Raw genomic sequence first — 71,045 nt, 5'->3', positions numbered from 1 at the left:
AAATCACATATATCTTCGTTTTTTTTTCAATTTTCAATCTTCAACGGTCATTCTGTAAATTCTTGTACCCAGCTACTATGCATTAATCATATTATGAGACTACTATGCATTAATCCTAGATTATAAATCAAGATATAGTTTTGCGCAACTAACATTAACAACAAGCTTGACATACCAAAACTTGTAAGTTTGACCGAGAGGTGGTCTAACATAAGAAACATTCTAAAGTTGGAGCATCAAAATTATTTCATGAATACACTTAGTTTTGAATGGTGTATCATGTATGGATTTCTATGATCCTACAATATTACTAAACTCGAAGTAACCCCCTTTACTAGCTGACTTTGCAAGATATAATATACATCCAAATAAACCAAAACCTTGGTAAAAGGTTAGACATTACGTGTGTTCCGCTTTTCTCGTTCATATGACCTACTTCCTTGTAGTCTTTGATTCATTCAGAATAAATTCTTACTCAGGTTATATAAGTAACATATGAATAAGATTTTCATGAAAAATAAAAAAGAATATGGAAAACATGTCAGGCGTAATCCAATGTACTAGCATTTCTCTATAACTCGACACAATTTTCTGATCCATAAGTAGTAGCATTGATTCAGCTCCATACAATTATGAAGTCCAGATATTGGAGAGCTAGAAACAGAAGTTGAAATGTATACTAGGTACACCATATACATCCGCAACAAAATAAAAATCAACTCTTGAACCCGTCAACTTCATGGATATGTACCAAGGAGATGCATGCATACAAAACAACCCAATTTTGAACAACAAAGATATTATGCCTTGTGTTGTGCTATTTATGCTTAAATTTCGCAACGTTGCGGTAAAAATTACTTTCTTACTATGTCATATTCAAATCGAGCGTTACATGGTACTGGATTACGTCACCCGTGTCCTCAACATTGTGATGCCAACTGTTACACTAAGATTCTACAATATTCTCTCATTAATTTTTCTCTTCTATAGTTACGAAAGAAATTACTACCACACACGTGTTCGTCCCAACGGTTGGAGACTTATGCCATTTTTGCTGTTTTTTACGATGAAGCCAACCTACCCGAAATTTATTACAGAATCCTTGAGGCGACTGTACCAATGAAGGAGAGGCCAAATAAGAAAAAAAATACATTAATTGCTCGCTAAATTGGTATGTTGACGACGTTACACTAAAATCTATAAATTGGGGATCTACCAGAGATTGTGCATCATCACATAAAATTTTCTCATAGGAGTTTCAGTCGAAGTTCATTGCTTCTCTGAGTAAAAAAAAAAGTAGTGCAATTCAGTCAGTGTTCATTACTTGTTTGAAAGATCACGAGAAAACTACTATCATTTTCATCACTGTAAGAATCTATCTCTTTTATTCATAGTTTTGGTAGTAAAAATAGCATTTGATCCAAATTTTGCATATGCACTGAAGTACAAGTTTTTATCCAAATATATAATAGTAATAGCACTAAGTTTTTGATCTAGTAGGGTTTTACCCAAAAACTTTTACTAATAGTAAGTTTTACAATACTAGTAATACCACTATTTTTCTTTTTGAGGCTGTTACCAGAGTTTCATACTAGATACCAATAGCAATGTTTAAGTTTCTAGATCCAAATATTAACAGGTGATTTCCATGTTCTTTCTTACTTGTACTGTTACTTGAGTTTCATTTCACTTGTCTCAATCAAAATCAATTATTTTTATTTTTCTTTGGAATTTTTGGCTCCCTCCTAAACAATACAAATACAAGAGATTTTGAGTCACCTTTTGTATTTAAAAGATAATTCAATTCAACATCACTTGTGTTGTATTTATGCGAACTGATTTTTGTTTGATTTTCTTTAGTGTAGTATGTTGTTACCTCATTTCGTTGCAACAATTATTATCTCACCTTTTTGGTTCTTTATGTCGAAATCTATTATGTGGGTCTTTTTTAAATTTTTGTATGTTCATCTTAAATTAATTTGTTCATTGTTAAATGGTCATTTTTTGTAAAATCATGAAGCTTTAGTACTAAAGGTTTGATTTTTGTTTCATTTACCTCTGTCCATTTTGGAGAAAACCACTTTAGACATAATATAATTTTGGCCTGAGAAATATTCAATTTTGTTTGGATGCAGTTTTTTATTATTATTATTATTATTTCTGTTTTGAGTCTTGCTTCCTGCACCAAGCAAATGAATCCCTTGCACAAGGCTTTGGGTTTGGCTGAGTTTTTTATAAGCTCGGTCAACTGGGTCTCCCACTCGTCCCACAGCCAAAAAGATTTGTGTTGGCGGCTTGGCGCTCATATCCGCTAACTTGTAGGTCCAAAAACAGACCCTAAAAATCCTCGTCGGAAATATTTATTAATCAAATTCATGCAGTGATTTTAATGTTTAATTTATTTTGAAAAATATAAGCTTCTCAAAGTAGTAAAAAATTCTTCAATTAATCGTCGTATCTGTTTTTTCCTCAAAAGGCCATAAAAGAAAAAAAGTAAAAAACAAATCAATAAAATCACATGAACTCCTCCTTTTTTTCTCCCATCACTTTTTCATCTCTGCAAACAAAACCCCATTTCACCCTAAGGAGTAGTGTGAGTTCAGTCACATCACTCCCTTCTAAAACCCTCTTCTCAAACTATGGGGTTTTAGAGAAAAATTTCAATCTCCACAATTTCTATATAGAAAAACTAAAAGTCCCTTTGTCTTTTTTTTTTAAAATATTTTTCAGATTTTTTTTAATCCTAGTAAAATAAATAAATCAACAGACTAAAATCTGAGGTTGATGAAAGCATTTTTCTTGTCCGGGTCTTGATTATTTCGATCAAAAATCACTTTTCTGAGTTGCATTTTCAAGTTCTGATGTGACTACACAAAACCCCCCTTCAGTAAAGTGTCTGTACACATTCAGGGGGTACTATAAGAAAGAAATATAAAAAAACAATAACCCTTTTGTCACAGATCCTAGAAAGTGTTGGTACCTGCAACTAAAAAAAAAGATCATTGATCTTTGTCCTTATAATCTCTGTTGTTATACTGCAGAGAATGATAAAAATGGGTCAGCTAATTGTTTTATGTTTAATACATTTTTCAAGGTGGATTTTGTTTTTACTTCCAAAGTGAAAAAAAATGGAAGTCAGGCACAGGAGGAGTGCCAGAATCTTGGCACTAGAGGCTTCTAGGATTTGTCAAGGTACAGAACAAGAGAGAGACAAAGGAAAACAGATTGATTACTTCGAGGATTCAGATTCTAGTCAGGAATTTTCTACTGGGAAAAGAAGAGGAGGAGGAAGTAGTAAGAGGAAGAGGAAGCTAAGAGCAGTTGAAGATGTTGCAGCAGCAGTTATTCCTGTTGAAAGGGTAGTTAATCTTACCCATGAACAGGTGTGTGTGTGCTTGGATTTGTTTATTCCCTCTCTCTACTTTATGTTTTTTACTTGCATTTTTGGTGGAATTATGGGATCATTAATCTTAATTAGTTAAAGTAAGTATGAAATAGTTGAGAAGTCAAAACTAAGAATGTTTTTACATTTTGGGGTAAAATTAAAAATATGATAAAGTTGTTTAATGCTGTGTTATTTAGAAGTGCTGTACTTGGGTTGTGCTTGTATTTGGGTTTTTGAAATGATCTTAATTAAGATCTTAAATGGACAAGGACTAGAGCAGAAACTTTTGGGGAAAAACCCATGTCCCATATGGAGATTTGGGTACTGGAGATTTTAAGTTTGATAAGTAACTAAACAATAAGCTATTCATATAAGAACTAATCTGTCTTCGATTCAAGTTCACTTCTTATTTTTCTTGTCCAAATGGGTGAAAGAGAATTAGAATCTAGAATACAGTAGTATACATGTTATTTCAGTATCTTGGATTTACTGTACCAGATTGTCTATTTGTTCATTATAACTTAGTTGTGACTGTCTTTTTACAGTCTTAGTAAGACACATGAGACTGTCGATGAACTCGATTTTGTCATACTATTGGTTGTGTTGTTGGTTAGTAACTAACAAGTTTCCAGTGTTAGGAGTTTTCTGCTTCTGCGCTTCGGATAGGAAGTTTTCTGCTTGTTGTTGGTTGTATGTGCCTGTGAATTCTGTCCTGTTCAGCAGTAATAGGAAGTTTCTTTTGTACAAATTTAAGCTTTCATATGTTCACAATTCAAGGTTCTGTTGGTAAGTCCAGTATATTGGTTTTTCGTGCATACTCGTATTCTAATTACAATATCATGTCAACTGCAGATAATTGCAATCTCATCTGAAGGTCCTCCAAGCAATAATGGTATGCTACTTTCTTAAATCAAAGACGTAAACGGCATACATTGCATCTTTATAATGAGGGTTCACTTGATTATTTAATTGTTTTTCTGTGTCAGATTCAAATTTGTCCTTGCCAGTTACAATCAATCGACCTGCTGAACGACGTCTATTCGAACTTATCATTGACATACTAGAAAAGTAATTACTTCTCCCAGCTTCATTTTGTCTTTTATATTTGGGGTTTTTCATACTTTAGCAAAGTTGAGACTGCTTCAACATAACTAGAGAGAAAAGCTTGAGCTATTCCAAGAAAATTTCGCTTTCATTAAAATTCTCCCTCAGATAGGTAAAATTGAATGTATATTTTTTTTGTACAGGCGCGATAAGCAGAAAGTATTTGCTCAGCCAGTTGACCCTGAGGTTTGTATTTATGTTACTGCTAAGTTTTTTAATTTCTCAAATCCTGACAATCTAAGTATCTACTTATCCTGCTGTTTCTGATGGAAAACATTTTCTCGCTTCAGGAGGCGGAGGGGTATTATGAGCAAATTAAAGTACCAATGGATTTCAGCACCATTAAGACAAAGATTCATGATGGGCTGTATACATCTGTAGACACATTTGAGGTTTATACCATTATCACAGTTCGTTATCTTTCTGCAGTTCTATTTGCATAAATGATACTGGCAAAAAACCCTGAACAAAATACTAGATAGATAATTGAGTCTGTACATCTGGTGGTTGTATGACATATAAATTTAGTGTAGCACTATGCTTTTCTTACCTGATTGCGTTTTTTGTTGTCAAGCGACTGATAGAACTTTGAATTCTTGTACAGACTGATGTAATGTTGATATTCACCAATGCGATGCATTTCAATGGGGAGGGTACCTTCTACTACAAGCAGGTTAGAGTTTCATAACTTTATGATGTTGTAATCATGAAACTTTTACGACTAAAAAAACAATGGATATTGTGGAGATCTTTTACGCGCTTATTACAAAATAATTGAGAACCTTATCTTTCTCCAGGCTTTTGCCATGTATGTACTAGCACATAAGGTCTTTTATGCCGTGAGAAATGATCGAAGAAACTATGAAGTGGTACTGGCTGAGATAATACCGAAACCTGGCAGGAAACCAGGATCTCAAAATAGAGCAGAGAGATCAAATGGCACAAACACTGGTGGTGCTCGAAGGGGTAGGCCTTCCTTACATGGTTCTTCGAGTCTTGGAAGAAGAACCCACTCCCAAAAGCACCAGGAAAAAGATTCGGGTAAGAAGTGACTACTGAATGTGCAAGTAATCATCAGGAACACAACATGACCTTTCTGGGTCAAATAGTTAATCGAATTCTCTTTTGAGATATATTTGATGTTGTTTTACCCTCTTTTAAGTTTTAACATGGTCAATGACACCAGCTTTGGGATTTTTAGAGTCTCTATGTGTAAATTCTACTACATAATATGGCATAAGGAAGCCCTTGTCATAAGCTGTTACCTATACTAGGTTTTTCTTGTTATTTGAGGAATTACGTGGTTGTTTATTCCCCTTATCTCTCCCTAAACAGATGTTGCAGAAGAAAGTCGCCGAAATGCCAAGCCCTGGAAGGATTTCATCAGTCAAGAAGAATCTATTGTTTCAACAGTTTATGACAGCTCAAAACAACTAGTGAATGTAAGTCGTTTATGCATGATCATATACGTATTCTTATATAACAATGTACTGTATTGATAACAAGGTGCATATACAAGTAGGTGATAAGGGAAAGTTTTCTACCTCTTTTGAAAATTGTCTCCGGTTCTATGTTTCTTGTTTGCAGGTGAACCAAGGAGGTATTACGTACGAGGAAAGTTTAAGGAACTACACGAAAGGTATGGGAGAAAGGGTTCAGACAGTTGCAGACCGGAAGTTACTGTTAGCATCTCAGATTGGTGCTCGGAATAGTCTGATTGCAGCAACAGCATCTAACCAACGAAGTTTGAATCTTCAAAACAATGCCGTGAACATGCCAAAATCGCAGGATTTCTACAACAACTTCCCCAGTCGTTCGACCACACCCAGTCCTGCCATCAATTTTTCTACAACTCTCAATGTTATTAACAACAATCCAGCATTTCCAACTATACCGAGTCGAATCAGTACCTTCGGTAATCCAAAGTCCCAGAATTTGTTTAACAGCTTATCCAGTTTACCAGTATACCAGTCTCTTCCTACAAACTTCTCTGGAAAATCAGATTCTCACGGTTCTTTCAGAGGAGAAAGTAGCAATCAGAATCAGATTCAGAACTCCAATATTCAAATGGGTTCCAATTTCCCCACTACTGGTATTAGAGATTTTAATCTTCCATTGAATGGGGTGGAAAATCACAGCAATGGGCTGGCAGCAGTAGATTCTGGCAAGCTCTGCAACAGCAATCCATCACCTGACTTGGTTTCTAGACTCCCTGAATATGTAGGTAGAAATAATAACATATCTGAAGATACTTCGGCACGTTTCCGAGCCATGATGGGAGCTAATTCAAAGCAAGCCTCAAACGGCACACATACTTCAGGCGCACGAGCTGCAGAGACTCGAGCAATTAATCTACCAGGGCCAAGCTACAGAGTTAACCCAGTTCCAAAATGGAATCAACCTAGCCCTGCTTGGCAGCCTTTAAAGAATCAAGGCAGCACTGCACCAGCCCCTGTGAACGGAAATAATGTGTCTCTGGTAGGTCATGGAATGGAATGGGGCAACCAGAACTTGGGCTCAAACTCGTTTGGTGGAGAGAATCTTATAATGTCTGCACCAGATCCAGGCACTGTTGGTTTAGCTGCAATGCAACCAGTCTTGGACTGGAATAGACGAAATCCAGTTCCGTACTCTTCAAGGGATGTGAAGCAACTAATGGAAGCACAAGGTGCAGTACATGGAATCAACTCCGCTCAAGCAAGCTCCAGTTCACACTCTTTGAGCACAGAGAGACAGGAAATGGGACCACCAGCACCAAGTGTCTTCTATGGCGCAAAGTCTGCGCAGTCAAGTTCTGCCCCTCAGTGGATTCAACGCAACTTCAGTTCACATTCTTTGGGTGGGCAGCGTCAATCCCTGAACCTAGCTGGTGTAGGCTACGGAGTCGATTTGAATCAAGGAGGTTTTCCTTCTGAACCAAATCCAGAATGCAACCAACTGAAACCATTTCCTCAAGTTATTGACATGTTGGACTGGCAGAACCCGCAAGCTGGGGTAAGCTCATTGAACCAGGAGGGTAGTTTCCAGAGGGAGTTTCCAGTTCCAGAGGGAGCACTTGTTGGGTTCTGTGGGAGGCCAACATATGGTAACCAAACTGAATTGAATACCTTACCTTTGTTGGACCAACAACAACAGCCTGATTTAGCACTTCAGTTATGAATGAAAAACATATAGAAAAAAAGAAATTGGAAATAGAAACATAGAAAAATAGGAAGAAATAGGTGAAAGAAGAGGTGGGAAAATAATAGACAGACATAAATGTTGTCTGTTGCTTAGAAAAGTTTGCATTTTTTTTTATTTTTTTTAAGCAGTTTTTGCATTTGATATGAAATAACTTTGATTTTTTATAATATAAGTTTATAATTTTAGAATAGCAATCCTTCTTTTAGTGCTTAAAATGTTGTAATAGTATACATTTTCCAGTTACTGATTCTCTGCAGTTTCCTCAGCTTTGCCAGAATAGCATTTTTCCGCAGTTGCGAGGGTTCGAACCCTCAACCTTTATCCATCCCGCAGAAGGTTACTATAACTCCGGAATAGGTTCACTCTGTGGAGTGAACTCGGTGAAGTAATCACTGGGGGGAGAGTGAGAGGCTTCTAATTTTGCTTCCATGGCGATTGCAACTCTATATCTGTGAACACACAAATCACGAAGGCATCCGAATGCTCACAACCAATCATCGTAATCTAGAGTGATTTGTGATGATGATATCTTAGTGTTGATTCCTTGGCTCAAAACCTTCAGGTTTATCACAGCCTCATCTAACAACTCCATGCGGGGCGTTTGCGCACGGGATATAGGTAAAAACAAAGAAAGCAAAGTGTACAAGTAAAGATCCATGGGGTTAGACAGATATAAAGTGCTAATGTAAACAAGACCGAGGTTTACGTGGTTCATCACTAAGGCCTACGTCCACGGGGTTTGTTGTTTCACTATGTTCTTCACGGTTACAAGAGTAGTCGAATGACTTTTGGGTTTACATGTATTTTCTCTTCTAAAGGATTAACTTACACTCGTAATCTCTCTCCTTTCCTTCCTGATTTTTCCGATCCCCCTTCCTCTTGGTGGAGAGGGGGTATTTATAGGGTTAGAGTGTGGGACCCATCTCTGAAGGCCGTTGGAACCTTATCTTCTAGTGTCTTGTGTCCATCACGCAGAGGTCTGCGTTTTCCACTTGATCACGCAGAGACATCCTCGCTCGTTCCACGGGTTGATCGACACGTATACTGCTCAGAGTGTTTAATGAGGGTGGTTGAGATGCCTGCTCGTGTCAGACAAGTGTCTTCTGCCCCTGTCACTGTTGTAGTACTTCGATTGCGATAAATACGGATTCGATGCTCGGACTTGAATAAATTTAAAAACAAAAATATATACAAAATTTTCACAGGATCAAGAGATACTGGGACTCAGGATTTCACCAATTCTTATACTCATGCGATTCAATTATTAATTCTAGACAATTAAAGCTTATATTGATAACAAATATCGACTCTTACTTTGCCAAACATAGATTTTGTAAGTATTATATGTAAATCATAAGCATGATGCATCAATAATCTCATGGATTAAGCATACATCATCATACAAAATCACAAATAATCAATAAAAATCATAATTCCATTCATAATAGTGCAAATAGTCATAAAAGAATTAAATAAAATTACTCATACATAAAGAATGGTTTCCTCCATCATCCCAGTATTGGGGTTAGCTATTCATATCAATCACGCACTCAACATATTAATTCAAAGCTCAAAGTGTAATTAAAAGAGTCAAAAGTTATAAAATAGTAGTTCTGAGACTCACAAAACACGTCCAGAAAAGAACGACAACAGAAAACTGCAGCGAACTGCGACACCTCTCTTCTGTTGAGCTGCTGAAAATAAGACTGTTCTGAAGCTGCTGAAAATAAGACTGTCCTGGAGAGTCTGTTCTTCGTGTTCTTGAAGCTTTTTAATGGCAGCAGCAACAGCAGGTGAACATTGCTGCTACTCCTTCTTCTTCGCTCCTCCTGGCTCTGTATCGACCCCAAACTCTTCATGCCCCTTCTCTGACATAAAACCAACTATTTATAGGCTTTAAATCCCCTTGAAACTCGATCAAACCCCTTGGAAATCTCCATTATTCTTTACGGGTTGTTTGAAGAATAATCTTCTTCTTGTTGCGTTACAGGCTGTTTCTAGCTATTCTCTCGTCTCAAATATCTTCTAGGACTTTTACCCAACTGTTTTGATGTATATCCCACGCAAGATATCCCATAAATCTCTCAAACTAATCTCAAACCCTAAACAGAAACCGTGTGCACTGTCTTGACTTTGTGTGGATTTTCTGACTTATCCAGCCCAATTAGATGGGTATAATCGCTTCTAACAGGTCCCTTATGTCTTGTAGAGTCCGTGGGTACCAAATTTGCCCATTTAATCGCCTCCTAGGTCGCTCAAATCATTGATCCAAAACTGTTGACGCTGCTGCCTTTTTTCCCGCCAAAATCCAGTTCCGGTGTCCCTTTAGTACATGCCCTGAAATGGGGTGCCCCTTAGTAATTAGGTTACCCCTTATCCAAAGTGAGAGTCCGTATAGTAATTTTCTCCCACGAGCGCAAAAACCACTTTTTAGCCAATTTCGCCGCAAAGCTTATTTCTCCAAAAACACCTACAAAGACATAAAATAACCAAATAAGTACAAAATAGAGTACTAACAATATAAACAATTGGGACAAATTAGACACATAAATGCGTCTATCAAATACCCCCAAACTTATTATTTGCTAGTCCTCGAGCAAATCTAATCTAAAATAAAATGACTACACTTAGCACGTGCAGTAAGCCGTTAAACCACTAGGTGGCCCTAGTGGCGGAGTGTTGTCTCCGGGGGGTTTACCAGAGGTGTACCCACAAAACCTTAATACTCCAGAGCTTAGCTATCTACGCAGAACCTTGGAAGGCACTAAAGAATCTCCTTGGTTGGCATACTTATTGACTACAGGAAGAAGTACCCTGATGCGAAATTCCAATTGTTGTACACGAGTTTGCACTCAAGCATACTAAAATTCATATAAAGTGACAGAGCTCTACTCAGATAGTTGCACTATGGACATCATATTCGGAGTCTAAACTAATCACATGGATAGATCAAGAAGATGGATATAGAAAACATAGATGGTTTTGATGTTTACTAAGTGAACGACGTTTCCCATATCTCTCTGAAGGCCTCCGCCAAAATGAACCTATCCTAATGGATTGAGATACTAGTCTGACTAATATCAACACACTGGCATATACAAGGGTACCAGTGGTCGATAACCTAACTCTAGGTCAACACAACTGGCATATACAAGGGTACCAGTGGTCGACTTTATTGAATTTATTCCTTTTGGTCAAATGGTCTGGTCTCAATTTTTTTTTTTTTTTTTTTTTATGGTATCTCAATCACTCTAAATCACCCTAGAATTGGTAATAACTTGAATCGTGGGCCCCACCTATCACTTAGAGAAACATAGTTTAAAAACAAAATAAAATAAAAATAGAAGTGAAAAGGACTCAACGAGATATGGTGAAACTATCATGTTATTTCTAACACCTGAGCTCTGTGCTTTTATGAATAGACTCTTTAGATGTTTCCATCTAATCAGATTGGTTCCTCAAACTCCTACAATTAAAATGCTTCCATCCACTTAGATTAGTTAGTGCAATCCTCAATAGGCATAAATTTCTAAGCTTTGGAGTTTATTTATTCATACTAAAAAGTTTCTCCCATACCCCCAAACTTAAACCTAACATTGTCCTCAATGTTCTAAAGATGAAATTAAAAGCATGAACAAGGAGAAACTGTTACCATTTGAAATGAAAGAGTTACGGAAGGATATTACCTGGTTGCATGAGATTGGGTTACCTCCCAAGAAGTGCTAAGTTTAAAGTCTTCAGCCAGACTAAGAAAAGTATTAGTCAACTCGAACCGTATAACAGTAGCCGGAATAACTGTGGGTCTTTAACACCAAAAAGAGCTGACAAAAGGAAACTGCAGTGAACCAAGAAAATGTACAATACTAGCATGCCCTTACCTAGTTTCCTGATTAAGATATCTATATCTAATTGTGGTTCAGGCTCAGGTTCTATAAAAGGGTCTAAATATATTTCTTTAGGCTGCAACTCCTCAAAATTGAGATCCGAATTATTAGGTCCTAGAGTCTGTAAGTACTTAAATAAGAACTTAGAAGCACAAAATAATAACCTAAATAATTGAGGATCCTCTAAGTCAATCAGGTTTGACTTACATAATTGACCACAGTGAGAGTAGTGGTCATTCTTAAGAAAATGTGTCGATTCTAATATCCTAAAGTAATTAGGTTTAGTCTCAGAACTTAATAATTGACACATTTGAAATTTATACGTTCCCACAATTGTTTGAAAAATATTTGGTGGGAAAACAAAGTCGATCTTAGTATCATAGCCTGGTCTAACCTCATCAACCAGAGGATGGGTTTCTAACAACTGAACTTCCTTATGGACATCACTAGGTTCAGGAAAACGAGTATGAAAGTAATCTTGTAAAATGGTTGAGGCATTGATGTCAAGTCCTAAGTGTGGGGACTTTCTGAGAGTTAAAGGTAAGGCACTAGGGAAGTGATAATCACCCCCAAACTTAGAGTTTTCAGTTTCTCTAGATAGACTTCTAATTTTTTCTTGAATTTCCGTATCTTCAGAGTCCTTAAAATATTCAAGAGATTCTTCTAAGTTATTATCAGGTAGTGCATCTTTACTCATCTCTACGGGTCTATCTTCTTCTTCCAAGACTATTGTTTCTAAGTCGCTAGACTCTAAAACAGTATTTTCGAAATGAACCCGTTCCTCTAAACCACTATCGGCTTCGTAATCAAAAGGAAAAACTACATCGTCTAAAACGGTGGTATCCCTAATCAAATCCTCGTCCTTTTGAATAGGTGAATAATCATAAAAATTATTTGGATTTGAAGTAGAAATAATATAATCACTATAAAGCTCAATTGGATTACTAGATTCCTGATTACTATGCCTACATGTTTCAGATTCTTCATCACTACTATCCTCATCATCATAATAGTACGAAGATGATTGAACCTTATCTAAATAAGTAGTGTTACCAATTATAACCTCGTTATCTTGATTATGTGAAAAAGTATCTTCATTCTCAAGGGTATTATTGGATACACTATATTGGCAATTCAAGTTATTTCGAGCAATACTTTCATTCGTCTCTAACTCAAGTCTACGTGTCGACTCAGCTATCCTCTCAAGGGTCTCTTCCAAAGAAAGTTCCCTTAGTGTAGGATCTAAGTTTTGAGTTAATCTATTGAGGATATCTTCTACAGATTCAGTTGTTGTTGCAGTTCTTTCGTCCATAACTACATTATTCACCTCATCTAATTTATACGTCGATTCAGCTAACTGACGTGATGACTTAGCTAAATTCCTGAGAGTCTCTTCTAGAGAAGGAATAGGAACTGAAGGATCATAATAAGGACTACTTTTCAAAAGTTTTATTGTATCCTCTAAAGACGAAGAACTAGTATTATAATCTTCTTGCTCGTATGACTGATGCGTGTGCGGATAGTAATTGGGCTCACCATGGTATGAACCATAACCTTGAAAAGGTTGGCGTCCCCAGTCACTATTCTCACTATGGTCATAATACTGATGATGTCCATATTCAAATTCAGGTCGATATTCATTGTATTGGCTTCTATCATACCAGTTCGACATTCTTAATTGCAGGGGAATTCTACGCAATCACAAACAAGTCCGACTCGACCAAATCAAACCTATAGAATCTAGCAAACAAAAAGCATGATGGCTCCACTTAGATTGTTTTCTAGACCAGCTTCTATTCCTTCGAAAAGGAATTCGTTACAATTTGAGCACACCCCTCTGGAATCAATCCGAGCTAATGTAAGTTGAATCGAGGCGAGGGAAGCTCAGTGGAGCTTTGATACCCAAGGCCTCACCGCTATCACAAGGCAGCGCAGTCACGCATTCAACTCACAGAAACCATCATGAACTTTGAAATGTGCTTAAAGAGCAACCAATATTTTTCGAACGAGTTTCCTATTAAGCTCGTTACCCTATTGGTCTCGTTCTATTCAAAATTTTAGGCTTAGGTTCTCGTTTGGTTTCGTTTTCCTAAGGCGGGCAAGAAGGAAATGGTGATGAAATCCGAGTCCTTATCTTGTTTAGGCCAGGCCTTGCCCTTTACTAGGAAAATGAAGACAGTCCGGTTCGTCCTCAAACAATTATCACCTTAAGGCAGACAGTAACCCGCTTGCATGACTTTTGGTCGTTTAGTCGAATGACTTTTGGGTTTACATGTATTTTCTCTTCTAAAGGATTAACTTACACTCGTAATCTCTCTCCTTTCCTTCCTGATTTTTCCGATCCCCCTTCCTCTTGGTGGAGAGGGGGTATTTATAGGGTTAGAGTGTGGGACCCATCTCTGAAGGCCGTTGGAACCTTATCTTCTAGTGTCTTGTGTCCATCACGCAGAGGTCTGCGTTTTCCACTTGATCACGCAGAGACATCCTCGCTCGTTCCACGGGTTGATCGACACGTATACTGCTCAGAGTGTTTAATGAGGGTGGTTGAGATGCCTGCTCGTGTCAGACAAGTGTCTTCTGCCCCTGTCACTGTTGTAGTACTTCGATTGCGATAAATACGGATTCGATGCTCGGACTTGAATAGATTTAAAAACAAAAATATATACAAAATTGTCACAGGATCAAGAGATACTGGGACTCAGGATTTCACCAATTCTTATACTCATGCGATTCAATTATTAATTCTAGACAATTAAAGCTTATATTGATAACAAATATCGACTCTTACTTTGCCAAACATAGATTTTGTAAGTATTATATGTAAATCATAAGCATGATGCATCAATAATCTCATGGATTAAGCATACATCATCAGACAAAATCACAAATAATCAATAAAAATCATAATTCCATTCATAATAGTGCAAATAGTCATAAAAGAATTAAATAAAATTACTCATGCATAAAGAATGGTTTCCTCCATCATCCCAGTATTGGGGTTAGCTATTCATATCAATCACGCACTCAACATATTAATTCAAAGCTCAAAGTGTAATTAAAAGAGTCAAAAGTTATAAAATAGTAGTTCTGAGACTCACAAAACACGTCCAGAAAAGAACGACAACAGAAAACTGCAGCGAACTGCGACACCTCTCTTCTGTTGAGCTGCTGAAAATAAGACTGTTCTGAAGCTGCTGAAAATAAGACTGTCCTGGAGAGTCTGTTCTTCGTGTTCTTGAAGCTTTTTAATGGCAGCAGCAGCAGCAGGTGAACATTGCTGCTACTCCTTCTTCTTCGCTCCTCCTGGCTCTGTATCGACCCCAAACTCTTCATGCCCCTTCTCTGACATAAAACCAACTATTTATAGGCTTTAAATCCCCTTGAAACTCGATCAAACCCCTTGGAAATCTCCATTATTCTTTACGGGTTGTTTGAAGAATAATCTTCTTCTTGTTGCGTTACAGGCTGTTTCTAGCTATTCTCTCGTCTCAATATCTTCTAGGACTTTTACCCAACTGTTTTGATGTATATCCCACGCAAGATATCCCATAAATCTCTCAAACTAATCTCAAACCCTAAACAGAAACCGTGTGCACTGTCTTGACTTTGTGTGGATTTTCTGACTTATCCAGCCCAATTAGATGGGTATAATCGCTTCTAACAGGTCCCTTATGTCTTGTAGAGTCCGTGGGTACCAAATTTGCCCATTTAATCGCCTCCTAGGTCGCTCAAATCATTGATCCAAAACTGTTGACGCTGCTGCCTTTTTTCCCGCCAAAATCCAGTTCCGGTGTCCCTTTAGTACATGCCCTGAAATGGGGTGCCCCTTAGTAATTAGGTTACCCCTTATCCAAAGTGAGAGTCCGTATAGTAATTTTCTCCCACGAGCGCAAAAACCACTTTTTAGCCAATTTCGCCGCAAAAGCTTATTTCTCCAAAAACACCTACAAAGACATAAAATAACCAAATAAGTACAAAATAGAGTACTAACAATATAAACAATTGGGACAAATTAGACACATAAATGCGTCTATCAGTCACGTCCGTGTCAGCTAACTTTCTCTCCACCGTTGATCTTAGCTTCTTTTGGGATGAGATAAAGTGACTCCTTGGGGTTTATTTGGTGTTCCGTAGTGCATCATATTTTGATGTCTCGGCCTGCATGCTTTCCACGTATTTTTCTATATACACGTGTCTGATGGTGAGATATATGTATACACAATTTGCCCCTTTTCTTCGGGCTTGAATGTTTAATGAGTGCATTGAAGAAAACAGTCGTTGCATATTCTTCTATCTCTCCTAATAACTTTTCCTAGATACTTGGGCACGTCTTTTATTTGTGCATTAACTGCTCATGTAACGGGCACGTTTCCCATTCCTCCATTAATTTCCTTCTCTTTCTTTCGGGTATATTAAGGAAAGAGAGAATTAATTTCATTCTTCCTAAACATTCTCTCGATTTTAATTCTTCGTTCTTCAGCCCTTAAATTCTCTGTCAGTCTTCATTCTTCAACCCTTAAATTCTCTGGCAGTCTTCATTCTTCAGCCCTTAAATTCTTTCCACTGAGCATTAATCACGCTTGCCTCCTCTTTATTTCTAATTTGTTCTTTCTGCTGCTGTTTTGCTGGTAAGTTTTTCTTTTCTTTGTTTCCATGGTTTTACGCTATGTTGATTTGTAAATTTTCTGCTACTGTTGTTCCTTGTTTGTGATGAAGAACTTCTTTCAATGCTTGCATGCTAGTTTGCCCCTGTTCTTCGTCTTAAATCAAGGAGGCCATTGTTAGGGTAGGGATTTTATGGAATTTCGATCACGTATGCTAATTTTAGGGTTTCTGCGTTATCGTGTGTGGATTTCTATTTATGTGGTTTTTTGATCGTTGGTAATGTCCTTGAGTTTGTTTTTGACTTGTTTATGATTAATCTTTTCGCAGCCATGTCTGACCGTCCGCGGCTTCCTTATCAGACTCCTGGTTCTGGTCTATCGAGATCTCCTCCGCGTAGAGAGTCTCAAGATGATGTTCGTAGAAGTCGAGTTTCTTCTGGGGCGAAGGCCTCATCTTCTAGGGAAGAGGTTCCTTTGACAAATCTTTCTGGGTCTCGAAAAGTCTTTGATCGCGCGGTGTCTCGTCCTCGTGATGATGTTAGGAGTACGCAGACACCGACTCGTGCTGTCGCTTTTGATGTTCCTCCTCTACGTTCTGTAGTGCCCGAGCATCATCTGCCGCCCCCTCCTACAACTTCTTTTAAAGGGAAGAGTACAAAATGTGGTGTTCCGAGGACTGAATCTTCAAAAAATCCTTCTTTGAAGAGAAAGGCTTCCGAGGCGTTCATTGGTTCATCCAGTCCCGCCGAGGAGGATGAGGCTGCCCCATTGATACACAGCGTCTCGGTCAGCAAGAAAAAAGTAACGTTCAAGCATATTGATCTCGAAATTTTCAAGGAAAAGCATGAGATTCAAGCCTTCGAGGTTCGTTTCTATGCCCCTGAGGATGATATTACTTATGAGCTTATCTCAAAGTATGAGTTCGATGAATTTCATTTGTTGACCACGGTTGGTGCGTTCGAAGCTGGTCTTATGCTGCCGTTGTACAAGTCAGGTGATTCCTTCTACTACGATGTGCTTGCTAGTCGTGAAGGATCTTCCACCAATACTCACAGCCCATCTGTATCGCAACTATCGGGGAATTATCTCCGCGCCCTGAAGGAATGCTATCTGCGGAGTAAGGGGGAGACGACAATGACTTGTTACGTTCCCAATCCCGCGGAGAAGGAATGGTATGCTCCTGAGAATTTCAATAACTCCTTCGGTGATTACGTCAACAGTAGGAACCGTAAGCCGTGGAGTGTCAGCCTCCGGAATCTCGCTGCTCCTCGGGGCTAAATTCGTTTGTTAAATGAGGTCAGCGATGCCAAGCTGAAGTATGTTCCCGGCACGGAGGGGTCTAGTCAGCGAAAACTTTTCCCGGCCCGCGAGAGGATCAAGCGCGACCATGACTACGAGTGGCACGCTACCGTTATCGAAGTGGTTGGTCCATGGGCGTACGGTTGGATCCCTGGTCCCCGCGGTTGGCGTCCTACTGAGAGTAGCAAGCCGCGTGAATCTCCTCCTGCTCGTTATGGAGATTTCTGTCCCTGGCGTTTAAACTTCGCAGGTATGAATTTTCCTTATGCCCTTGACGTTTTTGAGGGAGACGAGAAGGAAGGCTCTGGTGCTATACTTCCACCGAGGAGTGCCTCGACTGCTCAGGTACGCGGATTCTAGCTGCGCTTCTCCTTCTTTAGAAATTCAACTGTTCGGGAAAAATAATTCTTTTTGTGGTGTTGGTTTTCAGGTGTCGAAGAAGAAAAAGATTAAGCCGAAGCAGTCTTCTACCATTGTGATGGGTGAGGCTGAGGCCCATGAAGAAGTTACAAGTCCGGTGAACGAAGATTTTGCTGAGGACGAGGAGATTACAGATGGGGAGGAACGTACTGGTACTTCCCCTATCAATGTCGAAGAAGAGGTCTGTGTGGGTCAAGATGGTGATGAAGGGAGAAACAACACCGTGGTAGCTGATGATGGTGTTATTGGTGATATTTCTGTCCCTGTTGGGGATGCCACGGATACTCTCCCCACCCTTTCTCAGGAGTTTTCTTTTGATCGGCTGTATTCTACAGGGGAGTTTATGGATGATGCCCTCGATTTTCCTGAGGACTTCTCTCTACTGTCCCCCAATGATGATTGGGATGTCCTCGGGGGTGCTAGTAACGGAGACGCTGCTGTTCAAGATGGTGGCGCGGAGGAGCATGATGCGCATGTAGGTGCCGACATTTGTGCTGATGGGGCCGTGTCAGAAAAGGGGAAGTCGCTGATTGATTCGCCTGCTGCGGATCTCCCTCATTCGCCGACATCTGAGGGTGAGGACGCCATAATGGATTGGCTCAAGGAAAAGAACCTGCTATTTGTCCCTCATCCCGCCCCTGTTGTTGCTGGTGAAAAGGATTCTGATGCGTATACCCGTCGTATGATGGAAATGTCTTCCAAGGCGCGGGTGTCTGAGGCCTGGGGAAGAAATTTGAGTGTTCCCGAAGCTACCCTTGTGTTGTCTTTTTTAGAACTCGAGGGACAACTTCGTGTTGCAAATGAAAAACTTGAAAAGGCTCAATCTTCCTTAGCGCGGCAGGAAGAACAGACAAAGCATTTTAAGAGTTTGGCGGCATCCCGCGAAGAGGTTGTCGGTGCTGCTTCTAAAGAAGTGAGTCGTCTGTCTTCATTGTTATCCCAAGCCCAACAACGGACGACAGTTATTAAGCACAAGGCTCGGTGTCAATTGGCTGAGGAGACGAACAAGATGCTAGAGAAGATAGAACTTGGCCTAAAGAACGAGCATGGTCTTGTGAAGAATTATCCGCGTCGTCCAGTTCCTGCTGCCTTGCCTGGCTCCTCGGGACCCGCATCTGGTGGGAGCGTCCCTTCAAGTCTTCGGAACGATCCTGCTGATGGGGCGGCATCATCTAGGTAGAGACCGCTGCATTTTGTAGAGACCGCAGCGTCATTATCCTTCCACTTTTTGTAATCATGTAAAAAGAATATTTTTTGCTAGTATTATGTAAAAGGAATATTTTTTGATGTGTATTCTTCCTTGAATTGACCTTCCACTTTTTGTAATCGTCCTTTATGAAATGGATCCTTTTCTTGATATACCTGCAATGTTGGTTTGTTTTTATTTTAAGCGTTGTGATGAAAGACTCTAAAAATAAAAAAGGATTTTAAGTGTTTGGGTGCGATCCCGAAGGGAGGTACCTTCGTGATCGGCTTGAGACCTGTCTCCCCGATGGCGAACCCTTGGCCAAAGGATTCCCAGACGGTGGGGGCCGAGGCAACGTTCTAGGATATGGGGTTAAAAAATTTACATACACCCATTCCGTCGACCCGTTTCCTTAAGATTGGTTGGGTATCTCTTTCTGCTGGGTGCCTTCCCCCTGGTCTTACACTTATGGACACTGACGGGGGAGCCCCGAGAGATTGTAGATTAACTACTTTCCCCAATATTGTCGATAGGTTTAGTGGATACATAGAAAGCTTGTTTGATTGTTAGGTTGAGGCCTGCAATTCCTCGTCCAGAGATAGAAACATGTAGAGTGGTCACACTCCCTTCTTCTTCTGGTACCCTTCACGCAGTTGCAAGGCTGCGTTGCCCCTATGGGAAGTATGGTTTGAGCCACTTAGCATTCCAAGGATGTCGGAGGACTTCGCCTTTCAGATTACGAAGGTAGTAGGAACCGCTTCCCGCAATATCATGTATTATAAAAGGTCCTCCCCACGTAGGTGCTAACTTTCCCCATCTCTTCTCTCGTTGATACTGTGGGATTGTTCTTAACACATACTGCCCTTCTACAAAATTCTGGAGCTTTACCTTTTTGTTGTACTCCCTTGCAAGTCTTCGTTGGTAATTTTCCATCTTCTGCAATGATGCTTCCCTTCTTTCTTCTAGGTCGTCCAATCTCTCTAACATCATGTCTGTTGTGATATTTTTCTCCCACGCTTCGGTCTTTGTGGTTGGCATGAGTATCTCTGTAGGGATGACTGCTTCAGCTCCATAAGTGAGAAGAAACGGGGATTCCCCAGTGGCGGATCTTCGCGTTGTCCTGTATGCCCATAACACATTGTGCAGCTGTTCACACCATCTCCCTTTATGATCGTCTAATTGTTTTTTGAGTATAAGGGCGAGGGTATTATTGGTAGCTTCCGCTTGCCCGTTGCTTTGAGGGTATATGGGGGTGGACTTGTTCTTTCTTATCTTGAAAGTATCGAAGAGCATGTCTATATTTTTCCCCTGTATTTGTTTACCATTATCAGATACAATTTCAGCGGGTATACCGAATCTGCAAATGATGTTCTGGAATATGAAAGTAAACACATCCACGTCTATGATCCTGGCCAAGGCCTTAGCCTCCACCCATTTACTGAAGTAGTCCGTGGCTACTATCAAAAATCGTCTTTTCCCTGATCCTTCGATGAAATGCCCGACGATGTCTACGCCCCATTTTGCAAATGGCCACGGGCTATCGACGGAGTTTAACATTGTTGCCGGCGCGTGGATCTTTTTGGCGAAGCGCTGACATTCTTCACACCGTCGGGACATCCTCGCGGCATCCTGTATCATTGTCGGCCAGTAATATCCTTGCGTTTTTGCTTTGTCAGCTAGTGATCTCATGCCGCTATGATTCCCCGCGTCACCATAATGGATATCATTTAGAATTTGATGCCCCTCTTTCCGGGACAAGCAACGTAGTAATGGTCCGAGGAAGGATTTCTTGTACAGGACCCCATCCCGAAGATCATATCTTCCTACTTTGGAGAGTATCTTCCTAGCTTGTTTCTGATCCGCAGGTAAGCTTACCTTTTCGAGAAAGGCATGGATCATCACTCTCCAGTCATCTTCGTTGCTGAAGTCTTCGTCTTGATTTTCTCTTGACAGGATATCTTCTTCGTTAAAGTCGTTATGGATGTCTTCTCCTACCTGGTCTTCGATATTTTCTTCCACTGTATCTTGATTGGTAGCGAAGGATAATTGAGATGCAATCGAAGGCTCGTATACCCTTGCTATTTTAATAGCTTCGACGTTTTTATCCCTCAGCATGGATGATATATATGCTAGGGCATCCGCGTGCCTGAGGTCCCTTCTGCATAAGTGCCGGAACTTGATGTTCGGGATTTGCGATGCCAATGTTTGGACCAAGGTCATGTAAGTTGAGAGGGTGTCATCGTACACATTATACTCGAGCCTTATTTTCCGTATGACAAGCTGCGAATCACTTGTCAGCCTTACATCGGTTACCCCCATCTCTATTATTATACGGAGGGCATGTACGACAGCTTCGTATTCAACGATGTTGTTGGTATGCTCTTTGAATTCTAACCTAAGTGCCTGTATAATCCTTTCTCCGGTTGGGGTGATGATGACAATCCTATTCCTGCTCCTTCCTTATTTTTGGATCCGTCGACGAAGACTTCCCATTGTCTTTGACTCGCAGGTTCGAGGATATCCATTGGATCCTTGTTTTCTTCCTCGGCTTCTGGTATTCCCTTAATCTCTTCGTCGTTGTCAAGGGGGAGGTCTGCTAAGAAATCCGCCAGAACTTGGGACTTCCGAGAATGTTGAATTTCATGAATGATGTTGAATTGGTCCAGATGGGTGTTCCATTTGGCTATTCGGCCCACTTTTCCCGTGCTTTTGAGGACTGCTTCCAATGGTGCTTTGCATGGGACCCTGACGAGGTGAGTTAGGAAGTAGGTTCTCAGCTTTTGAGTAGCCAATACCAATGCGAGGATGAGCTGTTCGATCTTGGTATAGTTCCTTTCCGCAGAATTGAGGGTCTTGCTGACATAATAGATAGGTTGTTCTATATTTGTATTGGTTTTGACCAACACTGCGCTGACCGCGTCTTCTGTTGCTGCTATGTACAATGCCAAAACCTCATCAGGATCTGGCTTCTGCAGGATCGGGATTGAGGCTAGGTGTTCTTTGATTTTTTGGAATGCTTCCTCGCATTCAGCGGTCCATTCGAACCTGCTCCCTTTTTTGAGAATATTGAAGAAATGTTTGCATTTGTCCGAGGATCGGGCAATAAATCTGCCCAAAGCTGCTATGGATCCATTGAGTTTCTGTACTTCCTTTCAATTCTTCGGGGACGACATCTCTACTATGGCCTGAATCTTTGCTGGGTCTACCTCGATGCCCCTTTTTGTTACCAGATACCCGAGGAATTTCCCGAGGTGACACCGAAAGTACATTTCTTCGGATTCACTTTCATGTGATGTTTTCTCATTGCTTCGAAGATATTTCTCAGATCCTGGTGGTGATCTTTTCGCAGCTTGCTTTTGACAAGCATGTCGTCAACGTAAAATTCTAAGGTTCCTCCAATCCATGGCTTGAAGATAGCATCGACCATTCTTTGGTATGTTGCCCCTGCGTTTCGAAGTCCGAAGGGCATTCTAGTGTAGCAATAAAGGCCATGCGGGGTGTAAACTTGATCTTCGAATTTTCGGTCACCTGTTCTTCGTTCATCCCTTCGTTCCTTCCTATCTTCGTGAGGTCTCTCCACTGAGTAACTCCTTTTGGCCCCATTGGTTTGTTCTGCTGAATTGGTGCGGTGAGATCTCTGCGGATATGCCCTCGGGTTTTCCCGTTGAATTTCTTCAAGTCGAGCGTGCTTTTCAATAATTATTCGAAGATCTCCCTCTGTCTTAGGAACGCTTCCATGAATCTCAACAAATAGGGGACTCATTCGGTCTAATCCCCATTTGTAGCAATTGATGCTTACCACTGGGTCCACGCTCCCTATGGCTTGGAAGATCTTGTGCCATCTGTTAGTGTATTCCCTCGTGGTTTCCTTGTAGCCAATCGCTAGTGAAAAGAGCTTATCCATTCCGGTGTTTACAGTCTTGTTGTACATGTATGTTCTTAAGAATTTCTCTGCGAGTTGGTCGTATGAGTGGATGGAGTCTGGTGGCAGATTATCAAACTATGATAATGCCGATCCCTTCAGGCTTGACGGGAAGTATCTACAGAGTACGGCGTCGTTCTGACCCCATCTAGCTAAGACACGGTTGTAATACCGAATATGTGCAGCAGGGTCGCTGGATCCATCATAGCATTCGAACGTTGGGACAGGGCATTTCAGTGGAATAGGGGTGTTGGCCAAGCGATGAGTTAAGGGCGTAGAGTTAGCTTCTCTCATGACCTCTTCTAACCTCCCCCCGCCTTGTCTATTTTTTAATTGCCTGATCTCGGCCATCATCTCATCTCGTAGCTCTTCCATCGCGCGGTGGTGCCCTAAGTTCTTCTACTTGTTACCGTATGATTCTCCGTCGTCATAATCCGGGTCGGATACGCTACTTCCCCTAGTCGCGTCTCCATTAGCCGCTATGACGACTCTACGGTCTCGGTTTGGCTCTGGTGCTTTGGAATTTGCTTCATCAAGTTGTTGGCTGGTCTTCGTGCTTAGAGCAATCCGCTCCTTTAAATCTTGATTTTCTCTGGCCAACAGGGCTACAACATCTGCGTAAACCTGCTGGCTCTTCTTCAATTCTTCAAGCTCAGCCATCAGTCGATGTGATTGGTTGGACCCCTGATTGGGAGTCCCAGCTCGTGCCACTACGGCCATGGTGCCGCCTTCCTCTACAGTCTGCACTAAAGGTGGCAAAGGTTCAGCTTCGGTTGCTGGCATTTCCAAAGCGGGGTGAGTGCCCCTCTGCGGTGCTAGAGCCGCCAGTATGGTTTGATTTTGATCATTTATTGGTAGCATTCCGAAAGTTGGAAGGTGCACGGGTTGGACTGTTCTGGATTCATCCACCCTTTCTCTTGGTTGATGAAGTTGATTCATAGCGCAAGTTTTGCTAGCCTCTGCAGCCTTCGGGACTACCGCAGCCGCACCGTACTTTGTCGCCGCTGCTCTGAGAGCCGCGGCTGCAACTGAATTAGCGTTCATAGGTGAAGTGATTTCCGTAGTATCTTGCCTTTGACTGGTCATTTTAGCTTTGTCTCCTTTCTGCTTGCTTCGGGTGATGACCGGGGTTGTCCTGGGTGTTTCCTTTGACAAAGCTTTGGATTTTCCTGCTTCCTGCGTCTTTTCCATCACGGGTCCTTTTGTCGACAATGAGATCTCGCAGAAACTCGCCTTCCTTACTCACAATCCGTTCTTTCTGCACAAGGGAATTTCAAATAGCGAAAAACGGGAATATCCGCGTGAATCGGGTTAGTTTGCGAAATATCTTCTTCTAGGAGACGATTAATACAGACGAGTTACAATACTCGGGTTAAAGTTTTATTTAAAAGAGATCCCTTTTTTTTTTTAAAAAAAAAAAGCAAGTAGATCCTTAAAAAAAACTACGAAAACCCCCCTGAGGGACAGGTTGGCACGAGATCTAAAGAAAAACGTCAATCCATGGATCAAAACAATAAATCTTATCGAAGATAACGGGTGCGTTTTTGAATATAATGAAGTTAACAAATGATCTATACGGTCCGAGCTAATAAATCAGAGCAATCATATGCCAGTTTAAGACGAAATCACAGGACAAGATAAATCTTTTACCGGGACGAAGTCCCTGTTTCTAGCGCCAAATTGTGAACACACAAATCACGAAGGCATCCGAATGCTCACAACCAATCATCGTAATCTAGAGTGATTTGTGATGATGATATCTTAGTGTTGATTCCTTGGCTCAAAACCTTCGGGTTTATCACAGCCTCATCTAACAACTCCATGCGGGGCGTTTGCGCACGGGATATAGGTAAAAACAAAGAAAGCAAAGTGTACAAGTAAAGATCCATGGGGTTAGACAGATATAAAGTGCTGAAATGTAAACAAGACCGAGGTTTACGTGGTCAGCACTAAGGCCTACGTCCACGGGGTTTGTTGTTTCACTATGTTCTTCACGGTTACAAGAGTAGTCGAATGACTTTTGGGTTTACATGTATTTTCTCTTCTAAAGGATTAACTTACACTCGTAATCTCTCTCCTTCCCTTCCTGATTTTTCCGATCCCCCTTCCTCTTGGTGGAGAGGGGGTATTTATAGGGTTAGAGTGTGGGACCCATCTCTGAAGTCCGTTGGAACCTTATCTTCTAGTGTCTTGTGTCCATCACGCAGAGGTCTGCGTTTTCCACTTGATCACGCAGAGACATCCTCGCTCGTTCCACGGGTTGATCGACACGTATACTGCTCAGAGTGTTTAATGAGGGTGGTTGAGATGCCTGCTCGTGTCAGACAAGTATCTTCTGCCCCCGTCACGTCCGTGTCAGCTAACTTTCTCTCCACCATTGATCCTAGCTTCTTTTGGGATGAGATAAAGTGACTCCTTGGAGTTTATTTGGTGTTCCGTAGTGCATCGTATTTTGATGTCTCGGCCTGCATGCTTTCCACGTATTTTTCTATATACACGTGTCTGACGGTGAGATATATGTATACACAATATCTTCCACCAATTTCAGCATCAATCTCCAGCAAACCTCTGAAAAAAGTCCGACCTCCCATTTTCATCTCAACAAACCCATCTCACATAAATCCAGTCCATCTCAGAGATCTTTTCAGTTCCTGCAACCTCTCTTGTCACCGATTTCCGAACATTGATTCAGAAGGTAGAGTTGAACCAGTTGATTTAAACAAACTTCGAATCGCTCTCTCCCATAGTTCAGTTACTGTTTCTGTTTTCTGTAAACCTTTATCCATTTCAAATGAAGAGTGTCCGGGAGAAGATGGAATTATGACTCAGAAATCTGAATTAGGGTTCGGTGAATTGTTTCAGAAAGCAATACCAGTTAATGAATCTAATGGGAGATTGGTTGGTTTTGGTCGTGTTGTTTCTCATAATGGATTGACTGCCTCAATTCATGATGTCATGGTGAGAAACTTAAAATTCTTTTCCAGAATTGGAAATTTTCATATTTCTATATTGACATAATTTTGATTCAGCACTTTTCAGGTACTTCCGTCATTGCAAAGACTAGGAATCGGTCGAATGATAGTTAAAAGGATCTTGAGGTGTGTAAATCCCAAGTAAAATTGTTTGGCAGTTGCCAGTAGCATTTCTATTACATTACTGGAGTTTTTATACATTATGTCTTGAAATATTGAGGAATTCTCCGCGGTTAGATGGTTCTTAGCTTTTGTTATTCTTTGTAGAATAGCCATGTGGAAAATTGAATATGATGTTTCCTATGTATATGATGAATTAAAGGTTGTGGTAGTGAAGTTGTTGACGAACTTGACTATCCGAATAACAAGATTGTCGACTGAGTTGAGTTTGGGATGGTAAGCTAAGGATTTATTTTCTTATTTTCACAGGGTTCTTACGAACAAAGAAATTTATGATATATCAGCTCTTTGCTCAGAAAAAGAGAGGTAATTTTACATTTCTTGAAAATTTGAACCAACTCATAGAACTGACTATTGGTAATGTATTATGATACACGATCAATCAAGCCCAACATTCTTATGTAAACAATTTTTATGAAAATCTTTGATCAAGTAGCAATAACTCATGTTGGAACTACTAGTTAATCAAATGAACAACAATCTTGTACCATCCTAATTCTAGGAAAATCCTTGATGTAGTTAGATTTTTCATGCTAATGAATTAGGGGACCCTTGCGATCTTCCCAGAATAACTCGGATTGCATCTTGAGATGTTTTGCTGTTGTCATTTCATGGGGTTAATTACATTCCTCCATGTCCATGAGGCACATTCTTTTCTTATTTTTCTATTTGTTTATCCTTTGTGAGGCGCATTCGATTTATCCAACCTCGCTCGCCATAACCCAAGGATTGCAAACTTATGGTTAAATTTATTCCCCGATAAATTTGATTGTAATATGATGGTTTAGGGGTAACTACACTGTTATTAGTTTTCGATAGAACACTATTGTTTCTATTCACAGTTTGTATCGAGACCACAGACTATCATCACTTGCGCTTTCAGTCTTGATTAGTAGCAAATGGAAACTTTAAACAAATTGTTTTGAAGATATGTTAATTTATCAGCGAAGGACTCATTAATTCTGCATGCCAAAGTCACTTCTTGTTAACTGTAGCCAAATCAGAATAATATCATGATCATGAATGCTTGGCAGATTGTTCTTTGAGGCATGCGGATTTGGAGAGGACATGCTGGAATCCACCACAATGATTTATACTAGAACCTCGTCAAGTTCTGATACAAGATGTGATCAGATACTCACAAGGGCAGGTCGGATGCTGTTATTAGTTCCTTCGTCAAGATAGCCTTTCCATTCGTCTTTACGGCAACAATCTGGTGCCGTGCTAGTATAATGCATGCAGAAGATCGAGGTCCTTGAATTGGCAGGTGTTGTTCATTTTAATTGTCCTTAAAACTAGTTCTCCTCCTTTTCACATAGGCAAACTTGAGACTCAACCACCGTAGCTTGAACTGTGACTTGCATAGCTGTTGTAATCTTATTCATAATAAGCCAAAAAGTTTGTATCTATTGTAAAGATAAATTTTCATCTAAAGTTTTGGGGTGCGGCACTCGTTTTCCTGTGCAATGACTGTATTTAAAAGTCAGTTCTTGTTTTAAGCTGTTCACAGTATTCTGAAACTTGGGGTAGGATAAGCATCTACAGTGGGAATGCAACTTTTAACAAATCGTCATTATACTCAAATTCATAGAAGTCGGATTTAAAACATTTCAGACTTGCAGCAGGTCATCAGTACAAAAGGCCCGTCTCATTTTGGATGGGTACTCTCGTGCCATTTGATAAATTCTATTCTTGAAACGCCATTTTGTCAAAGAGCTGGAACACTGAGTTGATTCTAATTCGGAAGTCAGGGTGTCGGCTAGTGTCTGAAAACAAACACAAAATGGTGATCGTGCTGGGACTGCTCAAGAGCAGGATCAGTGTAACTAGAGTGTAATAATAATTGATGACGTATCAATCCTATCCGTTTTATTTATTTTTCTTGGGTCTCGGACAAAAAGAGATTATTTTCTCATCATTTCTGTCTGATCTCTCTCTTTTTCGTCTGTTTCATTTTGCTCACCACCATCATCATCAAGTGATCAAATGGAAGCCCTAGTTTGCAGAAAACTCGGTGATCCAACGATTCCGATATCACAAAATTCAGCAATAACAGTCTCAACAGTTCAACCAATCCCTGAATTGAATTCCCCTACCTCCATTAGAGTAAGAGTGAAATCTACTAGCTTAAACTACGCTAATTACCTTCAAATACTTGGAAAATATCAAGAAAAATTCTCTCTCCCGTTCATTCCTGGTTCTGATTTTTCTGGTGTGGTCGATTCTGTTGGAAATGAAGTTAGGAAGTTCAAAATTGGAGATCGGGTTTGTTCATTCATCAGTCTTGGTTCTTTTGCTCAGTTTATTGTTTGCGATCAAAATGATTTGTAAGTAACTATCATTTTATTAACAACCTCTGTTTAGAAATTGGCTTTTTTGTGTAAAGAATTTGATGATTTATTGGAAAATTGAAGGTTTTTGGTTCCCGATGGATGTGATTTGGTGAGTGCTGGAGCACTTCCTGTTGCGTTTGGGACTTCACATGTAGGGCTTGTTCATAGGGCACAATTGAGTCCTGGTCAGGTAATTCAGTAACTCTCCTACTCTAGAGATTTTATTACTACCTGTAGGTTTTGTTACTGTATGTTTAGTAGAACGTCAGAAAAACGGACTCCTACACAGCTGAATGAATCAAACTGGTTAGAATTTGGTCTTGGTTTAGAAATGGAATTCATTTGAACCTTGATCTGTGGCACTCATGCACCCAAAGCCTTGAATCTGTCATATGGTAGGTGAATGCAAACAATGAATAGTATGGTGAGAGACTTTGAGATCCACAGAAATCATAATGCACCCAGTTACTAGATTCGAGCATACTGAAATAATTATACCCGTTATGTTAATCAGTTGTGGCATTAATTATTTTTTACGGATACTGAACCTGAAAATTTGAAATTGATAGAAAGTTGTTTCGCTGATTGCAATTAAACATGGGGCAAGGCAATTAGTATTCTTTCTAAATGCTCCATACTGGATAGTGCTCTATATTGAACCATGGTGATAAAAGTGCAGGTGTTGCTTGTACTTGGTGCCGCTGGTGGTGTTGGACTTGCAGCTGTACAGATTGGGAAGGTCTGTGGTGCAATTGTTATTGCAGTTGCTAGGTATTCTCATTTACTCTATTATTAATCCTTTTTTCATGTGTAGATTAATAGATATAATCAAGGCTTAATGTATATTCTTGGGTTTCAGGGGAGCTGAAAAGGTGGAGTCTCTCAAGTCGCTTGGTGTTGAGCATGTTGTTGACTTGACCAATGGGAGTGTTATTGAAAGTGTAAAAAAGTTCCTGAAGGTCCGGAAGCTTAAAGGAGTTGATGTCCTATACGACCCAGTCGGGGGAAAGCTTACTAAAGAAAGCATGAAGCTACTCAACTGGGGGGCACACATCTTGGTCATAGGATTTGCAAGTGGAGAAGTCCCCGTTATTCCTGCAAATATTGCACTTGTTAAGGTACTGCCTAGATGTGGCTATACTATCAATTTAAAGCTCAATTGTTCACCAAATCAGTTTGGTTTACCCTACTCAAAATAGCTGTTCCTTATATGCTGAGCTGGACTTGTTTTACCTTCCTCTTCATGGAAGAAAAGAGGGCTCGCAATCAGTTTTTAAGCTTGAGCCAAATAAATGAAGGTTTGTTGGAGTCGTAAGTCCAAAACTCTAAAATTGCAAGCAACTGTCCCGTCATTACTTGGGAGTTCGGTTAAAGGTCAAGCTGGGAGACCCACTTCTTAGTTTTAACAATCTGATCTTATTGTGGCTGCACAGAATTGGACAATACATGGACTCTACTGGGGGAGTTACAAAATGCACCGGCCACATGTCCTTGAAGAGTCTCTCAAGGAGCTTCTCTCCTGGCTAGCTAGGGGTTTGATAAGCATCAAAGTTTCTCATATATACAGCCTATCAGAGGTAAGATGGGCTTTACTGCATATTGTTTTTCTTACCTATGTTAAATTGCTTAGCCTTAACTTGATGCTTAATCAAGCAAGCTTTTGCCAACAGTGCTCAGTTTACTCCAGATTCCATAACCCTACTATCGTACATGGTGGGTTTTGGCTAAAACATTCCAAGCATTGCTACTTAAACTTTTGTCCTATTCCACTTAAACTTCTGTTGTTTTGGCTAAAATATTCCAAGCTTTGCTGCTTTAACTTTTGATGCGGTTTACACTTTCACTTAAGTTTTTAATCATGTTCTTCACAGGCAAACCTTGCATTCTCAGCAATCAAAGACCGGAAAGTCATTGGAAAAGTGATGATTGCTTTTGATGATCATAAAACTGTCAAGTCGAAGCTCTGATTTTCTGTTTGCAAGCAATATAACTCAATAATGTCGTTGTATCATCACATGCCCGTCCTCTTCCAATTTCTTCTATGGAGTTGTTAAAGACATCACTGGTAGTTTCTTTTGGAAGACATGAATGAAATACACAATAAAGAATATCTAATGAAAGAAGTCATTGCTTTTACGATAAAAAGTCTAGTGTGTGTTTTGAACTCAGCTTGGCTGACTCGAGTTTCATTTTAATCGGCAGCTGTATGAATATTGCTTTAACTGAGAGTCTATAGATGATGAGTTACCACCTCAGGGAGAATGAGAAATCCTAAGTTAACTACCAGGAAGCTGTCAAGACTGGGATCAAGGATCTTTTTCCCAACCCTTCTATGTTATGCAGTATGCACCAAGTCCTCGACTCCCATAATCGTAAGGCCAACAAGAGTATCTGCAAAGCTAGTATTCAAACAGCACAGTACGTGTGCTATATGATGTCTTATAAGACACCATCAGAGAAAAAGTCATCGAACAATTTATGAGGAATGTCTTAAATTTGTTACATGCTCATGCCGTTAAAAGACTTCCGAATCTACAACTGCTGGGAATGTTAAGCAGTAAATAAATCACATTAAGAAAAAAATTTGATTTGACGAGAAGTTCCACAGTGATATAGATAAAGACCCTACAAAGGGAAATTGCACGAACACGAGCCATTCAGAAGCTTGCCTCTACAATGGTTAAGACATACGTTCACATAATTTTAACATTAAATAGCCAAACATTAGTTTGTACAAAACGGTAAGTTCATCAAGGGGTATTCACAATCAAACCATGAGGTGGATTTGAGCATCACCTGCTTGGAAACAACAGCAACCATATCGAACGGGGCCGAAACAAAGACTAGCAGCCATAAGATGCTGCAATATTTGGGTGATGATTTTCATCGACCAGTCCGCTGTTATAATTTACATATGGAAAGGTGAACATTAGGAAGAAAACCTGAATTGATTTTCTCTATGGTGTTCAAGTGGTTCCTGATTTTGGCCTATTGTCAATTTTCAGAAACCTGATGTACTCTTGCTGCGACATCTCCCCTCCATTTAATGGGTCAAAAGTGCACCTATAGAAACTGGGTATAGGATTCCCAATAGTGACAAGTATTAGTTCAAATGCTGAAAGTAATATAATTAAATCAACTAGATGATACTTTGCATTTAGCAAACATCATACTTTAAAGAGAGATATAAAATAAGCAGTCGGTTTGTAGTTTTCACCTGCCATCCATGCCAACGATCATGACAGAGTTCTGAAACCCAAATGCTGCAACAAACCGGTTGTTTTCTGGTACAAAGAACTGGGCAAATGACCATTCTGAGCTAAAATACTTCGGTAACATTCCTGACAAAGAACCAACAGAAAGTACTGAATTGACGTGTGGAAGCAATTTTATGATTAAAAAAATACCGGGGAAACCTAGAAACTGCATCTTTCATCTTAAAATTTCACAAACCTTTCATAAAAGAAAGGGATGATCCAGGGTTACCACCAGTATTTGGGGATAGGAGATTATTCGAAAAGTTCTGGTGGACGGTAGGCGATTGAGCAGTGCCGTAATGGTTAGATGATTCCTCCCCCACCACCCGTACCCTGAGACTGAAGATATGGACTGTGCCTTTGTCACTCGAGACGGCCAACCACTGGACATTTGGAGAGAGTGCAATACTGTATATTTCTGCTCTGTCCACCCCCCTGCGGACCTACTAAGGGAAGCAGTGCACGTAAATTAGTTACAGGTGTTATACCATTAGCATATCAGGGCAGTAGTGAGTTTGAGAATAACATGTGGTCTGGGAGCAACCATAATTATGCAACTAGTTTATTTTCAGTTGCTACAACATAAACATCTTTCTTTTTTTGCTAAGTCCAAAAAAAACTTCTGCCCACAACATAAACATCATGCACCACAAGATGGAAGTCGATTTTATGGTTCAGAATTCTGCAACTAACATCAGAGACTGTAAAGAGTTCAAACTTACCGTCATTAATTTGCAAATTTGAAGCCACAGTGTGTTCAAGATTACAACTAATAATTTGCAAACAAGGCAGAACTCAAATTTGGGCTTGCGGTTCTCTCTAGTTACATGAATATGAGAAAGACTTTAGGCATTAAGTTTTTGTGACCACCCATGAGGTGGTCTACTGCGGTAAATACTCTTCAAGATGGAAATGGATGCCAGTAAAGGCTAAAGAAAACTGTCTTCTAGTTAGAGAGTGGTTACGTGCATATAGGCTAAACGGAAATCGAAGATCACAACCCTTGATGGATAAGCAATTGAAATATACTGATCAGTGGCTTTAGCAAGGATAGAACCCGAAGAACTTGTTTCATCAGGAAGACAACTTGACATTGAGTAATATGACAGTCAAATCTATCCTGGTTTATAATAAGATTTTTCTAAAGTCTTGATCAGAATACGTTAACTAGTACTAAGGTCAAACCATAATCTTGACTCTTTTATGATAGTATGTTCTAGAGGAGTAAATATACAGTAAAGCTTCAGCATCTAGTGCTAAGAATTCAAACACAGAAGAAGTTTAACCTAGTCCACATGGACGAAGCAACAGCTCATGCTTTGCCACAATAAGGACACTATTTCAACAAATGCTGAATCATTTGAAGGTTACAACCATGTAAAGCAAAAACTAAAGCGTTCAGAACGTGCTCACTTTAAAAGTTTAATTACACAAATAAAGCGAGAAACATAACGCAGGTTCCATGTAAAATCACTATACCTCTTGTAAGCGAGTCCCATCCATTGTGTTGAAAATTCTAACCAAAGTGCCTTTTGTACTTGCAGTAGCAAGAAGAAGTCCATCCATAGTTAAGGTAAAGCATGCCAAGCTAGAGTCATGAGCATCAATCAATTTTGACATCTTCAACCCAAAGTGATCTATTCGTACCTGCCCTCGCTGGAGACCCAAGCAAGCCAACACGGAGGTATTTGAATGGTGTGAAAGGCAACAAAGCCCTCTTGGGTTTGAAAATGTCTCTATTTGATGAAGAAGCTTCAGATCCGTAAAATCATAAACATATATCTTATGTTCAAGAGCCACAACGATGTGTTCCCTTCTAAGTTTCACGGCACGTACATCAGATCTGAACGAAAATTCACCAATGCATCGGCTCTGGTGATCATCCCAAATCATAACTTTGTTAGGAGGGTACTGTGGATTAGATCCACCACCAACGAGGGCCAGAATGTTGCAGCGGAACAGCATTTCAACAATCCCAAACCCCCCACTTTTCAAATCCCTCCTAAAAATTTCCTTGAAAGGGTCACAATTGTAAATCCGAAAACCACGGCTTGTCCCAGCAGCAAAGCATCCATAGTCCTGATTCCAGGATGCCGACAAAAGCTCCATCCCATCATTGTCATTAACGTCCAATTCAGATGGAGGGTAAGGAACCGAGGGCTGAAGAAGCAGGGGTTCCGACATGCCCAGCCTATCTGACAAATGTGTCCCTGAGAGTTTGGAATCGTAAAATGTTGCAGTTAAGATACAGTGTTGTTTCAAATTGTGTAGTTAAGAAACACATTATAGGCATCAAAGACAAGTAATTCCAGCAAAGTTCATTACTTCAAACAGCTACTAGGCATCGACATCAAATACTTTTCCTACTTATTTCTTCGAAAAGAAAAGCAAGCAATTTAGATGAACTTTCGAATTACATGTCAAACCAAAGTGCCACCGACAGATAGTTTTAATTAAGTGCCAACATCTGTATATCAAGTACTCACTGAAAGAGATCAAAAAGTATTTCAAGTACCAAGACAATCATAGAATGCTTGCAAACTATTTCAGAGGTAAACAAGAGCGTAAAATAAACCGAATACTTTCCCCTAACTCTAAGATCTATCTATAGAAATCTTTAGTCTATTAACTTTGAGAAATTCACAATTTTGCAAAATTTCCCTCATTTCATTTTGCTTTTTCTTGTGAAGTTATAAACCATTGCATTCATATTCAGCAATTCATCACAATTACAACCACCAAACATGCAACAAGATGAGAGCAAAATGTTCTGAGAACACGTCCAAGGAACAACTAAACCTACTACTATGTGCCCACCACCACTACAATCCATTTCATTACATTAATTCTCTAATTGACACAGCAAAGTAATCAAAAGACTCAAATTTGGCTCTAATGTCATAAAAAAATTGTTCTAAATTGTCCCGCAATGGATCCAACATCAAGAATAACTAAAAGAAATTCAATAATCAACTGAATGACGTGAGACAGATCTAGCAAGAAAAAAAATTGGACACGAAACTAAAGATAGAGAACTCCAATAAATTTACCAGCTTTTCTGCATTAACACTCCAAATGGAAAAGGAGATCCAAAAGAAAATAAAGCTTACATATTTTACGCAATTAAACAAAACCCAAATCTCCTTAGTACCCCCCATGAAAATTTAAATTCAAATTAAGAAGATTTCCTATTTCAATACAAGAAATTTCATTTCAAAAATAATTAAATATATTCTGTAACACCCCAAAATTAAAGTACTAAAATGAAGATCAAAGTCAAAAATCCAACCTGAGATTTGTTTCAGAGCGCGAGTTCATCGGAGAGAAATTTCAAAAACGGATTTCAGCAAAGCTGTTTCTATGTATATTAGTCTATGAGGGGAAGAGAAGAAAAGAAAAAGGAAAAAAGAAAAACGGAGTTAAAAACTGGTTTTAAATTTATATATGCGTGGTGATAAGCTTTGGGTGTAACGTTAGGATTGATGAGATTATGTATGTGCCAATAACTGAACGCCAATTGCCTATGGATATCAGATTGTAAAGTGGTTGTGCGTAGATTGTCGGGGGGTCAAGTACAAATGGCAGACTTTGATTGGAGGATTTGGTCATTTTTGGAAGTTTGCTCGTCTAAAAAGCTTTAAGTGAAAGTTTTGTTCTTTATGTTGGCTTCTTCAAACACACTTTGATGGTACATTGCTTGACCTAATAATGAATAGCAATACAATAATAGAGATTGTTATTAAATGTTTAGAGTCCCATTTTTACCGTAACCAGATCAGTTCCGGAACTAGAATGTGGTGTTTGCATTACTTGTGTTCTATTCTATAATTAGGCCAGCACAATGGTAACATGTTTCCCTTTGGCTATAAGTCAAGTATGGTGAATTATGGGGCAACACTTGATTAATGTGGCGATTTCGTTTCACCTAGCTAATGAGTGGAGCAATTTTGTTCCTCTTTTAAGCTAAGCGATGACCGTTTGAAAAACTGTTTTACGGAAACTGAGTTTTATTTTTCGGATCAATACAGAAATCACATTTTCGATAGATATTCGATATTTGTTTTCATTTTTCATTCATTTACTCTAATTTCTTATTTTAGCTCTTTTTATTTATTAATTTTTTTTTTCATATTATATCTCCATTTTCTTTTTTTTATCTACAACAAATATTTAGACGTAGCTGTTATGTTGTTTCGAGATGGATTGAATTTTTCTATGCTAAGCCCTCTCGATTATACTATATAAAACACTGTTCTTTCTTCTACTCAGCGAATTCAGCAAGGTGACCTTCTTGGACCTCTTCTTTTTGATGTTGATTTGCATCCTTTAGTAAAGAAAATCGATAGCTTGTGTGACTTATACCTCCAGGCCTGGTACTTGGATGATGGTACACTAATTGGTAATATCACGGATCTCTAAGGCGCACACAATCATCCAAATGAATGGACATATCCGAGGTTTGCAACTTAATGTTTCCAAAACGGAGCTGGAACTGTTCCGTCCTACAATTGATCCACGTAGCGTCGTATCGGGTGTTTTTCCTGATAACATTGATAGGCATTCCAATGAGGTTAAGCTTCTTTGAGCGCTCGTTAGTCTGGACGTCCAGTTTTGTGCTCAAATGGTGTTGGACGTGGTGAACAAGGCTATACAGTTAATGGATTGAGGACCCTCAGAGTCAGCTGTTGTTTCTTCGTAGTTGCTTCAGTGCCTCCCGACTATACTTCTTGGTGCGTACGACGCGCCCAGCAGTTGTGCAACACGCTCAAGCCCAGTTTGACAACCATCTTTTGCAACATTTACGCCAACTGATCACTGGTGATGGACCTCGTTTTGGCCCTCTGCAGCAGCGCATTGCTTCACTCCCTTTCAGAGATGATGGCCTGGGCATTTACACCATGCATGGCCGATACTGCTTATTGTTTCTTCCTTGTTTCTTGGGGTTATTATTGTTTCCTTGCAGGATTATATTTTACACAACACTCCAGTTACGGGCACCAGCTCCACTTTCCAGTCCTCCATCGACAATTACATATAATTTTGTGGCTCTCTTTCTTCTTCTTTTAGCTTCATCGACACCGTCCCCCATCTTATAAGAATCCTGACAGTTTCATACTTCGATGATGTGAAGACATAAATGCCTAAAAAGTATTCCATGTCAGAATGTGACTTAGTTCTTTAGCAATGCAACAAAATAAACCATGATCAACACTATCTTATAGCTATTCCTATTAATGGGTTTAATTAAAATATTTGGTCGTGCCAGTTGGCCTCAGTCTTATGTTATCGTTTGGGTATCCCACTTTTTAAAGAAGGTAATTCATGTTCAAGTTGCAGTAGAGAGATTGACGTTTTTGGTGACCACGCCTTGCAATGTGCTAGTGATGTAGGCTTTAAGTTTCGGCATGACCTTTTCCGGGATACTTTGATTGATGCTTGTTTTAGAGATGGTGTACATGTTAGGAAGGAAGTTGTTTTGGGCCTTTTATATGATGATAGTTCTGCCTTGAGGCCTGCTGATATCCTTGTTTATAACTGGGAAAATGGTCAGCATACGTGCATTGATGCCACAGGGGTTTCTCCTTTCACAAGTGGTGGGGTTCGTGCTTTCGCGCCTGGCCTTGCCATCTCTAATTTCGTCATTCGTAAGCACAATTTTTTTTTGGATAAACGCAGTGCTCAAAAGTATGGTTTGGGGGTTTTATATTTTTCTACCCTTGGTGAGCTTGGGGAAAACACGGTGGTTTCCTGAAAAGATTGAAGTGTTGCATAGCCAATTATGATTTTTATGATAAAATTAGGAATTTTATTTTCCAGTAAATATGGTTTGTCATTCAAAAAGGGATCGGTGCGCAACTTGTTGTGAGGTTACCGACCAACTCCTTTGCGATTAAAGATGATTAATAACAATTTAAATATTATAATATTTATCCAAATCTAGTAAAAAAAAGAAAAAAAAAAGTTTGGGGAACAAAAAAACGGAAAGTTTATGTCTCTATTAGCTAAGTGATGCCCCTAATCTAATTTAGGTGCATCTTCATTCTTATTCCGTTTGGATACATCAAGCTAAAGTTAAAGCTAAGCTAAATGGACTTACCATTATGCTTGGCCTTAGGTTGATCTTTTTTTCTCAGTCAGGTGATTCATCAAAATCTGACTTATTAATATATAACTTGGAGCAATTTATGTGGGAATGAACAAACCCATTCTTTTGTTCAGCCAGGTGGATGGCCAAACTAGGTTTTCCACTATGATAAAGTAGTGGGCGTTAGATCAGTAGGCATGCAACCCAGATAAAAACGCTGGCGTCTATAGATCCATCTCTGGCGTTCGAAGGACAAACGCTGGCGTTGGAGGAACCAATGCGGCGTCACAGGTAGTTTTTTTAAATTCGAAATTCACTTTTTACTTCTTTAAATTACCACCATTTTCAAACAATTCACTTACACCAAATTTACTTCTCTTGAATTTTCTCTTCTAAAATGGCTGAAAAAGCGATCACACTTTTTTGCGATGCAAAACTTGAAGCCGTTGTTTCTAAGATATGTAAGAATTTTAAAAAGATTGAAAATTGTAAGAGGTAAGTGCAAGTTTTAGAAGTTGCTCCTAGAAAATGTTCCGCTAAAAGGAAAAGAAGAGTTTCAGTTTTGAAAGTTAACAACAAAAAATTCAAAAACAAAGGCGAAAATGTGAAAGAGCGCGTTGAATGGAAGATACGTCAAATGAAGATAAACAGAAGGCCAAAACTTGTACTCGATTTTTATTGAAGTAGTTTTTAGTACGTTTTACTATTGCCTACGTTTATTTGAAGTAGTTTTGGTTCAGTGAAAATATTTGATTTAAAAGAACCAACAATGAAACTGGAATTGAACATTGATTATATTAGTTCTTTTGCTACCTTCACCTCCCTTGAATTCGAGATTCACTGATCTTAACAACTCGGGCGAGTTACGCTCTGCAACTCGGGCGAGTTACGCTCTGCAACTTGGGCGATCAACTCAGTGATTTTTTTCTTCTCTTTATTCGTTTTCAGTGTTCAGATTCATTAAATTTCAGGTGGAAAACTCAACCAGTTGTATTGAGCAATCAATTATTTCATGTTTCTTAGGGTTTAATTCAGGTGGTTTCATGGATTCTTGTCCTAAAACCACTGAAATTGAAAAAAATAAGGTCACTATGGCTATATCTAGTAATGAAAACAATTATCAAAAATTTCGTCCATAGAATTGCCAGATGATTTATTTGAAGAAAGCTTAAATCCTTGGAAATTTTCTCTGATTGGGAGATTGAATTTACAACAACTTAAGTTTGTCGATGTTGCTATCATTCTTAGACGAGAATGGAAGATTGAAGGTGACTGCAAACTTATTCCACTGGGAAGGGGGTTTTTCACAATCAAATTAGATAACGCAACAGATCGTCAGTATATCAAGGAAGGAACATGAGAGGTTACAAATCAAATACTTCAAATAAGAAATTGGATCTCTAATTTTCGGCCACAAAGTAAAAAAACTTCTAGAGCTATGGTTTGGGTAAGATTCCCAGGACTCGGTCTTGAATTTTGGTCTGAGAAAATACTGTTTAAAATTTGTAAGGAATTTGGTAATCCTGTGAACTTGATGCTGCAACAGAAATATGTGAGGTAGGTTATTATGCTAATGTCTTAGTTGAAGTATATTTTGCTAAATCTATACCAAACAAAATATGTATTGGCACAAAATATGGAGGTTTCTTTCAAGACATTTCAATTCCAGATTGTCCAAAGTTCTGTTCAACCTGTAAAATTTTAGGACATTTGGTCACTGAATGTAGAGCGGAAAAAAGCAGAAATCAATCCACAGGTGAAGGTCATAATCATAGCACTAGGAAGACAAGTAATACTTCTAATCATCAGCAATCTCCTAAAAATGGTAATGCTTCTATTCAGCAGCAAGGTCCTAAAACTCCACATATTCCTTTTGATATATGCAATAATAATGAAGATGTTGTTAATTGTAACAATAAGGAGGTGGTGCAAGTGAGTACTTCTAACTCTGTTCTAAATCTATTAGTGGAAGATTAAGTAGTTTCAAATATACTAACTTCTCAGATTGAAACTACTCATGTAGTAGTTCACTTGAATAGTGGTAGATTTAATGCTCTCAGCCAAATTGAGAATAGAGAAGAAGATGAAGTGAATATTGATGAAGAAATTATGGCTGACATAGAACCTCATAAGCTTATTCAAATGGCAGATGTAACTGAGCTAGAAAAGAGTGAAGTAAAGTTTGTGGATGCTGGATCAGGAAAGGTCACTACAGAACCAGTACAATTTGCTTCATGGACTTCAGTGGTAAATGCTTCTGGGACAAAGAAGACAACACCTTCAATAAATGCAGTAAGTATAACTCTCCAAATATTAAGAATATTTCCATTGATACTTCTTCAAAACAAGCACCAGTTAAATATAATTTTCGAAGAAATGTTGGAAAAAGAGGTACAAATCTCCAACAAAAACCATGAAAGTACTTTATTGGAATTTTAGGGGTCTTAGAAGAGCTAGGGCCCAGCAACAGTTGTATAATTTAGTTAAGCAATTCAACCCAACATTACTATGGGTTACAGAATCAAAAATCAAATGTTCTTCTTCTTTTTGTAGTAAACTAAATCTGCCTGGTATGCAGAGTATGGTAATTCATAATACTTCAGTTAATCACAAAGGTAATATGTGGTTGTTTTGGATTAATTATATAGTAACTCCTTCAGTTGTCTCAGTAACAAGTCAAATGATTACAGTTGAAGTGGGTAATGTGCTTGTATCTGGAGTTCATGCTCATGTTAAAGTAGTACAGAGAAGATTTTTGTGGTCTGAGATGCAATTGATTAGTGATTTAAACAAACCTTGGTTAATCATTGGTGACTTTAATGTTGTTCTTACAATGGAAGAAAAAGTTGGCGGCAATTCTCCTCCAAGAAGATCAATGTTGGACTTCAATGAGTGTATAAATGCTTGTGAACTCATACAAGCTCCTAAAGTTGGATTAGATTTTTCATGGTCAAATTGCATAGTAAAAGAATTTTATGCAATCTGGATAGAGCTTTCTTTAACTTGGGGTAGCTACAAATGTATGGAGATTGGGGTTATAAAGTGGGTATTAGAGTGGTGTCATATCATTCACCCTTACTGGGAGGATGTGCTAATGTTCCTAAGCCAAAAAATGTCCCTATAAGATTTCAGAAAATGTGGTTGGAGCATCCTGGTTTTATGAAGATTGTTGAAGATAGTTGGGCTGAACCAATACAAGGAGATCCAACTTATGTTTTTATGCAGAAACTTAAGAGGTTAAAAGTAATTTTAAAGGAATGGAATTGGAAAATATTTGGTAATATTCAAGTTAAAATTCAAGAGGCAGAAGTTTTGGTTAAATAGAAAATGTTGGCTTCAGATAATAATCCTCAAGATGAACATGCTCTCCATGAGCTTGTAATGACTCAGAATGAATTGAATTTAAGGGAGGTTCAACATAGTATCATGATGAAGCAAAAATCAAGAATTCAATGGGTAAAAGAAGGCTCTGCAAACACTAATTTTTTCCATACAAATATTAAAGTAAGACAAACAAGAAATATGATATGTGAATTGGAGGATAATGAAGGGAATTTGGTAGTTGATCAAGAAAAAATTGCTGATATTCTAGTTGAATTCTTTCAGAAAAGGTTCCAGTATCAAGAAGTCAACATCAATGAGTTATTATTAGATGTAATTCCTCAATTAATAACAGAAGAAGACCAAAATATGCTTGACAGTGTTCCAAGTTCAGATGAAATTAAGAAAGCAGTCTGGGAAATGAATGCAGACGGAGCACCAGGTCCTGATAGTTATTCAGGTATTTTTTACAACTCTTGCTGGGAAATCATTAACAAAGACTTTGTGGAAGCTATACAATATTTTTGGAGGAGAAAATACATACCAAGAGGCCTCAACTCAATTTTTTTGGTATTGTTGCCCAAGACTCAAAATGCTAAGAAACCAAATCAGTTTAGACCAATTGGTCTAAGTAATTTCAGTTTCAAAGTATTCACTAAAATTTTATCAACAAGAATGAGTGGTTTGATGAGTAAATTAGTATCATCTCAACAAGCAGCATATATAAAAGGTAGAAATATTCATGAACAAGTGATGTTGGCTTCAGAATTAGTCAATGAAATGAGACATAAGAGAAGAGGTGGAAATGTTGGCATGGAGCTTGATATTTCACAAGCTTATGACTCTGTAAACTGGAGTTTTCTGTTTCAAGTTCTTAAAAAATATGGTTTTTCTGAATCATGGTGTGCTTGTCTTCATGTCTTGTTCTCTTCAGCCAAAGTATCTGTTATGGTCAATGGTGGTCCAAAAGGATTTTTCTCAATGGAAAGAGGATTGAAGCAAGGTGATCCCCTTTCTCCAATTTTGTTTGTTTTGATGGAGGAGGTGTTAAGTATAGGATTAACAAAACTTGTTGAATCAAGAGAACTTCAGCCAATGGTAGTTAGAAAAGGGATTTATCCTACTCATTTGTTCTTTGCAGATGATGTTTTCATCTTCAGCAATGGTTCAAAAAAAAAGTTTAGAATCTATTCTCAGGTTACTCAAGTGCGACCAAGATAGTTCAGGCCAGTTGATAAATAGACAAAAAAGCAAGTGTTTTGTGGATAGTTGCTCTCCTCTAAGAAAATCTCAAATTTCTAGCTTGTTGCAGATGGAGATTACTTCTTTTCCAGATAAGTACTTAGGTGTTATACTAAAACCTGGGAGAGTCAAAAGCAACACAGTTTGGCCAATGATGGAGATGATGGAAAGTTATTTAGAAGCATGGAAAGGCAGATTACTATCCTTTCATGATAGGTTAGTTCTTATCAAGTCAGTTCTCTGCAGTATTCCAATTTATAATATGGCTGTTTATAAATGGCCAAGTTCTATCATCAAGATTTGTGAGAGAATTATAAGAAATGTTTTATGGACTGGAGATAGTGAGGAAAGAAAATATGATACTTTAAAGTGGAGTAAGGTTTGTAATCCCTATAATGAAGGTGGCTTGGGTATTAGAAGGTTAATGGTCACTAATAAAGCACTTTTGATGAAGATGATGTGGAAATTACTTAATTCAGAAGAAGATTGGGAAAAAAAATTTACGGTAAAATATAAGGACAAAAATGGTATATGGTGCACTCAATGGAAGTTATCTTATTGGATATGAGATAGTCCTTTAATTGACATATTTGGATCCAATATCACAGTGCAAGCCAGTTTACACCTGAAAGTTCAAGATTTTTTTGATTGATGGTCAACAGAACATTCCTTCTAATCCGCAAGGTATAATTCCTATTCCTTTACCTTCAGTGAGTGGAGGCAAAGACATGGTAGTGTGGTGTGGAGATGTGAAAGGAGTATTTACTACTGCTGCTGGTGTTGAGAAAATTAGAGTCAAAGAACCTAAATTGCATTGGCCTTATCAGATATGAAAACCTTTTTTGCATCCTGGAATTGCTAGCAACATTTGGAAGATTCAACAAGGTGTTTATACAGATGATGAAAAGTTGGTGGATAAAGGATACTCATTAGCTTCAAAATGATGTATTTGTCAACAAGATCGAGATAGTATGAAGCACATTCTGTGGCAGTGCGGCTTCAGTACTAATATCTGGCAATGGTTAGTGCAAACTTTTAACTTTCAAGTACCTTCTTCACTGTCTGATATTTTACATTTTGCAAAGCATAAAAGTCCTTTTGTTAAACAAGTTTGGAAGATAGCTTCCTGTGCCATATTGAGGGAATTGTGATTTCAGAAGAATAAAGTGACTCATGAAGGTATTTCTCCAAATATGGAGTGTTTTAAAAGAAGAATACTGAATCTGGTGTTTTATGGAGGTTATAGAATAACTGGTGCAAAATGGAGGATAGAGTATGATTCATATATACTTCACTATTTCATGCTAGAGCAGAGAAACATAAGAAATTATGATCTAAAGGAATGTCAATGGAGTAATCCACAATTGATTTATCTACTGTTCTGTTGTGATGGTGTTGCTTTAGGTGATCCTGGAGCAGCAGGGTATGGTGTTATTGCAAGAGATTGTCAAGGTCAGGTCATTGACACTATTTCTGGAGGTGTTGGTAATGATACAAGCTTCATTATAAAAATCTTGTCAATTGTTTGTGCAACAGAATGGGCAGTAAAAATGCAGTGTAGTAAGATAATCATTAGAGCATCTGACAAGTCAGTAATTGAAAATTTCAAGTATGAAATAATTCCTTGGTATCTGAGAGATAGATGGCTACTTTCAACTTGCAAGATATCTGATATCAAGTATGAGGTCTGCTACAAAGAAATCAATTTCTCTGCTACAAAACTAGCCATGCATGGGACTGAATTATCTCAAGGAGTCACTATCATACATAACAGAATGCCTTCTTGCCTATCTCAAGTAGAAATGCCACACACTACATACTACAGATATTGTTAGTAAAAACAGATAGATTTTAGAGTATAAGAAGAGTTAGTCTTGGATTTTAGAGTTTAGTTACTGGGCTCTGACATTTTTGGGCCTTTTCCTTTATAGCTTTAGCTTTTTTCCTTGTTGGGTTTGTTCTGTAATAATGGGCCAGTCCTGTATTTTGGTGTTTTAGCTTTTCTAATAATAAAAATTTGTGATTCAGCAAAAAAAACATCAAACTACATTTAAATAAACCACAACAATAACATCAAACTACATTTTAATAAACCAAAAAAAAAAACAACAACATCAAACTACATCAAATCCAGCGACATTCTCTTTGTAGAGTTCGTAACATTCAAAATGCTTAAACTCCCTTCCGCTTTCTTCAGTAAACTTGGTCCGAGCGATGGTTTTCTGTAAAACAAACAACAAGTTCAGATATTTATGATGCAGTTGAGTACATGAGGGCAAATGATTAACCACATATGCTAGATGATGCTATGACGATTAAGAAAAAAAAAGAAGAAAGATTGCAACACTCTACAAAAACTTCAAACTTAAGGCCAAATTGAAGAAAGAGTTATTACACTGCAAGCATTGTGGATATGGAGATCAAGAATATAAACACTGTCCACAGAGAATCAGTTCATGCTCAAAGCTCGGTTGCAGGAATTTTATGCATTTGCGGACTTCTTCTGAAGAAGACACATATGGAAGGCATTTCTGGGAATGTCCCAGGTGTTTTTTGGTGGAGTGGGCTGATTGAAGTCGTAGGACAAATCGATTCACTATGGTATTATGTTATTACTATTATCTTCACATTTGCACGTCAGTAATTTAAATTTTTTCTGGATTAAAAATTGCACCATCAATATTAACATCATAAATAAAAACGTACTGCATTGAACAACCACATCATACATGAAAATAAAAGAAATACATTAGATTAAAATAACTACTACATAGGAGTCATAATTCTCGTTGGGTGGTGGAATTCCTAGAGTAGGGGATTGTATCTGTTGAGCAACCTAAGAATGTTGGAACAAGCATGGAAGTCGAAAGGACGACCGCCGTGAGTTACTGGCCACATTGCTAGAGTTCTGGGTTCCACTTCATGTTAGACTTCACCGTTGAGCTTATTATTGTGATTCTCCAATAGTACAACCATGAACTCCAATTCTTTCATACTAATTAAACTAAAACGATGATGCAATCCGCCAGAATCACGCCCATGGATGTTCCCCGTTTCAGCGGTGAATGTTCTGTAAACTTTCTCCCAGAAAGTAATCGTCGAATCGGATACATTTCTCATGACATCATCTTGTGTGTGAAAAACAAAGGATCAACAAATAGTTAAATCCTCTTGTTGAGTGAATCTAACATAACGAACTCTGGGAGGTATTTTTGTAGATGCTTTGAGAGCGAATAATGTGTAGAATGTGTGTATTTGGAGTTGAAATGAGGAGTATTTATAGAATTCAAAAAATATAGCCGTTGGATCACAAGAGTTTTCAGCCGTTCAGATTAAGCAGTTGGCGTTTTTGGGTCAGACGTTGGCGTTTTTAATACGGATGCGAGCACTTTACGTCTTGGATCGCGTTCAATGTTCAAACGCTGGCTTTTTTCCTTCTGACGCCATAATTGGTAGAAATGACGCCCGTCTTTATCACAGGCGCACGCTGGTTGTTCCGACTCGATGTTCAAACCAACAAATCTGTTCATTTGAACATCCATTTTTCATGTTTGTTCATGCCATAGTGGGAGAAAAATGAACAAACTCCAAGTTTGTTCATTCCATAGGAATTGCTCTTAACTTATTATATATCTAGAAAAATTATTAAATAGTATGATGATCTAATTTCTATAAGCTAGTCAGGTATGTGTCCAATCAGTGTCTAATAAGTGTACTTGAATCAAATATCTTCAAGTTAGATGCACAAGCCAACTTAACTTATTATATATCTAGAAAAATTATCAAATAATATGATGACCTAATATCTATAAGCTAGTCGGGTATGTGTCCAATAAGGGTGGAATGTACACATAAACGATTCGTGTGCTCTGCGAATCTGGAGAAATATTGAGTCAACTCAGTAATTTTTAAATCTTAGTTTTTCGATGTTTGTTTAATATTTCCTCTAATCTATGCATTTGCGCACAATTTTTTGTTTGATTAATCACATTTTTGCATTTCTTTTCTAACTTTTCACTAATCTTTATGGTATTTTTTCCCTTACTAATCTATTATCTTGAGTTCATGGATTTCTAATTATCTTTTCCCCTTAATGCTTTTGCTTACTGATTTTTCTCTAATGGATTTTGCCACTTTTGTTGTTGTGATCATAGTGTTTGCTGAATATATCTCCAAGCTTTTTCTTAAAGAAATATACTGGATTGGATTCAAATCTTTTGCTCATGGTTCCGTTCTGAAGAAGTTTCAAAACCGTTTCAACTCATTCAAACTCAGTAATCCCCTATCCCGCCTCAGAGTCAGTTCAAGAAAATTCAAAATCCACAAAGTCAGCTGGTTACAGTTAATCTGTTTCCTTATTTTTCTGTCACCGTACATTGACAACTACAAAATTTCTCAACATAAAAATTCTATATGCAAAATTCGTTCCCACAAAATTAGGAAAGAAAATCTTTTGCATTTATCTTCTAGCTTAGTTCTTACTTTATCTTCTTCTCGCAATCTCAATAGTGAAGACATAAATAATCCTAGTATTTTTAGTTTCTCTATTCTGGGAGGTGATCTAGAAAGTTATAGGATGGAAAAAGAAACCTCAAGCGTGGTCACTAAGTTTGAAAAAGCTACTCTGGATTTGGGTGATACCAGTGAAGTGGTGGTTATGAAGAGCAACGACCCAGAAAAATATGTTGATTTGAATTGGGAGGCCAGTGCTATTGGTAAAATCATCATTGAAGGGAGAATGAATTATGATACTGTGGAAAAACATATTCTTTTTACCTGTCCATTCTTAACTATGGAGAACTTGCGTATCATTGAAGTTGAACCTAATATCATGATATTCAAGTTTGATAACTGGGATCTTCTAAAAAAATTTATCGATGAAAGACCATGGAGCATCAACAAGCATCTTCTCGTCGTTTATGATTACATCCCAGGCATGATCTATACTGAAAAACATAGGAGTTTTCAACAATTTTGGATCCATCGCATATTTATTTCTTGAGCATGTCAATGTATCTTCAGTTACAAAAATTGGTCAAGTTATGGGAGAAGTGATTGCAATTGAACCCAAGGATGCTATACCTATTGGAAGTGATCCGGTTAAAGTTTGTGTCAATTTTGATCTCTCTATGCCACTAAGAAGAGGTGTTAAATGTACTACCAATGCTGGAGTAACAAAATGCCAACAATTTTTCTTTGAGCGTCAGCCAAGAGCTATTTGTATTGAATGCTATGTTATTAATCATTCTAGTGGTGCTTGCAAAGAGGCTTCCATATTTCTTAACAAAGCTCATGAAAAACCTTACTTTGTTGGGAAAATCAATAATATAAGCAAAAACGTTACTGTGTATTCTTCTAGGGTTGTTCCAGCTGTGAGAAAGGTTCAAAAGAAAGGAGGCAAAAAACCTGCATTTGTTCCTCCGAAAGATGGTGAAGTTATCAACTTAGATTCTTTTCTTATAGGTTAAATAAGGATGATGAAGAAGGTAGATTAGGTAAACGTCATAGAGGTGATAGTTCTTCTACAGACTTTCCTATTGTTACTGAGACTTCTTCCCAAGGCACCATGATGAATCCAAGTCCATCCTCGGAGACTGATCAATTGATCACAACTGGAGATAATCAATCTGCATATGCTAACAAGGGGAATCAGGTAACTCTTCACTTCTATAAGTTTGTTTTTCTGGCAACAATCATCTGGGTTTTTTGCTCGTTTATAATCTGTCATAAATATGTTTTGACTTTCACTACCATTCCAAATTTAAATAGCACTCATAATTTCTTATTTGCATTAGGTGATTACAACATTAAACTCTCATGCATTATTAAGTCTAGTTTGCACGTCCAAAAAATATAACTTTTTTCAACTCATTTGGATTTTATTGATAGTTTTTCCTCTGCATTAAATGCTTATAACATTAAATTCCCATGCAAACTTAAAACTTGTAGGTACGTCGATATTTTTAGAATTAGATTTTTCATCATGTTCATATATTCTGGTAGTATCATTCGTGGAATGTTCAAGGGTTTAACACCCCATCCACTAGAGATAACCTAGGAGATATCATAAGAACCCAAGACTCTGATATCATCTTTCTCTGTGAGACAAAACTTTATGAAGATAAAATGAAGAACTTGCTAGCACCCTTTAGATATCCCAACATCAAATATCTTCAACCTATAGGTATGTCTGGTGGCTTAGTCATAATATGGATACAAGGTTTTGTTTGTGATATTATTAGCTGTGAAAATAACATGATACATGCAGTTGTTCAAAGTGACCCTAGTCAACCAGAATGGTTGTTATCATGCATGTGTGGGTACTGTAATTATGCAGAGAAAAAGGCTCAGTGGGAATTCATTAAAGATATTGGTCTTAATATTTCTCAACCTTGGATCTTAATGGGTGATCTCAAGAAATTGGTTCACTCTATACTGCAAGATATTGGTTTAGAGGACTTGGGTTTTATTGGTAAGGGCCATACATGGACTAATAACAACTCTGGAACAGGGGAAAAAAAGGTCCAGAATTGATATGGCTTTGGTTAATGCTTAATGGAACACAGTTTTCAATGATTCCAAATTGTTACATCTTAATCAACTTGGCAGTGATCATTGTCCAATTTTGTTAGTAACAAATTATTCTCAACGTAAACTCTAGAAGCCTTTCAAGTTTTTTATTTCTTGGATTCATGATAAAACTTGTGCAATGTAGATAGCTAAAGCATGGGAAAATTCGGTTCAAGGGTCACCAGGTTTTAAACTGGTTAAAAATCTTCAGTTCACAAGAAAATCTCTTTCTAAATGGAAAAAAAATTACTTTGGTGATATAAATCAGAAGGTGGACACTTTTCAGCAACAATTGGCTACAATTCAAGCTCTTTCTTATTCTCAAGAAATAGTTCTAAAGCTGTTGAGATAAGTAAAGAACTGGATAAATTGCACAATATTCAGCATGAGTTTAATAGACAAAAATCAAGAGATAGCTTTGTTGTAGATTTGGACTACAACACAAGATACTTTCATACTTTAACTAAGAGGAAAATATCAAGGAATAATATTGATTCATTAAAAGATTATTCATGGAATTGGATTCATTCTAGAGAGGGTATTTCTTCACTTCTCGCTGAGTATTTTAAGAACATAAGTACTTCAGGTAGTCCTCAAATAGAGGAACATCATTACTTAAGGATCCAAATAATTATCACAGAGGAGGAGAACAAACTACTTCTTCTACCACCTTCAAATGAAGAAATTTTCAAAACTTTAAAGAGCATCGAGAATTGGTCCAAAGGGTTTTCAAGCTGGCTTCTACAAGTCTCAGTGGAATATAGTAGGCAATGATATTTGTGATATGGTGAAGAACTTATTTTCTTCTAAGTTTCTACCAAAAGAGATCAATAAGACTTACATCTCATTAATCCCTAAAAAGAATAAACCATCCTATCCTACTGATTTTAGACCCATTGGCCTCTGCAACACTTCATACAAAATCATCTCAAAAATCCTTGTCTCTAGAATGAAACCCTTCATGGAAAAAATTATTTCTCCTTATCAAGATACATATGTTTCAGGAAGAATGATCAATGATAACACTATCATAGCACATGAACTTATACATTCTATGAAGAGAAAATAAGGAGAAGGAGGTTGGTTTGCACTCAATCCAGACATGTCAAAGGCTTTTGACAGATTAGAGTGGTCTTTTCTTATCAAAGTTCTTCAAAGTTTTGGTTTCAGTGAGGATTGGTGCCAATTAATACATCAATGTATCAGCACTACTTCTCTCTCTGTCCTTCTAAATAGTTCTCCATGTGATGAATTCTTCCCTACAAGAGGCATAAGACAAGGAGAACCTCGATCTCCATATCTGTTTATTCTTGTAATGGAATGGTTTTCTAGGACCTTATTAGAGGCTCATGATACCAAGGCAGTTAAAGGTATTACAGCTGCAAGAGGTGCTCCTCCTATAAATCATTTGCTTTTTCCAGATGATTGTCTCATTTTCACTCAGGAAAATTTAACCAGTGTGAATAATCTTCTCCAAATTTTAGAAGATTTTAGTTCACAATATGGTCAGATCATTAATTTTGACAAATCTTCAGTGCATTATAGTAATAATCTTGATCCATATGTGTGCAACACTCTCAGCAGCATATTGGGAGTCAAGTCTATGAAGGAAAATGAGAAATACTTAGGGTTTCCATTTCTTATAGCTAAGTCTAAAGTTAAGGATTTTGATGAAATCAAATTGGCCTTTCAAAGAAGACCTGGACATTGGCAAAGCATTAATCTTCATCAAGCAAGAAGAACTACTATGGTGAAAGTTGTTCTTAATGCAGTTCATATGTATCAAATGAGCACTTATAAGATGCCTAAAAAACTTTTTAAAAAGCTTGACTCTCTGCAAAGGAAGTTCTGGTGGGGGTATAAAAGCAATAGAGGTTTGAATCTAATTTCCTGGAACAATATGTGCATATCTAAAGACTTGGGTGGTTTGGCATTCAGAGATCTGGAGAAACTTAACCATGCTCTTCTCACTAAATTAGCTTGGAAAATATGTCAACAGAGTGACCATTTGCTGAAAAGAATCCTTAAAGCTAAATATTTTAAAAAAGAGGAATTCCTACACTTGACTGAAGAAAGGAAGAACTCATCATGGACTTGGAAAGGTATTGAGTTAGGACTGTCCATTCTGCAGAACAATTACTTCATGAAGTTAACAATGGGAAAGGTACTAAAATCTAGGTGGATAAATGAATTATTGGTTTAGACTTCAAAGTAGAACCTCTTCATCCTTCTCATCTCCAATATGTCTTTGTTAGTGAGCTGATCTTCACAAAAACTAATTCTTGAAATATTTCTCTTCTCAACATGTTATTCACTCCAGAAATTGTTGAGAAAATTAATAAAATGCAGCTGTCTATTCATGAAGATGATAGCATTAAATGGGTTCCTTCTAAAGATGGTAACTATAGTGTCAAGTCAGCATACAACAAGCTCATGGAGAATAAAGTTCAACAACAAATTGCTTTAAATGTAGTTCCTACAGCAGTTTGGAAGTCTCTATGGAAGATGAAGTTACCTCATCGAGTTAAACTGTTCATTTGGAAGTATCTAAAAGGCATAGTTCCAACAAGAGTGCGGTTAGTTCAAGCAATGCATACCATGAAAACTCATTGTGAGATCTGTAAACATGATTAAGAAACGTTATATCATCTTCTGATCAATTTTTCTCATGCCAAAGCCGTTTGGAGAACTCTAAATATCAATATTGACCAAGTCTCCGTTAATTTTCATTCAGTCCAGGAATGGATAATTTCATGGTTTCAAGATGTGCAAAACACATGAGTGGATGATCTACAAAGATGGCGTGAATTACTAATGGTTGGTTGCTGGATCATTTGGAAAGAGAGATGCGATTGTGTCTTCCAGGATAAATCTCTTAACCCCATCAATACTTCTAAAAGAATACAATATCAACTCATTAGTTTTAGCAATCATGTGCATAATAGTTTAACTGATACTGCTACTTCTGAATCTAGGTCTTCACCTCTGGACTTGATAGTTCATAACCATGTGCATAATGATCATTCAGATTGCACTGATGTCTTTAAAGTTTTTACAGATGCTTCGTTTGATTATAATACTAACAATTGTGGCACTGATTGTTTTACATAATTTAGCAGGAGAATGCACAGGAATTACAGGAACCTATGCAACTGGAGTAGTTAATGTTGAAGATGGAGAGTACATGGCAACCCTGGAAGGACTATAATGGGTTCAAGCTATGGAGTTGGACAACATTCATATCATTGCCGATACGGAAGTGGTGGTTAATGCCATCAATAATGATTCACTGTCTATTAGATGGGAAAATAGGAAACTTTTGAGAGATATTAAAACTCTTCTACGCTCTTTTAATTTTGCTAAAGTAACTCATGTAAGTAGAAATGTCAATCATCTAGCTGATTTCATTTCTAAGTGTGTCAGGAAGGATAAGTCTATCCTTGATAAGTTTAACTACAATGCATTGCAAATGGATACTTTGTTATACAGGTTTTTTTGATCCTGATGATGCTTAATTAATAAAACTCTGGTTATCCAAAAAAAAAAGAATCAAATATCTTCAAGTCAGATGCACAAGCCAAGTCAGTTATCATAGGAAAAATAAAGAAAAAAACGTCCTGACATCTTACTAGGACCGAGTCATACGCAGTGTATGTATAAAAAAGATTAACCAAAGTTAAAACCAAATTTGTCTAACAATGTTGATTATTTTAGCCTTCTCAAGGTGCGTTGGCTAACTATCTATCAATTTTAACATCCAAAGTTGTATAAGCAACAACACTGCTTCCTTTTTTACCTAAAAGTTTAATAAATGAAAATTAAAACAAAAACACAAGGGGATATAAAGCAAGAACTTATTGAATAGAGAAACAAAAAAGAAAAATGATTGGAAAAGCAAAAAAAAACATCAACTATACGGTTCATCCAAAATCTCCTTTTCAAGTAATTTCATGTTTCAGTTTAGTATTTTTCTTCTTTATATCATGCAAAACAGACTGAAACCATCTAATGGGGTAGTAGATGAGCTAGTACTAGATTTGGGGTAGTGGACGATCTATAACTAGAGTTGGGAGACAAAATTGACCATTTACATATAACTTACTTAGGTATGCACATATTGACAAATAAAAGAAACTTGGTTACATGGGAAGTGGCGATTATAATAATGCAGAAAAATCCGGCTCCATAAAAGGAAATTTCTAACTGAAACTATAAGAGTAACTTTGATTAACATCTTTTTAGAGAGTCTTTCCATTGACATTGCATCTCTTACGGTATCACCGGTTGTAGTGGAAAAAAGATCGAGTACTATAATAAATGTATTAGACTTTAAAATCGAAAACTTGGATTTCTTGGACACAAGAGTTCCAAGGCACGGAAACACCCAGAAATGTATAAGCAGCGGATCTCGAGAGCTTACAACAAGCCAATGAAACCAAAAACATTCCAAGTCGGGGAATTGGTGTTGAAAGCGGCCAAGCACGTATTGCGGAATAGCTCATATATGAAGTTTTATCTAAGTGGGAAGGACCGTCTGTTATGTTCGAAGTTGCTACGAGTGGATATTACAAGATATCCAACAAAAAAATGAAGCAAGAAGGCACAACGATCAATTGGAATTGGATCAAGGCATATTATAAATGTATTTTTATTCTATAAAATAAACAAATCTCGGTGTATTCTAAGATTAAGTACTATTCAGGTAGTCGAAACTGTTAGAGCATTGCTCGTTCGAACTCGCAAGTGTTGCTATATCAAGCTTATTTGTCAAGTTTAGTTGATCAAAATTATAGTCTTGATTTCTAGTCTACCTATAGGAGTTTTGGATTAGGATAGATTATATAGTTGAGCTTTAGACTTCACGGCGCTTACAACTGAAGACGAAGATCTACTGAAGAACTCGGAGGAACTTCATCAACAAAAGGTATGTGGAGACTAAAACTTATCTATTGTCAGAAGTCTATTATATTCTTACTTATCTCCTATTGAGACAAAAGTCGTATACGATATAGTCTTTCGTATCATACACATTTGATATTTCGAGCTGAGTATAACTCGCTTATCTATTTCTAGAAATACGTGTTGGTAGCTTTCTGTCTTAGATACATTCATTATTATTCTTGACTTTATGTTAAAAGATGATCACACAGAAATTTTCTTGAAACATCTTACATGATTTGTGTGAGACAGTCATTTAATGTCGACTTGGAAGGTTTTGTATTGATCATTCGATCACTTGAAAATTGCTTATTATCTAATGGTGTGTGTGAGATATCCATTGTCGTCTTCTAAGAATGTTTCAATGATTGAATGGGAGTTAAGAGCTAAATCCCATGTATGGATACGTTACGGTTTGTGTACTTAGTGTACGAACTGTTTTGAAAAAATTCAGGATCGAAAGTTTGCGTACCCGTTTGCAAACTTATTCAACTGTTTAAGTCAGGGTACTTAAGTTTGCATATCAGTTCGCAAACTGATTTAATTTTTGAAGTCTGGGAACCAAGTTTGCGTACATATTCACAAACGGTTTCAACTGAGTTCGGTCCGAAGCTAAAGTTCGCGTACCCGTTTGCAAATTGTTAGCTTGTGACCAATGTCTGGAACTTAAGTTTGCATACCCGTTCACGAACTTAAGTGGTTCAAGTTCTTAAATCGGTAAAGTATGATTTCATACTCATGAACAAATACATTTATATAATAAGGATGCAATCTTTGCAAACCGTGGCTTAAATGTTCATAAATTGATTCTTCCGAATCAATCCGATTTTGCTTCGATTCATTCATGTATTTTACTATAAGATAATGAATAATTGAACAACTCTATGAAGAACACAATTACATCCTTTGATTATCTTTGATCATCATAGTTGATCTAGATGTGTTAAATGAATGTGGATTAGACAAAAGTGTTCATATGGCTAACCTTGGTTGACTATTATTGAACCAACTAAGTACACACGTTTAAGTACAGTTACCTATATCCAAATGAAGTATATTTCATTTGTGTGTGTGACAAGCTAAGTCCATATAACGGTGGAGAAATATTGCTTTGGTTTCAAGCAAAACTTAGCTTGCATCTTAAATCAGGTTTCATCTAACGGTGAATAATGAATGCTTTGGTTCTAAGCTAGCTAAGCAAACCCTGATTTGAAAGATATATAAAGAGAACTCTAGCAACTGGGAAACCTAATTCCCACACCTCTTGTGTGATACTAGTTGCGTACTAGAGTCGGTTCTCCATTAACTTAGGTTTTCCCTAAAACCATTTAGGTTAACGACTTAAAGACTTTATTTGGATTCTGAAGCCAGATCCAACTATTTTCTCTGTAGTTGTGTATTCTGATCTTACTTTTTCTATCGTATTGAGTACTATCTTATCTAAGATTGACTTGATATTTATCTCTGATAGGTAAGATATAAAAAGTAATCACAAAGCTCTTTGTCTCATTCTTTGTGATTCCACAATAACTTGTTCTACTGTCATATAGTTAAGTTATTGTGAGTTGATTGATATTTCTAGGATGTTCTTCGGGAATATAAGACCGGATTATCAATTGGTTCCTGTGCACCTTGATTTATCATACGACGGAAAAAAACTTCATAGGTATTTCTGTGGGAGAAAAATTTATCTATCGGAATAAACATTTATGTGGGAGACATATTTGTTTATAAGTCTTCGACTTTGGGTCATAGCAACTCTTAGTTGTGGGTGAGATCATCTAAGGGAATCAAGTGCATAGAGTCCTGCTGGGATTCAGAGGCGTAAGGAACGCGAATGTACCTTGATCAGTGTGGGATTAGTTAGGGCTCAACTACATTCCATTCCGAAGTTAATCTTGTAGTATGCTAGTGTCTGTAGTGGCTCAATACAGTGTGGTGTTCAATCTGGACTAGGTCCCGGGGTTTTTCTACATTTGTGGTTTCCTCGTTAACAAAACTTCCGACCTCTGTATTATTTATTTTCCGCATTATATTTTTTTATATAATTAAAATATCACTGGTTGTGCGTAGTTCAATCAATTGGTAAATCCAACCTTTGGTTATTGATTGAAATTAATTGACACTTGAATATTGGTCTTTGGTACCGTTCAAGTTATTTCTAATATTGATACGGCTCACAGAATTCTATCTGTTCGATTGCAGATTGATTTGAGAAATTGAGATATAACTCTTGGATACTTTTCTGTGATTAAATCTGACTGTCTAATTGATTCTCTTTGAATAATATTGGATTTGTCCATACAGATTGCCGAGAGAAATATTGAGTGTGGTTGTTAGACCTCGCTTTTTCAGAAACCTATCTTAAAAAACAAGTTTATCACTGCTCTCTAGCCTATCACTCAAGAGAAAATAACAACTTCATAAAAAAAAGTCATCTAGTACTTCTTGGCCCTCCCTAGAAAAGTCAGCAGTCTCTGAAAGGTACCATTTAGCTCTCTTGTCAAAATCCTGCTTCATTGTAGCAAGTACCTAGCCTTTTGCGATAATCCTAGCTCTTTCTTCTCGAATGCTAACTCTTTCTCTCGTCTGATTGACCACTTCCTCTTCATGGAATTAAAACGATAACGAAGCTATGCAACATTGAATTCAAATATTTCACAGTGGAAACCTTCCTCTCCCATTTGTAGAGAGAACCTCAGAAATCTCATCTAGACTCTTGATGTCTATCTCTTCCATGGCTGACAGAAATCTGGTTACCATATCAACTAGGATATCGATACCTAACACGAGACTAGTGGTAGCTATATGGTCGTACCTCTCAAACATTTGGAGATACAAGGTGACATAACGATAAGGCATTACTAAATTCACCCATGGTTCGGTGGTATATCTCATTGTTGACATCCTTGAAGTAAAAGAAGCATTAGCAGTTAATTGACTTAAAAATGAGGATATCTCGATATAAAAAATTACGGGGACGACTAGAGAAACCGCTACATCATCTTGGCACCGAGGTCAAGGAGTTGGGGACTTCTTTAAAGTGTGGCATAATTTCCCTATTTGCAGTGGTGTATGTCGAAAAATATACGAGGGTTAGTCGGGTAATATGATTGTTAGACTGTGAGAATGGGAGGCTGATGACAAACAGTCATTTCCTGAACCAAGGTAATGGCCATTCAAATACTGCTTCAGCCTCAGATAGGGTTGATCTAGGAAGGGAATCCGAATGAAAAGATATTCGAGTTTCTTAGTTGCAGAGAGTTGTAGACGAAGAGACTCTAAGAGAGAGAATGTGTATTATGGAACTTGTTACGTTGTTCTGTTCCATATATTTTATTGTGTTTAAAATGACAGATCATCGCTCTATTTGTAGCTTTACAAAACCCTAGTCTCTAGTCAGTGATATAAAGATAAGATGAGAAGATCAACACATTCACTTAAATATGAGTTAAGTCTATCCTATACAGCTGAATTCTCACGACAGAATATTCTCTTTCTGTGTGAGTAAGCTGATATCCACACATTGTCATAGACCGCTAAACAAAAATCCTAACTTATCCTCCCCTCCTCATTTGCGACATGACCAGCCTTTTGCAGTTGATGTGTCATATGACGTGTTCGTATTCTCTGGAGTTGTCGTAACTTTAGATGGACGAATGCATGTGTTTGTACATGGAGGCCTTACACGGTCATGTGAAGAGATCCAAAAGGCTTGTCGTAGTCGTGTGTGTCAAGTGGAGTTCATAAGCTTGGCTTTGGCCTATCATGACCTAGTTGTGAAAGTCCTCCTTTAGGATAAGAATTGTTGGGCCTGATCTGCGAAGAGTCTTAGGAAAAGGTAGGGACCGAAGAGGCGCTATGGCCTAATAATGGTTGAATATTGACCTGCATTGGACGTCTGTCGGTAGTTGAGAAGAGGCGTGGTTAGCTTGATAGAGCCATAGTATGTCATAGAAGCTATGAGGGGTGTAGCTGATCATCAAACTAAATGTGGTTGTTCGTACTCAGTAAAGACAGGTCGTACTCAATACGACTGAAGGTTTAGAGGTGGATTATCAACCTAGTCGTGACCGTCTGTACTCAGCGGAAGCGAGTCGTACTCAGTAAGACTGAAGACATGGTACTCAATACACAAGTTTAGTGCTCGGCTTTAATAAATCCTCAACACTAAGAAAGTCGTGTCACTCAGGGACGTTGCAGAGTGCTACTGTCGTAGTGCTCAACAATGATAAGACATAGCAGTCATGAAGAGGCACTATGTGTTAGTTAATTGAAGACTAATTAATTATTTCCTAAAGTTAGCCGTGATATTTTAGGAAAGGGGTTTCCTAAACCGGTTATAATTCTTGGTGGCCAAGTTTGTAACCTATACATATAGGTAATTAGGCCTTGTAGAATTGTATTGTGTAGAAAACGATTAAGAGACCGATGAGAGATTTCTTGTATAGCTTTTAGGGTAAAAAGATAGGGTTTCGTTGTGAGAGCATATTGGTGGGGAACAAGAGACAAGGTTATCGTCTCGGGTAATTATTGTGGTGTAACCAAGGGTTTGCTGGGATTCACACGACGTTGTAATCATTTTTCTTCATAGTTTATTTGAGTTGGTGCGGCTCAAAGTGGACGTAGACAATATATACAAGTTGCATGTATTGTTCGAACCACTATAAATCTTGTGTCTTGTGAGTTGATTTATCTTTCTCGTATTATTATAGTTGCGTGTGCTTGGCTTACTTATTATTCATCACAATATCTCATGATTCGTTATTCCGCGGTTGTCAGTGATTCCCTAAGAAAATCCTGACAACTGGTATCAGAGCTCGGGTTAGAGATTTAGGGTTTATCGTAGTACGATTGGAGTGGGAGTTATGGGTGATAATAACGAAAGAACGGTATCTAAGGTTAAAGTTTTTAATGGGAAGAACTTCGCGTTTTGGAAGTCTCGGATGGAAGACTACCTATATGAGAAAGACCTTGTTGATCCATTAGGTGGAGTTGCGAAAAAGGGAGCACGCAAAGGCGATGAATGGACAACTCTTGATCACAAGTGTGTAGCCGTGATCCGTAGATGTCTAACGGAGGAAGTCTATAATAAAGTACAAGAGGAAACTAGTACGAAGGATCTTATGGATAAACTTGAAAATATGTATCAAAAGTCATCAGCCTCGGGGAAGATTATGTTAACATTTATTTAATCTGAAGATGCAAGAAGGGAAAGCGATTTCAGCACATCTTGGGATTTTTAAATCAATTATTTCTCATCTTTCAAAAGTTAGTATTACTTTTGATGATGAATTTCAAGCTTTAAGGTTGTTGTCGTCATTACCAAAGAGTTGGGAAACCGCAAGAACAACAATTAGTAATTCCGCAGGTAGCGAGAAGTTGAAGCTTGATGATGTGCAGCAAAGGTTAATAATTGCTGAAGAGGAGAAAAGAATAGAACAAGGTTATGGTTCTAGTACTTCAAGCTCGGCCTTAAGTTTGCAGGAAGAAGATAGAGGCAGGAGTTCAAATAGGAACAACAAAAACAAATCCAGATGGAAGTCTAGAGGGAAGTCTAGAAGAAGATCTCAATCCCGTCCTAGAGGTGTTGTTGAGTGTTGGGCGTGTAAGAAAGTAGGACACTTCAAGCGCGATTGTCCGGAAAACAAAGGTGCTAATAATGGTGAAAACAAAGGTAATCAAGAAGAGGTCAACGTAGTTGCAGCTGTGGAACCGGTGAAGGTCATTGTTGATAACAAGAAGGTGATTACGGAAGGTTTTCTACTACTCTCTGAGGACAAGCAAGATGAGTCTTGGATTATAGACCCGGGAGCTTCTTTCCATGCAACGGGTGATAAGAGTATTATGATCTCTTATAAAGAATAATACTATGGCCAAGTATTCTTAGGTGGCGGTGAAGCATGCGACATCATTGGTTTGGGAGATGTGATCTTGAAAATCAATGGTTCGACATGGAAATTGAAGGATGTACGACACGTTCCAAATTTGAAGAAGAACTTGGTGTCTGTGGGCCAAGTTTGTAATGATGATTGTGAAGTTGTGCTTACGAAACACAATTGGAAAGTGAAGAAAGGAGCTATGGTATTAACTCGTGGAGTTAGAGTCGGTACTCTATACCGGACTTCAGATGGAACTACTTTAGAAATGGCTAGTAGTGGTGAAGACAATAACTTATGGCATAGAAGATTAGGGCACATGAGTGAGAAGAACATGAATATTTTATGTTCGGGAGGATATCTACCTAAGGTGAAGTATGTTGATATGAGTTTTTGTGAAGACTGTGTTCTTGGAAAGCAAAAACGGGTTAGTTTCAGCAGAGGCGGCAGAGCCTTGAGAAGTGAGAAACTTGATTTGGTTCACACGGATGTATGGGGACCAATTGATGTTGCATCTCACAGCGGGTTCCAATATTATGTCACCTTTATTGATGATCACTCAAGGAAGGTGTGGCTTTACTTCATGAAGAATAAGTTCGAGGTGTATGGAGTGTTTAAGAAGTGGAAAGCTTTGGTTGAAACAAAAACTGGTCTGAAGTTGAAGTGTATAAGTTCAGACAACGGTGGTGAGTATGACAAAACAGAATTCTTACAGTTATGTGCTACAAATGGAATTCGTTTGGAGAGAACAGTTCCAAGGACGCCACAGGAGAATGGAGTAGCATAACGTATGAATTGGACGTTGAATGCATGTTCTAGGTGCATGAGGTTGCAGTATGGTTTGCCCGAGACCTTCTGGGCACATGCAACAGAAACGGCTGCTTATCTAATCAATAGGACACCTAGTAATACATTAGATATGAAGATACCAGAGGAGGTTTGGACCGGCAAAAAGGTAAATCTTTCATATTTGAAAGTTTTTGGTTGTGTTGGTTATGTTCATCTTAGTCTCGGTGAGAGGTATAAGATAGGTGCTCAAGCAAAGAAGTGTATATTTCTTGGTTACGAAAATGACGCTTTTGGGTATAAACTTTGGGACTACGAGGGTCACAAAGTTATTAGAAGTATAGACGTCACTTTTAATGAGAATGAGCTGTACAAAGACAGGAATAAAACACAAGTTGAAGATGTCGGATCAAGCAACGTCGATAAGGAGTTGTATATCGATATTGATGATGTTTCTGGGAAAAGTGTGGTACAAGAAGGGCACGGTGTTGATGATGGCAGAGAAGTACAAGGTGAAGAAACTTCTACTGCAGTGGGAGTTACTCCTACAGTTCCACAAGAAGTATGAAGATCATCAAGAACTCCAAAACCAAACCCAAGGTACGCTCTGAATTATCTATTACTTACGGATGGAGGTGAACCTGAAGATATTAAAGAAGCACTAGCGGATGATGATTCAGGCAAGTGGCAAATTTCTATGGAAGATGAGATGAATTAACTTGAGGAGAATGACACTTGGGTGTTAGTAAAATTACCAAGAGGTAAGAAGGCGTTGCATAACAAGGGGGTTTATCGGATGAAGTCTGAAGCAAATAGAGATATTCGCTACAAAGCGAGGTTGGTTATGAAAGGTTTCCAGCAAAAACCTGGTGTTGATTACAACGAGATATTTTCTCCAGTTGTGAAGATGACTACTATTCGAGTAGTATTAAGTCTAGTGGCTTCTGAAGATCTCTACCTTGAACAGTTGGATGTAAAGACAACTTTTCTTCACGGTGACCTAGATGAAGAAATTTACATGAAGCATCCAGAAGGATTCATAGTAAAAGGCAAGGAAGAGATGGTGTGCAAGCTAAAGAAGAGTTTGTATGGTTTAAAACAAGCCCCGAGACAGTGGTACAAGAAGCTTGATAACTTCATGCATAGAGGTGGTTACTCACGGTGTAATGAAGATCATTGTTGTTACTTCAAAAGGTGCGGTTCTGACTACATCATATTATTACTGTACGTGGATGATATGTTGGTTGCCGGAACATCTCCACAAGAAGTTGAGAATTTTAAGAAACAATTAGAAAGTGAGTTTGCTATGAAAGATCTTGGTGAAGCAAAACAGATTCTTGGTATGAGGATCATAAGAGACAGAGCTAAGGGTATACTTATCCTTAGTCAGGCTGAATATATTGAACGAGTGTTGAAAAGGTTCAATATGGAGAATGCTAAACCAGTTAGTTCTCCACTTGGAAGTCAAATACGTCTTTCAAGTATGCAGTGTGCGAAGACAAAGTTGAAGAAAAGAAGAATTGAAGACAATCAATGAGTCTTCAAAGTGGGAGATTGTTAGCTAATTGAATACTAATTAATTATTTCCTAAATTTAGCCGTGATATTTTAGGAAAGGGTTTCCTAAACCGGTTATAATTCTTGGTGGCCAAGTTTGTAACCTATATAAATAGGTAATTAGGCTTTGTAGAATTGTATTGTGTAGAAAACGATTAAGAGATCGGTGAGATATTTATTGTATAGCTTTTAGGGTAAAAAGCTAGGGTTTCGTTGTGAGAGAATATTGGTGAGGAACAAGAGACAAGGTTATCGTCTCGGGTAATTGTTGCGGTGTAACCAAGGGTTTGCTGGGATTCACACGACGTTGTAATCGTTTTTCTTCATAGTGGATTTGAGTTGGTGCGGCTCAAACTGGACGTAGACAATATATACAAGTTGTATGTATTGGTCGAACCACTATAAATCTTGTGTCTTGTGAGTTGATTTATCTTTCTCGTATTATTATAGTTGCTTGTGCTTGGTTTAATTATTATATATCATAATATCTCATGATCCGTTATTCCGCGGTTGTCAGTGAGTCCCTAAGAAAATCCTGACACTATGGCAGAGGTATAGCACTCAGTGCTAAAGCCACATGATATCTGATGTAGTTTTGAAAGTGATAAGTAGAAGTTCGTTCAAAGACTTGTAAAGATTTGATTTCAGACTTAATTTTGGTTTCACTTAATGTTACGAGAGACTGGGACTCAGGATTCCACCAATAAATTCATTCATGCGATTCATATATTTATTCTAGACAATTATAGCTCAAATAGAGTATTGACTCTGTTTCTTTACCAAGGTAGAGTTTTGAAAAGCAACGACTGTAAATCTAAAGCATGGGATATCAAAAGACTTAACCTAAGTATAACCCATCAATTGAAATCATAATCGTTCAATAAAAACCATAAAACAATTAATAATCCATGCAAAAAGTCATGAAAGAATTAAATATAATTACCACACGCATGAAATATGACTTCCTCCATCATCCCAGTGTTGGGGTTTAGCTCCTCATATCAAAAACACGCACAAAATAATAATCCATTGCTCAAAAAGGTGTTTTATTGCAGAAATTGTGTAACAAAGAGATTTGCAACGCTGTAAGGGTGTTACAGACGTCACGGTTACAATCTTCTAAGACTGTAGAAGATTGATAGTTGTTTAGTGTAGCATAACTGCGACTGTCTCTGTAGGTCCAATGTTCTTCGTTTTCTCCTTCTTCAGCAGCAGCAGAGAACACCTCTGCAAGTCTTCTTTCTTCGATTCTATGGCTTCTGAACGGACCCCTAACTCCCATCCCCCTTCGTAGACCTCACAAAAGCCTATAAATACACAACAGGTCGATAAATCTCCCAAGAAATCTTCGATTATTTTCTTCTTCTTCACGGCCAAGTTACGGATATTTTCTTTCCTTCTAAACTCTCTTTGTGGATTATGTTACCTTGTTTATCTTAACCTTCCTGTTAGAATGGAATTGTCCAAGTTATACTGTCCACAACCCCTACGTAACTTCCAAGAATAGGCTTAAACAAAGACCCGAGAAAGGATCACCTCTGTTTTCCTTGTACATGATCACACAGCCCAATTTGATTGATCCAAACACACGTAAAATTACTATTATCATCTAACAGGTCCATCCCAAGCCGAAACAACGATTGAATCTCCATAGAAACATCTCAAAAATCCAAGCAAACCCGACAAAAGCTATTTTCCCCTGTTTCGTTTAAACTCCGCGTAAATCCCTAATTCTTCGAATATAAAACACTTATCATTCCTGATTTATCTCCACCAGCTAGTACCAAGTAAATCCCATGAAAATATCCAATTAAAACTCGATAAAAATCCTGCCAGAGAATTACGCAGGAAAGGCAGAAAATTTCCCGCTAAAACCGTGTGTTCAAACTATGAAAATGGTGTCCCCCTAACCAGAGTAGGGGTGCGATTAGCAGCTGCCTGAAAATGGGATGCCCCTTAGTACCCCTTATCCAAAGTGAGGGTCCGAATAGCAAATGTCCTGCCATGAACGCAAAAAAACACTTTTCGAGCCAATTTCGCCGCAAAATCTTATTTTTCCAAAAACACTTACAAAGACACAAAAAGCCAAAATAAATACAAAATCGAGCACTAACAATATACATAATTGAGAACAAAATAGACACATAAATGCGTCTATCAATATCAAGGGTGATGCTAAGGGGTCTCGGGTCTTTCAAAATACTTGTGATGATACTGATGAGTCTTTGGTCTAATATAGGTTTTTACTTGGAGCAGAGTGACGGAGGCTTTTCGCCTTCAATCAGAGCGACGAAGGATCTTCGTCATCGAGCAGAGTGAAGGAGGCTTTTTGCCTCAGAGCGGAAGATTCTCTTTGCCTTGTAGTGATGGGGGATATTATCCTAGGAGCGACGGAGGCTCTTTGCCTCAGAGTGATACAAGCACTTTGGGCCTAACTGAGCTTCTTCAGCTTTGAGCTAGCTTCTCTTTATTCAGAACCTTTAATTCATATATGGAGTTTTGGGCTTTATCTTGTCTAAAACAGTGTTTGAGTTCACATACTTATCGGCATAGCCTGATAGCTGACCGTACTCATGGGATTGAGCACCTCGACTAGGTTGTACGTTTTGAAAAAATATCTATTTTGCCATTTGACTGTGAAATGACGGTTTTTCCACAGGGTCATAAAATAATCATTTTATTCTCGGTCCAAAAATCACCATCTATATTAAGTCCCCTACTGAGCGTGGAACTGTAAGTGTTGCGTGTGATAGACACATTTTTGTGTCTGAATTGTCCTCAGTGTCTCTATTGCTAGTGCTTGATTTTGTACTTATTATGGTGTTTTTATGTTTGTGTAGGTTTTTTTGGAGAAATACACTTGTGTGGAAAAAGTTGCTCAAAAAGTGCTATTTGGACCCCTGGAGGACAATTGCTATACGGACCCCCATTTTTGCTAAGTGTCATCCACCGCTATATGTAGCCCGTTTTTGTCCACAACACCCATTTTTGTCCACAACACCCATCTTTCTCAAATTCAAAATTTCAAAATTGGCAGGAAAATAATATTTATCACTGTCAAATTTCAATCAAGAATTTGGAGGTGTTATAGGGAGACTAAATGGCTGAAAATTTATGGAATTGTTCCTGGGACATATACAAAGCTATTACAAGTGTTTTGTTCGATCAAATTTGGCTGAAAAATCCTTGAGAAGAAAACAGGGCAGCACGTGCATGAGAGGAACAGTTCACGGGATTGCATGAGTTTTGGAGAATCTAAACGTGTTCTTCTCATGTTTGATGACTCGAGCAACACTTTGGACCTTGACAAAGATAAATAAGGAGATTTTGCAGATGTAGAAACGCGTGAGAAGCTAAATCAGGGAAAAAAATATTCCCAGAATATTTTCTTTACTTCCCGAGTTCAATGAAGATTATTGAGAATTATGGCGTGATTAAATGAGGCTGAGGAGTATAAATAGATTGTCGGGATGAAGAATTGGCGGTCGAGAGAGTTTGGGAGAGTTTAGAGTAACAACAGAGGAGATTGATCGTGTTGTAGAGAAAACTTTTCTGCTGCTGCTAGGAAGAACACGAAGAACAAAAGACCACCAGAGGGAGTCGTTTATCAACAGTGACAACGACAGCCACACGAGGGTCGCAGAGATACAACAACAACAGTTCTTTTTTATCGTTCAGTGTTTTGCAACAATTATAAACGTTGCAAACACCCGATTTTCATTATTTTCTCTCCATTTCATCTTTGTAAACAAATTTTGAGCATGAATCAATACTTTGAGCAAGTTTATATAATGATGAGCTAAACCCATCCTCTGGGGCGACGGAGGAAGCTATTTCTCCAATAAAATGTGGTAATCTCTATTTTATTTAATTTATGCAATTATTATATGATTATTTGCCTTGATAAATAAATAGAAAAAATGGTTTTTTTTAAACAATTGTTATTTCAATTGATGGAGCATGCTAGCCTAGGGTTTTGATGTCCCATACTTTCGATTTACAATTGTTATTTCTAAAAAAATCAACTTTTGCAATATTTAGAATCAATTTGAATGAAGGATTTGCATAATTATAATTAGAGAATATAAATCACTTTGATATTGGTAATTAGTTGAATCCATAGCCCCAGTCTTCTCCATATTTTTCATATCACTTTTATTTAAGTTTCCTATATTTTTATTTAAAATTAAGTCTAAAATCTGCTTTCACAAGTCTTGAACGAATCTTATTACTACAACAACTTTGAAAACACATCAATTTTTGAAATATCATCTTTAAACGGACTTGTATTTAGGCTAGAGTTTTTAGATTTTTTCTTTAGGTTTTTATTTTATCTGTTCTTCTTTACGTTTTTGGGTTTTTGTCTTTTTCTTACAGAATTCGGAATTTGGAGTGAAAGAAAATTTTTCCAAAGCTTTTGGTGAATACTTAAATACTTCGAGTGAAAGGCAAAGCGAAAGGAGAGAAAGAAGAATATTTTTTTTTATTTCATAAAAAAAAAAGAGAAAAAAAAATAGAGACATTTTTATTTTTCTAGATTTTTATTTTTTTTAGACTTTCTTTTTCTTTTGCACTTTATATTTTTGTACTTTGGACTTTAAATTTTGGGATATTATTTTTTTAAATCCTACGGAAGGGTAGTTTAAATATAAATTGTTTGCAGAGAAGGACGGTGATTACGATATCACCTCAGCCCCTCGGGTTCGTACATGACATAGGAGTCGTGGCCCGAGTCGACTACAAAGATTCATCCCCCGTCTGGTACGGGAGGTAAGTTTGTCGAAACACTCGCGAATCCTCTGTCAGCGAGTTACTGTCTTCCTTCGTATGCATATATGTTAAGGACTTGAAAACGGCTGCTTTAATTTCCTAGTAAAGGGAAAGGACTGGCCATACAAGATAAGGGTTCAGATTTCATCACCGTTCTCTTCTTGCCCGCCTTAGGAAAACGACACCAAACGCGAACCTAAGCCTAAAATTTTGACTAGAACGAGACTGATAGGGTAACGAGCTTAACAGGAAAGTCATTCAAAAAATATTGGTTACTCTTTTAAGCATACTTCGAAGTTCTTGACGGTTTCTGTAAGTTGAATGCGTGACTGCGCCACCTTGTAATACCGATGAGGCCTTGGGTATCAAAGCTCCACCGAGCTTCCCTCGCCTCTATTCAACTTACTTTAACTCGGATTGATTCCAGAGGGGTTTGCTTAAATTGTAACGAATTCCCGTTCGAAGGATTAGAAGCTGGTCTAGAAACAATCTAAGTGGAGCCATCATGCTTTTTGTTTGCTAGAAATCAGTAGGTTTGCTGTGGTGGAGTCAGCCTTGTTTGTGTTTGCATAGAACATCCCTTCCTTTTAGGACTTTTCTTTTTGATTTTGTTTTTCTAGTGTATGCCCGAAGTTTTTAAACGGGCTTGGAAAAGAAACACTCTAGGTCGTTTGATTAGTGACAAACCTAGTAGTTCTTCTTGTGAAGGCGGGGAGCTCGAAGACTCTTCTTTTGAGAGCCCCGTTTTTGGAAACTTCAGTTTTGAGAATCTGTCTCTTCGTGAGGAAAGTACCCCTAGTACTCCTAGTCCTTTGGTAGTGCCAGAAATGGCAACTTTGAAAGCTTTGCTAAACCCAACTAGGACCTCTCGTCCGTCTTGTATCAAGTTAGCTGAAACCGAGGCAAATTATGAACTGAAACCTGGGACTTTACAGATGCTCCCAATGTTTTTAGGGAAGGAGAATGAGAACCCCTATTTTCATGTTAGGGAATTTGAGGAAGTTTGTAGTACTCTGAAAATTAAAAACCTAAGTGATGATGCGTTGAAACTTAGGTTATTCCCCTTTTCCTTAAAAGATAAAGCCAAATCTTGGTGTATAGTTTGGACTCTGAGTCAATTGAAACCTATGACCAACTTACTTCTGCCTTTATACATAAGTTTTTCCCAAGGCATAAAACATCGTCTATTAGGACACAAATATGTACTTTTGCCCAACAAGAGGGAGAATCTTTATATAGGTACTTAGAAAGGTTCAATGACTTGATATCTCAATGTCCTCATCATGGTTTGGAGAAGGTTAGGTTAGTTCAGATCCTCTACGAGGGTTTAGATTATTCAACAACAACCATGGTTGAGTCCTTATGCACAGGTGGGTTTGAGAATAAAACTGTTGATGAAGCGATGACATTTTTGAATGAAATCGCCGATAAGACCCAACAATGGGAAAATAGTAGGGAACCCCAGAAAACAATTCTTCTAAGTAGAGGAAATGTTAATAGGGTAGAAGGATCTCATGAGTCAGATGCCAAAATAGCAGCTATAGCCAAAAGGTTAGAAGCCTTAGAATTAGGTCATTCTAGTGGTAGTAGTGGAAGAAATGAGCCTTTTTGGGAAGGCCATGCTGTTGAAGAGCAAGCCAATGCTCTTTATAACAACACTAGGTTTGATAACCGACAGAAGTTTGACCCATATTCAGAAACCTATAACCCTGGCTGGAGAAACCATCCAAACCTTTCTTGGTCCAAGGGCCAGAATCAAGGTCAGTCTAGTAATGCTCAGGTTCCCCCAGGTTTTGGCTATACTAAGAATCCTTCAGCTCCCACAGTTTCAGAACCCTTCGGATAAGAAGATTATGAGTTTAGAAGAGTCTCTTGCTTTGTTAACTCGTAACACTGTGCAGTTTCAGCAATCTGTTGCTCAAGGTTTAGAAGAAAATAAGAGAATAGGTCAGGCTAACTCTCAGGCTATTTCCGAGTTGAAAACCCAGGTTAGTCAGATAAATGAGTCTTTAAGAGAAAGAGGTAAGTTTCCTAGTCAGACTCAACCCAACCCTAGAGGAATTAATGAAATAGGTGAAAGACCATCTGATCATGTGAATGCTATTAAAACCCTTAGGAGTGGTAGAGTGATAGACAACAAGGTTTCCATGCCTGATAGTGAACATGTAGTTCACCCTTCTGAACCAGAAACTGAGGAGACTGATAGAGTCTCTAAAGAGACCAATGAGGGTCATATTGAGCCCGGCTTTGTCCCTAGAGCCCCATTCCCACAGCTGCTAGTTCCAACTAAGAGGGAGTCCAATTTTAATGATATATTGGAGGTTTTTAAGCAGGTAACTATCAACCTTCCACTACTAGATGCAATTAAGCAGATTCCCTCTTATGCCAAGTTTCTCAAGGATATGTGTACGCGAAAGCGAAAGCTTAATGTCCAGAAGAAAGCCTTTCTAGCTAGTCAGGTGAGTTCTATTATTCAGAATACCACTACTCCTAAGTATAAAGACCCAGGGTCCCCTACCATTTCTTGCACAATAGGTAAATACCGTGTTGAGAAAGCGTTGCTTGACTTAGGAGCTAGTGTGAACTTACTACCATATCATGTGTACCTTAAGCTAGGACTTGGTGAGATGAAACCTACCCAGATGACACTTCAGTTAGCTGATAGGTCCGTTAAAATTCCTCGTGGTGTGATCGAGGATGTTCTCATAGAGGTTGACAAGTTTATTTATCCAGTGGATTTTGTTATCCTAGATACCCAACCTGTCCCTGACCCAGAGAACCAGATACCGGTAATTTTAGGTCGCCCGTTTTTAGCTACATCCAATGCGATCATTAACTGTCGAAATGGTATTATGAAATTGTCTTTTGGTAATATGACTATTGAGCTGAACATTTTTAATATTAGTAAGCTACCCTCTGAACTAGATGACTCGAACATAGAAGAGGTGAACATGATAGGAACATTAGTCGAGGAGTCATTACCAAACACTTTGTTAGAAGATCCATTAGAGAAATGCCTAGCTCACTTTGGGATTGATTTTGATGATGATAATGTGATTAATGAGGTGAATGCTTTGTTAGATTCAACCCCTTTGTTAGATACTAGTAATGGATGGAAACCTAAAGTCGAACCACTACCAGTTTCTAAGTCTACCCTAGTTCCTTCGTTAGAAGAGCCTCCTAAGTTGGACCTAAAACCATTGCCAGATTCCCTGAAATATAGTTTTTAGGCCCGTCTGAGACTTTACCTGTGATTATTTCTTCCGTCTTGGATAGTGACCAGGAAAGTAGGCTAGTAACCGTCCTTCAAAAACAAGGAAGCTTTAGGGTGGACCATAGCTGACATTAAGGGTATAAGTCCCACTGTTTGTATGCATCAGATCTATTTAGAGAGTGATACCAAACCTTCTAGGGAGATGCAACGTCGACTAAACCCTAATATGAAAGAGGTAGTTCGAAACGAGGTCCTTAAGTTGTTAGATGCAGGCATTATCTACCCCATTTCAGACAGTAAGTAGGTCAGCCCCATTCAGGTTTTTCCCAAGAAATCTGGTATTACTGTAGTCCAGAATGATAACAATGAGTTAATCCCGACCCGAGTGACCACGGGTTGGCGTGTTTGTATTGACTATAGGAAATTGAACAAGGTCACTAGGAAGGACCACTTTCCCCTTCCCTTCATCGACCAGATGCTAGAGAGATTAGCTGGACATAGTCACTACTGCTTTTTATATGGCTACTCTGGATATAATCATATCGTTATTGCCCCAGAAGACCAGGAGAAAACCACTTTTACCTGTCCCTTTGGTACCTTTGCGTATAGACGCATGCCTTTCGTGCTTTGTAATGCCCCTGCGACTTTCAGCGTTGCATGATGAGCATATTTTCTGACATGGTAGAACGGTTCTTAGAGGTCTTTATGGATGATTTTTCAGTGTTTGGTTCGTCTTTCGATGAGTGATTACATCATTTGTCACTAGTGTTGACTAGGTGTAAGGAAAAAAATTTAGTGCTTAATTGGGAGAAATGTCATTTCATGGTTCGTTCAGGAATTGTTTTAGGGCATATCCTATCTTCTAAGGGTATATAGGTAGGCAAAGCCAAAGTTGACCTTATTAAGACTTTAAAGGTCCCAAAAACCGTAAGAGATATTAGGTCATTCTTAGGGC

The 71,045-nt window shown here is 38.2% G+C and overlaps 5 protein-coding genes across 6 annotated transcripts; 4 read left to right on the top strand and 1 right to left on the bottom strand.

Moving 5' to 3' along the window:
- The first annotated feature begins 1,291 nt into the window (after positions 1-1,291).
- LOC113321549 lies at positions 1,292-7,855 on the top strand. Of its 2 annotated transcripts, XM_026569446.1 has the most exons (10): positions 1,292-1,367; positions 3,095-3,383; positions 4,238-4,277; positions 4,372-4,453; positions 4,633-4,675; positions 4,780-4,881; positions 5,094-5,162; positions 5,287-5,530; positions 5,825-5,931; positions 6,077-7,855. In XM_026569446.1, exons 2-10 carry the CDS (start codon positions 3,129-3,131, stop codon positions 7,646-7,648), a joined length of 2,514 nt encoding a protein of 837 aa, XP_026425231.1. In that variant the 5' UTR covers positions 1,292-1,367; positions 3,095-3,128; the 3' UTR covers positions 7,649-7,855. The 2 variants fall into 2 exon arrangements, with proteins under 2 accessions (XP_026425231.1, XP_026425230.1); XM_026569445.1 differs by lacking the exon at positions 1,292-1,367 and having other exon boundaries at positions 2,559-3,383.
- A 17,649-nt stretch (positions 7,856-25,504) lies between these two features.
- On the top strand, positions 25,505-27,606 carry LOC113324215 (uncharacterized N-acetyltransferase ycf52-like). The gene is made up of 4 exons (XM_026572536.1): positions 25,505-25,945; positions 26,027-26,085; positions 26,389-26,445; positions 27,174-27,606. The coding sequence occupies exons 1-4, from the start codon at positions 25,505-25,507 to the stop codon at positions 27,322-27,324; spliced, it is 708 nt and encodes a 235-aa protein (XP_026428321.1). The 3' UTR covers positions 27,325-27,606.
- A 430-nt stretch (positions 27,607-28,036) lies between these two features.
- Positions 28,037-30,727, top strand: LOC113322949 (quinone oxidoreductase-like protein 2 homolog). Its single transcript, XM_026571155.1, has 6 exons — positions 28,037-28,466; positions 28,554-28,662; positions 29,152-29,243; positions 29,332-29,590; positions 29,906-30,049; positions 30,344-30,727. The coding sequence occupies exons 1-6, from the start codon at positions 28,126-28,128 to the stop codon at positions 30,437-30,439; spliced, it is 1,041 nt and encodes a 346-aa protein (XP_026426940.1). The 5' UTR covers positions 28,037-28,125; the 3' UTR covers positions 30,440-30,727.
- A 318-nt stretch (positions 30,728-31,045) lies between these two features.
- Positions 31,046-35,170, bottom strand: LOC113322948 (autophagy-related protein 18c-like). Its single transcript, XM_026571154.1, has 5 exons — positions 35,019-35,170; positions 33,209-33,939; positions 31,926-32,172; positions 31,690-31,813; positions 31,046-31,544 (listed from the first exon to the last, which is right to left on the bottom strand). Exons 2-5 carry the CDS (start codon positions 33,911-33,913, stop codon positions 31,439-31,441), a joined length of 1,182 nt encoding a protein of 393 aa, XP_026426939.1. The 5' UTR covers positions 33,914-33,939; positions 35,019-35,170; the 3' UTR covers positions 31,046-31,438.
- Positions 35,171-41,141: 5,971 nt separating this feature from the next.
- LOC113324214 lies at positions 41,142-43,210 on the top strand. Its single transcript, XM_026572535.1, has 3 exons — positions 41,142-42,233; positions 42,448-42,882; positions 43,040-43,210. The coding sequence occupies exons 1-3, from the start codon at positions 41,142-41,144 to the stop codon at positions 43,208-43,210; spliced, it is 1,698 nt and encodes a 565-aa protein (XP_026428320.1).
- Positions 43,211-71,045: the final 27,835 nt, after the last annotated feature.

Source organism: Papaver somniferum, chromosome 11 (genome assembly GCF_003573695.1).
Source record: "Papaver somniferum cultivar HN1 chromosome 11, ASM357369v1, whole genome shotgun sequence".
In the NCBI taxonomy this organism is placed as follows: domain Eukaryota; kingdom Viridiplantae; phylum Streptophyta; class Magnoliopsida; order Ranunculales; family Papaveraceae; genus Papaver; species Papaver somniferum.
The sequence above is the reverse complement of the archived record's forward strand: the minus strand, read 5'-3'. Positions and strand labels throughout refer to the sequence as shown.

Excerpts from the sequence above, each read along its gene's own strand:
- LOC113324214 (XM_026572535.1), top strand. The coding sequence starts at position 41,142 with ATGTTGGCTTCAGATAATAATCCTCAAGATGAACATGCTCTCCATGAG. Across the intron at positions 42,234-42,447 it reads CAAGAGAACTTCAGCCAATG|ATGGAGATTACTTCTTTTCC; the intron begins GTAGTTAGAAAA and ends AGCTTGTTGCAG. Across the intron at positions 42,883-43,039 it reads ATTGGGAAAAAAAATTTACG|AACATTCCTTCTAATCCGCA; the intron begins GTAAAATATAAG and ends GATGGTCAACAG.
- LOC113321549 (XM_026569446.1), top strand. The coding sequence starts at position 3,129 with ATGGAAGTCAGGCACAGGAGGAGTGCCAGAATCTTGGCACTAGAGGCT. Across the intron at positions 4,882-5,093 it reads CATCTGTAGACACATTTGAG|ACTGATGTAATGTTGATATT; the intron begins GTTTATACCATT and ends ATTCTTGTACAG. Across the intron at positions 5,531-5,824 it reads GCACCAGGAAAAAGATTCGG|ATGTTGCAGAAGAAAGTCGC; the intron begins GTAAGAAGTGAC and ends CTCCCTAAACAG.
- LOC113322948 (XM_026571154.1), bottom strand. The coding sequence starts at position 33,913 with ATGTCGGAACCCCTGCTTCTTCAGCCCTCGGTTCCTTACCCTCCATCT. Across the intron at positions 32,173-33,208 it reads ATGGGACTCGCTTACAAGAG|GTCCGCAGGGGGGTGGACAG; the intron begins GTATAGTGATTT and ends TTCCCTTAGTAG. Across the intron at positions 31,814-31,925 it reads ATCCCTTTCTTTTATGAAAG|GAATGTTACCGAAGTATTTT; the intron begins GTTTGTGAAATT and ends GTTCTTTGTCAG.
- LOC113322949 (XM_026571155.1), top strand. The coding sequence starts at position 28,126 with ATGGAAGCCCTAGTTTGCAGAAAACTCGGTGATCCAACGATTCCGATA. Across the intron at positions 28,663-29,151 it reads CACAATTGAGTCCTGGTCAG|GTGTTGCTTGTACTTGGTGC; the intron begins GTAATTCAGTAA and ends ATAAAAGTGCAG. Across the intron at positions 29,591-29,905 it reads CAAATATTGCACTTGTTAAG|AATTGGACAATACATGGACT; the intron begins GTACTGCCTAGA and ends GTGGCTGCACAG.
- LOC113324215 (XM_026572536.1), top strand. The coding sequence starts at position 25,505 with ATGTATACACAATATCTTCCACCAATTTCAGCATCAATCTCCAGCAAA. Across the intron at positions 25,946-26,026 it reads CCTCAATTCATGATGTCATG|GTACTTCCGTCATTGCAAAG; the intron begins GTGAGAAACTTA and ends AGCACTTTTCAG. Across the intron at positions 26,086-26,388 it reads ATAGTTAAAAGGATCTTGAG|GGTTCTTACGAACAAAGAAA; the intron begins GTGTGTAAATCC and ends TTATTTTCACAG.